At 35.1% G+C, this 72,089-nt stretch overlaps 4 protein-coding genes across 6 annotated transcripts; 1 reads left to right on the top strand and 3 right to left on the bottom strand.

Moving 5' to 3' along the window:
• Positions 1–19,122: 19,122 nt before the first annotated feature.
• On the bottom strand, positions 19,123–31,703 carry LOC128214400 (phosphatidylinositol 3-kinase regulatory subunit alpha-like). Of its 2 annotated transcripts, none has more exons than XM_052920844.1 (8): positions 31,574–31,703; positions 27,520–27,686; positions 24,660–24,834; positions 23,732–23,857; positions 22,820–22,935; positions 21,523–21,699; positions 20,945–21,166; positions 19,123–19,580 (listed from the first exon to the last, which is right to left on the bottom strand). In XM_052920844.1, the coding sequence occupies exons 2-8, from the start codon at positions 27,591–27,593 to the stop codon at positions 19,313–19,315; spliced, it is 1,158 nt and encodes a 385-aa protein (XP_052776804.1). In that variant the 5' UTR covers positions 27,594–27,686; positions 31,574–31,703; the 3' UTR covers positions 19,123–19,312. The 2 variants fall into 2 exon arrangements, with proteins under 2 accessions (XP_052776804.1, XP_052776803.1); XM_052920843.1 differs by having other exon boundaries at positions 31,469–31,589.
• Positions 31,704–32,817: 1,114 nt separating this feature from the next.
• On the bottom strand, positions 32,818–39,255 carry LOC128215473 (uncharacterized). The gene is made up of 3 exons (XM_052922157.1): positions 39,197–39,255; positions 35,805–36,348; positions 32,818–33,630 (listed from the first exon to the last, which is right to left on the bottom strand). The coding sequence occupies exons 1-3, from the start codon at positions 39,253–39,255 to the stop codon at positions 32,818–32,820; spliced, it is 1,416 nt and encodes a 471-aa protein (XP_052778117.1).
• Positions 37,943–70,150, top strand: LOC128214811 (tubulin polyglutamylase TTLL7-like). Of its 2 annotated transcripts, XM_052921474.1 has the most exons (18): positions 37,943–38,061; positions 46,660–47,055; positions 51,638–51,883; positions 52,177–52,234; positions 52,864–52,995; positions 53,533–53,691; positions 54,862–55,078; positions 56,046–56,369; positions 57,387–57,481; positions 58,662–58,809; positions 60,169–60,381; positions 60,808–60,906; positions 61,236–61,547; positions 61,830–61,964; positions 63,476–63,556; positions 64,013–64,173; positions 64,519–64,713; positions 65,928–70,150. In XM_052921474.1, exons 2-18 carry the CDS (start codon positions 46,980–46,982, stop codon positions 66,019–66,021), a joined length of 2,745 nt encoding a protein of 914 aa, XP_052777434.1. In that variant the 5' UTR covers positions 37,943–38,061; positions 46,660–46,979; the 3' UTR covers positions 66,022–70,150. The 2 variants fall into 2 exon arrangements, with proteins under 2 accessions (XP_052777434.1, XP_052777435.1); XM_052921475.1 differs by lacking the exons at positions 37,943–38,061; positions 46,660–47,055 and adding an exon at positions 50,975–51,009.
• On the bottom strand, positions 42,731–43,258 carry LOC128215472 (circumsporozoite protein-like). Its single transcript, XM_052922156.1, has one exon. It carries the CDS (start codon positions 43,256–43,258, stop codon positions 42,731–42,733), a length of 528 nt encoding a protein of 175 aa, XP_052778116.1.
• Positions 70,151–72,089: the final 1,939 nt, after the last annotated feature.

Genomic DNA, 72,089 nt, shown 5'->3' with positions numbered 1-72,089 from the left:
ATTATCAACTCATTCATTTTCTTTTGAAACTAATTAGTTGGTAGGATTATGTGTTTGATACGAGATTTCAGCCACTGTATGTAGATGTTTGTCGTTATGTAAAATACAATTGGATATAAATGTATCCATTTAAATGGGTCCCAATCACTGTGGGGGTATGGACACCTGATATAGCTCAAAAAGTGATAATTCGATAAGCGTTTGATTTTGACACATGGAGAGTTTTCTATCACTTTTTGTATTTTATGGTTATATATTTATCAAAATCGAACAGTTTCGAATATTTTTATCATGTGCAATATACGACTATGATGGAAAAGTGCCTCATCTTTTGTATAATATCCCAATTCTCGCCGAAAGTTGCATGATCGCTCACAAATGTTCATTTATGTGGTACGATTTCAAACATAAATCAACAAATTTAAAATCAAAATAAAAACTGAATCGAGCGATTTCTTCGTAATAATATTATCTAGTAATGTGTAAGATATCAATACGATATGTTTTGTTGTTACGGAGATATTCATACCTTTTGACGTCCTGGCGGTGTACTGGGAATATAATATTCTAAACATTATTTTAAGTCTGATTTCTTATTGTATTTTCAAGACCTACTTTATTCATTTAGATCTAGACTGGTAAGTAGTATGTAACATTTATATTATGATCTTATAGTTCTTCAAGCTCATTTAAAAAATCGTATAGTGTTTGTTTGGCCTTAAAGGGACACTCTCGTGTTTTGGCACCATTTATTTTCCCAGTACTGCATCTGAAAACACTTATATTATAACTATTTAATCTTTGATACCGAAATTGCAGAACGAAATACACCAAAAGTATAAAAAATATTCTGGTTTAAGTAAATTGCCTTACCACGCCGGTACAGTGAAGGAGAAAAACTGACGAGAAAACCTCAAGACCACAAGGACTCTTACACAACCATAAGGTTAACTTAACCTTTAACCTTTTTGTTAAATCGCGTAACTAAAGATATTCAAAATCGTGGACTTCAAATACAATAGTTTAGCAAATATCAAAATTTATTGAAGAGTTCCAGATCTTTGTTTTAACACTCCTAATGATCATTAACACTTTGTTTCGTCATAGGAAAATGCATTTGACAAAAACATGAGCGAGTACCTTTATGTTCAAGGATTTATAGGAACGCCTTAAAACAGGAACTTCAGTTTTTGTTCGGCGATAGCTGTTTAACATCAGTTTTGACCTAGATGTTAAGACAAATGATTTAGACTGTAGTCCAGTCAATGATTGTGTTTAATGAATAGTGTTGAAGAAATAAAGGAAATGACCCGTTTTGATTGGTTTCATACATGTGGTTAAGGGCCACACAAACACTGCAGCAAAGTTCCTGGTGGTCATCTCAGTGGACCTCCAGCTCTTTGCCATGTTGGGCACATCTGTCCATGGAGAACCCTGTCCACTTCTGAATATCTCCACTCCCATACACAACATGCTTTTTAAAATAATCCCCATGGATCCCCACACACTTGTCACACAGATAGTGTTAACACTGTGGACAGAAGTGCTGGGCTCCAGTATTCAGGTCATTTTCCTCACATCTAAAGCAACTGTGGTCGTCAATCAGGTTAGATCCCTTGTAATATAATGAACCTCCAGAGGCGATGTTTTCTTATTATTGTAAAAATAATGTTTATTCAAACTCTTATATGTCCAATGAATCAGTGTTACATCAGACAAAATAATCACAACTATTTAAAATTGATGACAATGCACAAAGCCTTCACTAACACGATAAGCTTTAAGAAAATGTAAGTCAAATACATGTATGTTTGTGGACCAAAACACTGGGCGCCATTCCTATGACATGTTTAAACTGCTTACCTCTATGTATTTCAAAATTCCAGGAAGTAAAATTCTTCACTGATATCGATTAACTTACCAGACCGGGATTAACATTACAACCACCGTGTGACACTTGAGCTAGCATATTTCAATAACATTTTATTTCAAAATGTCAATTAAGGTAATTACATGTATGCGATTATGGACCATTCAGTAAAATTTATTGCTCAAGATATCTGAACAACCTTAATTTTTGAATAGAATTCAGTTCAATTGAATCGGGATGACAATACTAATCATTGTTGTTGTTGTTGTTTTATGATGATGATGATGATGATGATGATGTTATTGTTGTTGTTGTTGTTGTTATTGTTCTTGTTGTTGTTGTTGTTGTTGTCGTTGTTGCTGATATATCGTCTTAAATGTACTTACATGTAAAAGCTTAAAGATGCACTCTTATTCCCAAATAAGATTTACCACAAATCATAATATTGTTTTGAAATACCAAAATGGATGAATAAATGTCGAAAACAATGGTTCTTATGAAGGCTAACGAGTTTCATTTGAAAGAAATGAGCATTAAACACGGTATTTCTACCTTATGTGACTATAGTAGAGCACAGTAAATCTTTTAGCATTCACCAATCATTTAATATTTTTTGCGCTTTCTGCTATTAAATACACAGTAACAATCTTGTTATCAGTAATTAATATTTTCCATAAATGCATTATTTAGTAAGTAGTTAAAGGTTTATCAGTCAAAAATGATGTTTGTTATATATGTGTATGTATTGATTTTAAATACGAGTGTCACTTTAACCAAGGTGTGATGCTGAATGTCGAACTCAAAACTAGAATTCTGCAAGATATCAATATTTGATATGTTGCATAATAATTAAAAAAACAAATATATTGGTATTTAGATTGTTTAAGCATGTTACTTAATAAGGAGGAGCTGGGGCCGCAGGGGCCGCGCCCGCGGCCCCAATATTATGGCTAGTAACGCGAATATTTGTTACCGATTTTCTTAATACTCGTATTTTAAATAAAGCTATGCGCATATATATCAATACCAGTCTGACACGATATTCAATATACAGGTCACTATGTCATAATTAAACCTGTGACCATCTAGCATATTGGCGTGTGAATGGCGTGAAAACAGTCGGCAGATTATTAAAGACGGTTAAGTGGAAGAAGAGGTAATAAGACAATAATTATTTGTATCGTTTTTGATGGTTCAAAAACTGTAGTTGATTGTGAACTAATGTCAGATTATTTTCATTGAAAATATCCTATTTGTTCATTTTCCCCCTATTTGATGCCTGCTTACCCTATATCATAATGTTATCATTTGAAAAGGTTTCATGAGTACAAAAAGGATATATAAATGTATACCAAAGAAAATATTATAAATTACAATTGGTCATTTAACGCCAGATTTCAGTTGAAAAAAGAGATCAAAATACAAACTACAATAATTTTATCTACAAAGACACAACGTTTATATATTAACATAAATGTAATCAGTAATACCTCAGTCGCATTAATTCAACGGCTGGGATACTACCTTGCGCATGCCTTTGCATTTGTCAAAAAGCAACGGCCATTGGCCCCCAAAATCGAGATACGTGCGGCGTATGCAGATGATCTGATGCGGCCTCAATGTCACTCTACGGCTTAACCCTTTCTTTTACAGGCCGGAGGGGTCGACGTATGATTATTGAGAGGAGTTATAACTCTTTTTTTCTAGGGTCGCCGTAGCAATTGACATGCCATAGCCATGCCGTAGAGTGCTTCCTAGGCGACCATACCTTGGGTGTACGGTAGCCTTGCGCTTATTAGCGGTGACTTGAAGATTATATTTGAACACTGCTGTACATTCTTTACCTTAAAGGCAGTTCTGATGTATTCAACAGTTACATATAAATACGAGGGCCTTTCAAATAAAAGCTGTCATAGAGACACTGGATCGACTTTTACGCCGCTTCTAAGTTTAAGGATTGCAAACGTGAAACATGCATGGAACACTGTAAAATTAGAGTACGTGCAAAATCTTAACCAGAATTTCTTAGTCGAATGATAAAGGGCCATAATATGCTTTTATGCAAAATAGGATACCTTTCTTGTTTTTTAAGTAAATTGGATGGTTGGTTCCGTTGTGTATATTCACAATGCAATACGCCAAAGAGATACAGAGATTTTAACATGTGTGTGCTAACATGCAAAATCCGAAGCCAGAATGTCTAAGTCGAAAAATAACTTGCAATGTATACAAGGTAGAGTGTTCTGACTTGAAACACATATCTATGATTTCAATGTATAAAATATTTGCTGGGGACTTAAAAGTGGTTCCAGAATTTCAATGTCTGACAATAAAGGGCAATTATTTGCAAAATACAGTTATCTTACAAGGCTATTCCAGATTGTTGGAGGGTTGATTGCCGTTGTTTAAAGTATCAATACAATACATCAAGTAGTTGCTGAGATATTAGCCCATAATGCTTACATGCAAAATTTCTATGTTGAATAATAACGGGCACTTATTTGCATTATATGCATGATAGAAATACCTTACTTGAATAATTATGTAGGTTAGATACTTAGGATACATATCTTAAGGTCCAATGCAATACATGCCGTATTTACTGAGAAATTGACTTAAATGTCGTTACTAAAAAAACCTTAACCAAAAGTTTTAAGTTGAATAATGAGGCTAGTTATTTGCAGTATTTTGATATAAGTGTTATCTAACTTTAATAATAAAGCTGATTGAATAGTCTGGAATACATATCTTAATTGCTATGCAATGCATGATGCATTCGCTGAGATAATGACTTAAATGTGGATACATGCAAAACATTAACCAATGACAGACTGACGGTTGGACGGAGGGACTATGGAGGCTATTCGTTGCCAAAAGTCCAAACGTGTATGAGTGTATTTTAGGTTTGTAACATTGATGATTTACCAATTTACATTTTACAACCGCCAACTCATCGGTTGTATGTTTACATTTTACACTGCACATTTTCATTTTTCATTGTTCCAATTGGAGTTTTATTCTCGTTGCATCTATTGAACAGACGACTCAGTCGTGTTTATAAAGTTGTGTATGTTAAACACATGTCATTCTGTGAAAGTCAAATGCCGGGTTTTACATTGCGGTGGGTAGAAGACAGATTTCAGTTCGTAGTTCTACAAAGTACATTGTATGGTGGTGACTTTTCATTCGCAGTTCAACATGTTTACGAGATGAATTTAATTTCATTTATAGATAGCTCCGCCTTAACCATGTCTTAACTCCGCCTTAACCATGTCTTAACTCCGCCTTAACCATGTCTTAACTCCTTACGTCTTTCGGAAATTTCCGCTATCACTCGGCTCTATTTAAACCAGTTATGGATACTTTGGACCATGGACATTGCGAACGTTATTATGGACATTACAAATCTATATTACGACATTATGGACTATGATTTGGAAACAGGGTGGATTATAAATTATTCCATGTCGAATAAAATAATATATTATATTACAACAAGCTTTTGTCTATATGATAGTAATTAATACGCACATATGACATGAAATGAGATGTATGCAAAATGATACTTGACTTAAACACAACAAAATGTAAGTCATTAGCATTAAATTATACTTCAAGAATGAAAAGTCCCATTGTGTTATTATTCTTTTAAAGCTGCACTCTCACAGATTGACCGTGTTGACAACTATTTTTATTTTTTGTTTTGGAATTAGCCAATTTGCGTAAATGTCTGGATACCAGTGGTATAAGACTGCTGACAAAAGATCAGATACAATTTTTCAGTTTTACGTTCGCAAATTGATGTTTTATGGCTAAAAGTGATACTACAGTAACGTTTTAAGAAAAATGAAAAATGTCGGCAGTTTTTCAAACAATTTAGATCTGTTTTAGTGTGAGTAATCTTATTATTTGTATAGAAAACATTGCTGCCAAAATCAGCCGAGTCTGGGACAAAAAAGGTTGTCAAAACTGTCAATCTGTGAGAGTGCAGCTTTAAATTACTATAAACACTATTTTAAATTCTACCATTAGAGGACACTTTCTTGCCTTTTTGCAATGTTTAAGATTGCAAGTAATATTAGATAATTTAAAATTTACGAAGAAAAAAATCTAAATTTTCATTAAGTTGAAATTATTCACTAAGATGCCCCAGAGGTTTCTTACCTGTATGGATAAAATACACTTAGATTACAACTTCATATAACTCGTACATTATACTGTAACGAATATTATTTTATAGGTAATTAATAAAGTATTTTAATGATGAAGTCAATTTATTGCTAATAAACAATTATTACTTGCTGCTACCTTTTATACCCCACCCACACTCAACAGTCATGGTTTTTTTCACATTTAGGTGAAGCGGACCTAGCCCTTTTGGAGGGGAAAATCGTTTTTCTAATCTAAGGCTCACGATATCTATTTGTTCATAATATTGAAATTTCCCACTTGATTGTTATGGTTCACAGTGTCAGATCCCGTAATTCATAACTGGGGGACACAAGTGGGTTGGAGGGCTGTTCTTCCATTCACATGGATATTTTGTTTCAATGATGTATTGAAATTACACGTTTACACCATACATGCTTATTAAGATAGTAAATGTATAACATAACTAGGTGGATATCATTATGATGTCCATCAAAAGTTTCGTGGGTTTGCTGGAGCAGGTTTTGAACAGATACTTGCGTTAGAGGCGCGTTACTTAGGGGCAAAACTTTTTGGACATGATCCCTCGAGTGGGCATGACATTAATATGTTTAAAATGTGGGAAGTGGGGTTTAGGGGTACTCCCCCTAGAATATTTTAAATATGTTTAGTCTGAATTGATGCATTATGGCGGAATTATGTTTTTTTCTTCGGAGAAATATTGACAAAAAAAATAACCTTTAAGTTTACTTGCGGGCCAACTGGGGGGGGGGACACAGGCCCTACAGCCCCCCCACACCACCACACTGAACGAACCGCCCATGGTCCACTTGTAAATAAAATAAATGAACAATTTTTGCTTGCTTGGGTATATAAGTAAAAAAACAGCTGACAGTGGCAGTATAAATTAAGCCCAGCTCAGATACACCCAACTGCAATTGACTAACTAATATGGTGATTTATAACCCATTTAGGAACATTGATCGTCAAAATAAAATAAAAGATGAAGTTAAATTTAGTTTTTTATTGTAAAATAAAGAGAGAGTACTCGGACTTACAACCGGGAATTTACAGGAAGTAGACGAAGATGTTATCTTCCTTGCTTGATTCGACGGAAATAAACGAAAGAAAATCTGATTCGTTATCTCAGCCCATTCACCTTCGTTTCTTTCGGTGATATTTACCATATAAGGTATAGGCGAAATCGTCTATCCTTGTAATTCTGAACTTGTCAATTGACTTTTGTAAACCTGGACTTGTTGGACTGCAAATGTTCATTTTACGAATGCGAGTGTCGACTGTAGGATTGCAGTTTTACATATGCACGATTCGGCTTTCTAAATTACATCATCATATTGTTAAAGGCAAGTTATACGATCTATGTTTTAGTGAGTTTATACAGGGTAGATCTGACAAATATACTACAACTGACTACTATAATGACAAATGACAAATCAATACGGAAAAACTGACGAATATAAACAACAAATAGCACGTCTACATTGACAGATGTAAGAGATATTTAGTACGATTAAGAAGCACATTGTGGGAATTACACGTCTGGACTTTTGGCAACGAATAGCCTCCATAAGGGCCAGGATGATAACAATAGTTTCCTTGCTACAGTCTAGAGCATCTTATTTTTATCACATATATTGGACATCAGCTTAAAATAATATCACAGAAATGTGAATAAACTGGTGTTTACCTATAACAGCAAAAATCTACTTTTAATATACAATCTTATTCTATAATACATTTATATGTCCAATAGTAGTCTAATTGGCCAAACAATATATTTCCATATTAGGACGCACGCGCGTACAAGAAGTCCTGTAGTTTTGACGTATTGTAAGATTCCCAGGTCCCACATTAATCCTATGATAAAGACCTAAACGCAAGTAGGTTCCGAACGAAAATCGTTATCAACAGACGCTCTAAAGAAAGAGTGGCAAAAACCCTCTTTAATAACCATGATCAATTATCTTTTTTTTTACAAAAAAACAACGTCAAAATGTTTTTCAAATCTGATATCAACGCTTTTATAATAGATTATGTTTATAAATTAAAGTTTAGAATCAATATGTTATTTAACATTGTTCTATGGTTTTCCTAGCTGTGTACTCGTCCATAAATATATCCACATTGTACATAATAGTTACGGATTGATTCTTATTTTTGTGCGTTCATGCACAAAGAACGCTCGGCCGCGATTTTGCATATGCATGAATCGCGCTAGCGAAAATAATCGCGGCCGAGCGTTCATACTGCATGAACGCACAAAAAATAAGAATCAATACTTATATCAACATTTTTCCTTTTTATTTATTTATATTTTCGCTTTAATATTGTTTAAGAACAAGTCTTTGATCACAACAAAGAGGAACAAAAGGTGTAGATAGAATATAAATGGTAAGAGCACTTGTCGCCCTTGGTGGTTTTTTTAATCCTCCGCAAAATAAATAGTCCATAAGTAATTTGCAGAAACAAATAAATAGTCAAAGATTTTTCTTTTAATCATTTGGTAGTTTCTGTAAAATATGTGGAGGTAATAATGATTTGTGTTGTTGTGTTCATTTTAATCAAGAGAACTTTCGATACATTTTAACTCCTGTTTTACATATGCATGACCCATGTGAGTGGGCATAGAAATGTGGTCATGGTGATTTAATGGATAACTTCCAGTTTAAGGTAACTATAACGTCGTAATTTCATTTTTTGTTGTCTTTTAACTTTTGCAAAGGTATTGAAGTGTTGTGATGTGCTAGTCTTCTCGAATTGTCCAAATTAAGACGTTTGTTCGAACTCGCGAAAGTACATGACACATTGACAGTCACGTATCATTCCATGTATTTAAATGTAGACAAAGATATCGCCTAATTATATCGTAGAAAGATATTCATTGTCTAAATCCGATAATGGATCATACATTTGTCCTAGAAAGAAATCGCCGAACTCAGAATCAACAGCCATATTTGTTTTGACAGTTGTTGCAGACGAACCGTAGTAAAATCCGCGTCAATTTTAATTTGTTTTTATTATTTTTTCAATGCGTGTTCTTTTGTTATCAGGTGCAAAATCAAGCATTTTCCAAATGATATTTCAAGAAAATAATGTCTTTCATTTAAGTTATTCGTAAAACATCAAACGAAGCATGTAATCAAGCATTCAACAGAACATGTGCCCTGCTATATTGAGCAATTAAGTAGATCCTAGTAAGATCACTACGCACGGTGATTCACCAGCGCCCAATCAGAGCGTTGCTTGCTTGCCAAACTCCGCCTAAAAAGGGCACGAAAGGTCGACCGGTTCATGCAAAATGACCTCAATTTTTATTGTTCAGAAAAAGTACGGATGTAAATATTGTGAAATAACATATAAATGTTTAATATATTTCTTACTTGTGATATAAGAATAATTTCATTAATCTGGAAATTCGACTCGCTTATCTAAAGTTTCTTGTATGTCCAAAAATACTTCAGCACTTGACTGATAAGACGTACAAAATATGTTTGTTTTAGGTTTCGTGTCTCCCAAAAGAAGAGTAAGTATGTTGGAAATAATTTTAATTTTTATTCATTTTTAGTCAAATTGTTTCTGGAGATGTTTCGGCTTCCAAAAGCTATATAATAAACACCTATATAATCAGTTTTTTCATCTGTGGTATCGTTAAAGCCATAATAAAATCAAACAAATGATTAAAAAATGTTTAATGCAATAAAAAAGTCAAGGGTCGGGGAAAAAAAAGAGTAGGTCGGGAAACCTGAAAAACAGTTTTTTACGCCTGATTGTTTAAATCAGATGAAAGCCTGTTAAGATACATATGGCTTAAGCAAACAAGTCTTTTTTTCTAAATTCATTTACTGTGTAACATTCAAAACTTAGGAAATAATAATTATTGATATTTGAATACAAAAAACAACTTCGTGTTTACTGGGGATCAAGTGCATGCTTATGCGTATTTCAAACGCTATTTCAAGTGCTTCATGAGAAACATCGCTAGTGATATAAAGTATAGCTGTACTTGTACTATGATCAGTTGATCTCAAGAATTTTAACGTAAATATTACATAAGAAGAAGTTTCTACTTTCAAATTTCGATATTTAGAAAAGCGAGTTCAGTTACTATTACAGAACAAATCAAAGTGCTGAAAGCACTGGTGGACTAGAGCTTCATATGTAGGCTAGTCAATTAATTCTAAATATAATTGCAACCTCAAACAAATTTCTCCACAAGGTCTGAGCACTCCTTCGGGTTGTTAAAGTCATTCAGAAGAAAACAACCCAGAAGTACGGGAAACAGAAAAAATAGGGACAAAATGGAGCCTCTGAAATTAAGGACTATAAATTGAAGTTAAATTGAAGTCATGTAGTTGTTCATGTTATTCATTTGTTTGAATGGTTATTATGCTATTGATTATTTTACAAATGAATTGAAAACAAATAATAGTAAACGATATTTATCATTTAATGCTCTTATTCTATGTGCCATGTCAAATTTCCCCACCCACTTAATTAACATAAGCAAGGTTTCTAAACATAGCATGAGATTGAAAGTAACACCTGTTATAAAATAACATCAATTTCTTTCATGCTTTTCGATGAAATATGGGGTTTTACCAGTGAAATAACAACAGTGAAAATATCAATTTGATATTTTCACTGCAAAATAAGGAGTTAAAATATCAACTTTCAAAACTACTTTAAATTCCTTTGTTGTTACATGTACTTGCCTTGATCAAAACAAAACACTGGACCTCAATAAATTATGTCAAAAATGTTTAAAAAATATAAAAGAAATGTTTTATAAATTTAAATAAATATATAATTGGAAATTAACAACTTACCGTTTATTACCGGTTATCCCGTTTATCAAACATTTTACTGATCTTTGATGTTCGAACATTTGCTTTCATACCAAACAAATTACAGAACAGACAACTGTTCGAACATAAATAAAATTTTATATCATCGTTCAAATGTATTTTGAACTGTTAACCATTGTAGTAGGTAAAATGAGCTTCCTGGAGAATTCACACAACAATTTACAGATAGATCCGATATTTTTTACCACACCCACACCTCAAAATGTGTCAACAAACTAGCGTGGCATTTACTCTTTAAATATCTGGAAAACAAACATTTTAAAGCGAAACAGACTGGTCTCTGACAGTAAGATGACTGAATATTAACTTACTATAAAAACACGCGTACATGCAGTCTTAAACTAAGAAAAATGGTTAAAATCCAATGAGTATCCACATTTGTTTTGCTAATACATTTGACCTTCCAAATATTCATTCTTTAAATAGCGGCGTAGTAATTTGGTTATGATTCATGTCCATCTTAAAATAAAAAGTGTTTTCATTATTTTTGGAACATATGTGCACTAATAATACTTCATTGTTTACTGTTCATAAAGCTTTTGAATAAAAAACGAGCGAAGATTAAGCTATAAGAATGAATAGCAGAGAACTCTTTCCCAGCAAACCGAAAGTAGAAAAGTTGACAGCTGTAATTATGCATGAGGGGCGCCGCACGGGTAGCGGCGTAAAGCCCACCCTTTTCAAAAGGGGGGGGGTTAATTCAGAAATACATTACATGTACATATTCATGACTATGTTACTATTGAAATAATGTTCTTTAAAAAATACACATTGAAAACAATACAATTCAACATCATGAATTCAATTACGTTCTTGTACACTGTGCATTGGGCGAAGTTAAAAGCAAAATACTAGCTCATTGCATATTCATGGCATTAATGTCCTTCATGCAGTCGTTCTATGTCGTTCTTTGTAGCTGCAACTGGTTCCTTAACATTCATCACAACCTACCAAGCGTGTCAATCCGTGTGTCGCAATATACTTTGCAACTACTGCGTATTACTTAAAATGGTCTCTCTGGTGCCGCTGGTAAGGCACAATTGAGAGGAACATGTTTTCATCATGTCCTTACCACCCCCATTCTAATGCTTCACAGCTTTTACCCGTCCATTTTTGCAAATATGCTTTATAGTTATGGTACTTTTGCTGCCTTCGTTAGTGAAAAGGTCTGTACTCGGAGAACTGTTTTTGCAGTGTTTACTTTTTGCACAAATCTTTGGTTTCTCAGAGTGTCAAGTTATTCCTTTTGTGGTTCCACTATACAATTATATAACTAAGTATTCACTGCTGCTTTGATATGTTATTATGTGCCTTTCTTAAGATCATCTTCTGCATGTTATTTAAAACGGGTAGCTGCTTTCGTTTTCCCTATGCCATATATCCGCGATACTGTGTCACATTCACTGAAAGCATGAATAAATGGTAGAATGTGACATTCGTCAATTTAAATAACACTTTTTGTGGCTTTTATGTCCCCAGTTTATTTCATTTTGAAGTCCGGAATCAGATTTAGAATAGATATTAAGCTATTGTTTGTTTGCATGATATAAAAGAAGAACTAACAGGCCTGTTTCTTTTCCGATAATAACTGCAGGTACCCCAACGACACACCCAATCGGATCGGAATTTGTTGATTTATTAAGGCAAAGCCTTAAATAAACACAAAATTCAACATTTTAATATGAACATAGACAGTGGGAATTAAATTTTAATAAAATAATAAATAAATCGCCTTTCTAAAGTCAATAAATGCACAGAATAGTTTGGTTTTCTTATGCTTACAATATTCTGACTATAAATGCAAAATAAATTTATTGTCGATGGTGCAATGTTTTTTTCGAATTATTTTCTCCGTTTTCATTTGTATTCACCCGATTGATAAATTAATACACAGACTTGGCCTTCCTTGTTTTGTCTTTTGTAACCCAGAACATCTTTGGATTACGTAATACTTCTGATATCTAGTTGTGACTGGAATTGCGGCTTCTTTATATTCTGGTCTGGATGGCGTGTTAGGTGGTCAAGCCATACTGCAGTCCTTGGGTGTGAGAATTGCTTCAATTACTTCTTGAATACGAAATTACGATTCTACTCGGAATCATGTGTCAAAATGAATGATATAAATATATATTATGTTTCACGTTTGGCATGCATTTACTTAATATGGCATTTGCTTCCACATATAATAAATCGATACACTAACAGTTTTTTTGATTTCATTAATCTTGTGATATAAGCCATTGTGTTATAATTTGATATTTTTTTAATCAATGACACGCCATCTCTGATATATAAATGCTGAAAGTTCGACCTTAATTTTTTTGAATGGTGGACAACATTAAAATCCTACTAGACCCGACCTAAACTAAACAAAACCAAAGTGTTAAACTGATGATACCATACCAAAAGTGGTTAAAAACATACAAAGTCATACTAACATTAATAGAACCATTATGTTCATCCTCAATTTTTGTCAACATGTGCTTGACATAAATTTATTAATTAAGCAATGATTAAAAACATTTTCCAATAACATTGCAATAATATATGATGTCTATATTGTTTAGTTATGAGATTTCAACAATTTTCTGACATACAATCAACAATTTTACGATTAAAAAGGCAATCTTAACAAATTTCTGATTAATTAATTGTTCCATAAACCGGAAAATGGTCTGCTGTGCTAAGGCTGTATGGACTTTTTGTAAAGGTAGCGTTGTTCAAACTTGCATTGCCCACGTTGTGTTATCACATTATACAATTACTTTGTAAGCATTCACAAAATGATAGTTGAAATGAAGAAATATATTATATACCATAAGTAAATTGAAAATTTGGCAAGTGTGCGCGAAAACCCCTCATTCTGAATACTAGGGTGAGGAATCACGTGACTTCAGTGCCACGTGCCAGCTGTATTTTAAATCGGTTTCATAAATAGTATATGGATCGCTCTTATATATAATATGCCTTAAGCTACTTTGCCTTATAACTGAAAGGAATGATTACCGCGGTTCATGGATATGAAAAATCGCGGCCGAGCGTTCAAACTGCATGAACGCACAAAAGATAAGAATCAATCCTTAAATGAATTTAATTTCTAAATAACGGTTTGTTTACATAAAATATATATAATTATTTCTTAGCCTATAAATGACTATGCCATTTGCTGCCTCTATGCGTGTGAAATATGTCGGATTTGCTTGTATTTTTATGATGCCAAAAAGTCAGCGTCCCATCGTCCTATCATTCTGCCATTATTTTCAAGATCAATGTGCAATGCCCATATTCATACATTTGGCTTCATTGAGAAAGAAACCTTATGAATAATTATCTGCATATTTTAAATAGATTACTAATATCATTCCGTTTGCAATGACTTTGATTTGACCTGTTGTTGACCCCGTTTTGTCAGGGGTGCCACGGATTTGTATTGCAGGTAATCTTTCGTGTCATATTTTCCATGTTACTTATAGTAAGTGGTAAATAAATACGTATGTTGATGGAAGTCATTTCACGGGCGGCTTAAATGCTAATTAACTTCACTTAAACTAGTAAAACCTCCCGTTCTTGCATAACCTGGGAGTAGAATCGTGACATTGTCATTGCAAATTTCGATTTCGAAGACTTGATTGACCGTTGTTACATTGCTTCATTTAATCGATCATTTTTATTTGTATAAATATTTATTTAAAAGATCGTGCCTTTTTTAGGCTTGTTGACATTTTTGAGGTTTTGTTTTCGTATAATCCACCAACGTGGTACGGCTGTTGTCAGTTTCAGTTTGAGCGTTGAAGACTGGTCAACGGTTTTAGAAAATAGTACGTGACCTCACCTGTATTAGTCAGCAACACGATCTGAATATTTTGGAATCTTCAATATTAGTCATTAGCTCACACGATATGAATATCTTTTCCATGCTTCATGGAAGAGCATACAAAAGTATTTCCTGGCTAGGAGAACTATTTTCATTCGTGTTAACAGTGTCATCACTCAGACATCAGTCCTGGTACTACTTTGATTATTCAAATTTTATAGCGGACATCCAATTAAACTGCATGGCGTAGTGATACATGACGTATGTGAAGTGTTGTTATGGTTCGTGGTCGATCTGTGGTGCATAGCTTTTAACTAGAGCACAAGTGCCATAGTGCAAAAACGATCACGTACGTGGCAAAATGTTATTGTTTCACAGTATACCAGTTTTTCTCCCTCGTGAGCGTTTTACAATAAACTTGTTGAGGTATCTGTTCCACAAATATGTGAACTTTGGATGCCTGTTGACATCATATTTTTGGTATCCTTTTGAAGAGTTTAATGTACAAAAATAGAGTATACCTAAAAATAATATTTTTAAACAAGTTGGGTTGTTCTCTTTACAAGTACCAAACTTTTAATTTCAAGTTCAGTTAGAGTTGAAATAAAGTTTAAAAAACCCTGTAATAATTGTATGTTTAATTCATTTTTGGTCATATGTTTATATACCTATCAATCGATACCGAAACTATATGGTGTCACCAGCAGTCAGGTATGTTATACACATGTAATCTTCTGGCAAGTTTGTACATATTAACAGATTTTTTTGGATTAATATTGACAAATCAAGAACATGTTTTGGTTTACTTTAATCAAACCAAATAAAAACAGTTTTGTACAATTGTCTGCAGGCATTACACTTTATCATATGGTTTATGGGATCATCAGGGAACTAGCTTACTTGTGAGTCGATGCATGAATTACAATTTAAATAGTACAAAGCAGACTAGAGTAAAGCAGCCATAAACATATATATAAAACGGCCATTTTCCATCGAAAACAACTTCGCATGCATACGAACCGTTTACATTGTCGGAACTATTGACATTAATTATGCTGCAAGTAGATCGCGTAGAAATTTCAATGTCAAAATAAAGCCTCAGGACTTTTCTCTGAGGGAACTTGAGTATGCACTTTACTGGGAATCAATTTGCACTTAGGAATACAACTTAGACATTAAAACACTGCAATTAATTATATTACTACTAATGCACTTGCATACACCCAAGGCTGTTTTCGATGGAAAATGGCCGAGGTATTCCAATTGCCAAGTGTATCACACTTGGAATAAGTTGTTCAATGAGTATCGTAAAGCTACATGTTGTATGGAAGGGATTATACGCCAGATCACTCATTATACTTTATGACATTCTAACATGCAATTGATTTCGTATTATGTATTTCATAATTGCAGTTTCCATGATAACCAGCTGTGTTATTGATGGTACTTTGTGACGTAGTTCGAGCTCTTAATACAAACAGGAACATTAAATTTATACTTCACTTTTAAGGCTTCATGAATACGTAAACATGTATAAGAGAATTATATGTTGCATTTGCTAGATATTAAATAGGCTTTCCTTTATTTGAATTTGTTTTCTAACATTTGATCTTTCGAAACACATTTTATTCTTACAGTATTTCAATATTTTTATTTGCTTTCTTCTACAAAATATATGGTAATTTCAGTCGTATGCGGACATTGTGTATTATGTATTTTAAACTGGAGTTAGCATATTTAGAGTTTCAAAGTATAATTCAGTACTCCTTTCAATTTTTTTCGCTAAAATTGGCCTTTAAGCCAACGGATTTTAAAGCTGCACTCTCACAGATTGGAGGTTTTGACAACTTTTTTTTTATTTTTTGTCTTGGAACGAGCCAATCTTTGCAAAAATCCATGGAAACCAGTTATATAAGACTGCTGACAAAAATTTAGATCGCAGATTTTTATATTTAAGTTCAAAAATTGATGCTTTATGCATTTTTCTTAAACCGTTAGTAACGGTTTAAACCATCAAACATTAATTTTCGAACGGAAATATGAAAATCTACGATCTGATTTTTTGTCAGCAATCTTATATCATTGGTTTGCAGATATTTACGAAAAAAATTCTCTTTCTAAGACAAAAAAATAAAAAGTTGTAAAAATGGTATATCTGTGAGAGTGCAGCTTTAACGGTTGAAATGTGAAATAATTGTTTCCTGAGTTAGCAGCCAATAAGTAACAGCCAAAAGTAAAATACTGAACTAGGTTCGCCGAAATACAAAATATAACCAAAGCATTAAAAATAATATTACCGTAGCAGCCAATAAGAATAATTATTGCACTAAGGCTGTAAGATGGTTTATGGCTAAATAAAATTTAAAATAAAAGTTTTTTATGCGAAAATTATCCACGACCACACCTTACTACAGAAACAGCGATAAGGGTATCAATGGGCGTGATCTTATACATATTTAAACGAACTAGGGGATCATGCCAACTTGCATGTTCATACTGCTAGAAGGAGGTGATTGGACGCCCTATGACCGGATACTGGCACGTAGGAGGCATCTAGAGCTCAAACCTGATACCAGCAAATAAGGGCCAACTTGGGGTCAGGTTTACCAAAAATGACTACCATGGTCAAAGACCGCTGATTTTGCTATTAAAAGCCAGTGTGTGGACTTTGGTAGGGGTAAACATTACTATACGGAGGTGATGTGAAGCCCGAAGACCGGGTACTGGTACGTACGATCCATCTAGGGCTAACACATTGTACCAGCGAATAAGGGCCAGCATGGAGTCATGAATACAATTAATGCACCGTGTCTAGCTTAGTTCGCTTAAAGTATAAGTTGAACATTTCCAAGTCAGAAAACATAGGGTTTGTGTTTACGTGAAAATCTATGCCTCTGAAACTAATTTGAAGATAGCCACGTTTATGATGAAATACAAAGTAAACTATTATTAGTATAAAATAACCTCCAGTACGACTGAGGTGATTTCGACGTCTGTAATGGAAGGGATAAGTTTGTATTTAACAGCGACCTCTGTCTTAAGAAAACGCTCTGCTTAACGTGGTTCCTCTCTTAAATTTATTGAAAATATAGACATTGATATACGGACGACATTGTTTTAATCTGTCAATGTGAAACAGCATTTTATAGCGCCATTTTTATTAGTCAATCAATTTTATTTTAGCAAGTCAAAAAATTGAATTGAAATTGAACTGTCAAAAAGCTTAAGGAGTGAACTGCCGGATTATAAGTATATTCCATGGCCGCTCGCGCAAGATAGGTGCTTCCCAACCCGAGCGTATGGGTATTTTACGGAAAAGAGGTTTACCTTACACGAGCGGCCATGGTAGATACTTTGTCTTCCATCTCAGTTAGATAAAGTTAAATTAGAGTGTATTTTTTCGCTGGAACTCTTTTGTGCTAGTGAAAATAATACGCGTATAAATTTGTAATGATTTGTGGTTGTCAAAGATATATGCGCGCGATGATTCAAAATATGTAAATAGTCAAATCGTTCTTTAAATAGTTCTGAGCAGAGTGCAGCATTATTTCTTGAATGCACAGTGAAAACTTTTTTGGTGTCATTTAAAGCGAGAAATGGATTTTAAATTGCAACCAGACAAGGTTTCCACGACGGACTTCAACAAGGGGGTTAAAAAGACAGGGGGGTTAAACAGTTTGGCTAGCTTAAAGGGAAATTGAAACATAACTAGCTCAAAATCTGGCATTCGGCTGTGTGCTTCATTTATAACAGACAATGCTCCTGGACATATTTGCATGACTTTCAAAATTAAGTCGCTTGGTCTTAAAATTTTCAAGCGATTATCGCAGGCCCCAGTTTCTCGAAACTCCTTATGCTTAACAGGCTTAAGAAGCTTATTTCAATTAGACAAAATACATACTTAAATTGAATTTTGATAAACGAAAAATGGTTATTGTGATTATCATTAAGATAATTCATATCTAAAGTATAAACATTCTTCAAGAATTAAATATTATGCAAATTCTTGAAAAACAAAAATAATGAGATAAGCTTAATCCTGTTATAAGAGCATTTAAAGGCCTAGGTAAATCCTTCTATAAGTGACCCCCCCCCCCCAAAAAAAAAAACAAAAACAAAAAAAAAAAAAAAACACACACACACACACAAAAAAAAACATTGATTGTACACAACCTCTGTGTATTGATCTTAATCCAATCGCCTAATTGTCTTATCAGATCTCCGATCTGAATATCCTGCTCTTCAGTTTTGGAGGTATTATTATTGAAATGGACCCTAAATGGCCCTCAGCCAATAAACAGGAAATTGGCACCTACTGTGACATCAGTGCAATAAGCAGAAGATGCACAGCAGGGGATTGTCATGCCAAACATTCCTTAAACTAGGCCTTTAAGAAATTGGGGGCCGTTTATTTAATCATATATTTTAAGATGGTAAAACACTAAACTTTACAAATGACAGTTAAAATAAAATAAGAAAAGAAAATTAACTGTTTCATTTTTGAGTTTACATTTTGTTCAGTAGTTGAGCTTTTTTTTCTCAATTTCATCAATAATATTATACTTAAAGACAAATATTTCGGAGCACAATCATTCACTTCCGTCTGATGGATTCACTCAGCCGTGTTAAGAAGCTTTTGCCATGCTGTCTGCCTTCATCAATGTTTTTCTCAGACACTTGCTTGCACAGCGCCAAGTGCCCGTATGTTTGGTCATGTGACCCAAAAGGTATCCGAGTGTAACACGTGACTAAGTCCTGAATATCATTAAAAATGCACGTGTGCTCGTCAAAACCGATGCAGCCCTCGATTCGAAGCACAGGAAAATGTCCGACATGTTCCTCTTGGTCCTCGTCTATGTAGCTGGAACATAGAATACAGGTAGATTTAGTGTGCAAAAGCTGGCTAACTAGCGTCAACACTGAACAATCAATTAATAAACTACATTCATTATTTTTATTGAGAAGTTAGATTAAAAAAAAACAAAAAAAAACATTAAAGGTCCCTGCTCTATTTGCATTGCAGCGCCCGTTTTGAATGTAGTAATAATTCTACCAGAATTATTAAAGGCATATTTTGCACACCCCATCTCTTAAACAGTATATCCATAAGAAAAAAGTTGATGCATAGCATCCAGTCGGCGCAATGAAAATAGAAGAAAAACGTGCATGCAGATAACCAAAAATAGTTATTATATCAATGATAATGTTTTATGTTGGGTGTACATATGCTCAAAGGACATTATGGTTAATAATATTGTTACAATAGTTTAAGCCCGTTATTTTAGATATTCTGGGTTTTTTCCCAAGCTATTCCTCCGGTTAAAACTAAATTATAACAAAAATATACATACGTTTCTTCGGAAAAAATAGAGTCAATGGTCTAATACATAGATTTCAAGTGCATGAAATTCACCTTTTATTGGTACCGGCATGTTATGTGAATTCCTAGCTTTATATGTTGTATAAATTTTTGTAACACATTTCACTGATATGAGTATATAGAACGGGGATAAAAAAAAACTATACATCAAGAGGGAATTATCTGGAGTTCATTCTTTCGAATGACATATTCAAAACAAACAATTAAGCTCAAGGGTAATTTTTCAAAACTCGGCATTTTTGCCGTCACCAAGGGCGATTTCTGCGTAGGAGGTGTACAAGCATAAAGGATATTGTAATAGTACCGTGTAACCTTCAGCTATTGATATCAATCGGAACACTTCGGCCTGTATCTATCTCGGAGATGGCCGAGTTGTTATGATTGAGTTGGTATTTAAAATCAAAATTTTCAAAATGATAAGCAGGGCTATTATAATTTAAGGTTTCATTATCAATTAAAGTGTTAAGTTTTAAAAAACATACTAAACTTCATATTTTATCATGCAACGTGGAAACTATTGAAAGCATTGTTCTGTAATTTATGAACTAGTCCCTAAGTTGGAATATTTTTTCTAAAGTGATATCAAATATAGTCGGCGCCCTTCTGGGCGTTGACTAATAACTTTATTCAAAGACAAAAGTTTTGGCACAAGTTTGAAATTAAAAGTTGAATGGCAGCTTATTGCCAGTATCAAAAGCGCTTTGATTTTAAAAGTACTGTCATTTACTCAATCTATTTACAGAAAAATCACATTACATTATCATGGGACACTATTTTACACTTTCAGGTCGAAACGTTTTCGGTATTGTATTACCGATTTCGTAAAATCATAACAATAGGTTCACCTGATGGACAGGACATAGGGCGCGGCGGGGTCGCTCTTCCGCCGCACGAGGAACGTTCCCTCCGGACATCCCCTGAGAGCGTGGTTTGCTGCCTTGCTGCATAGGCCTTCGTACACCGCCGGTGGTTCAGGGGCCGCGTCCGCCGCCGGAGACATCAACCGCTCAATAAACAGCTTCATTGTGCTCACACAATTCTCATACAAAGAAAATTCAATCAGATCCCTGCAATGTAGTGAAAAGAAAAGTTCGATTTCTAATCGCAACACTTGAGTCGTCTAAGGGTCATGTTGATTAACATATATAAAGACGTTTTTGCCATAACTTTGAGATATTTTAAAGTGAAATTTGATTCTGTACATTTTCCAAATTTCTAGGAATGAGAAAATGGAGAACAATGCATTTGAGAATGACAAAAAAAGACATATTGTCATATATGTATTATCTGCACAAAATCGGCTATTATTTACTTTTTAAAGTGAATGATTAGTTTAACAAAACATGTATTATGAATTTAGTTAATCAAAACTTTTGTTAACAGTTAAACATTCAAGGCGTATTACTCAATTAAAAAGACTTACTCTTTAAACTTGTTTATTTCCGCCTCAAGTTTACGTATCCCATCGAAGGTATCCGAGTACATGGTGACGTGCTGCGCTCTCTCAATCTCGAGGGACTTCCGGCTACGCTCCAGGCGCTGTTTGTCTGCCGCCAGAGTCGTCAGCCGCTCCTCGATCCGCCGGATATTGTTGTCGATCCTGCGTATGGAAGGCGTGTTAAGGTTTCGACTTTTACATATCAATTTGTTTATGATTGGAATGGCATTAACTTTAGAAGCGTAATATCAAAGTTCTTGCTAATTGCACTGATGTCACAATAGGGGCCAACTTCCTGTTTACTTGTTTATTGGCCCAGGGCCATTTAGGGTCCATTTCTATAATACAACCTCCAAAACTGCTCAGCAGGATATTCAGATCAGAGATCTGATAAGACAATTAGGCAATTAGATTAAGATCAATACACAGAGGTTGTGTAGAATACACGGTTTTTTGTGTGTTTTTTCATATACAGTCGAACCCTGTTGTCTCGAACTCCCAGGGACCGGCGAAAATACCTCGAGCCTCGAAAGAATCGACCCAGGCGGGAATTATTTCCTTCAGTAAAAATAAATCGGCCCCTTACATCCAGCTCGAGCCAATGAGGAATTCGAGCCAAGCGAGATCGAGCCAACGGGGTTCGACTGTAGAAGGAATAAACTAGGCCTTTAACTGCCAAGTACTTACGACGTCCTTATGTCTGATTTCGTTACTCAATTACAACGTTCTTACTCAAATATAACTAAGTAAAATTAGATATCATATACAAAAGTCATGGTGTTTAAAGTAAGAAATTTCAGAATATACTATTTACCAATCTTTCTTTATTTTATAAATAGTTTTTTCACCTTTATGAATAAGCATCGTGAAAGGGAGATAGCCGTTACTGATGTTGCAAAAACTCGTGACCAAATCCCTCTGCATCTCCTTTTTATACGAACGTACACAATCTTACATTGCACTGTTTCTGTTTCTATGTTATTATCATATATTCGGCCGATTGTTCAGAAGAGTGTTAAAGTTAACAACGTTGTTACCACGTTAGAGTTAACATTCATTTTTTTACTGCTCTGGAAGTTAATGATAGGTACACTTGTTATCTGTATTTTCAATCATATGTTACACAATTGTTGGAGCTGTACTTGTTTTATTGAGCACATCATTAGTAGTTCAATTTTAAAAGTCAACAATGTTCCCTTTAACAAAAATCTGAACAAACGGCCCAAGGTGTAAATGTAACCTTATGCAATAAAATAGTATCAAATTTATTTAATCATCGTACAGATCTATGTTGGTTGTGGAACTATCGGAGAGGCGGCGAGTCTTGGCCACCTGTCCCACCAGGATTCGCTCCAGCACGCCAAACGCCGCCAGCTCCCGTCCCTCGTCCTCTATGTTCTGCAAACAACCAGCTACAGATAAGATTTAGTTTTCAAATCATAATTATCATTAACCAGATTGGCGTAATAGTTATAAGTTTATGGATTTGTCGCTTGGTCGAGAGAAAGTTTACTATGGTCGACAGGTATTTGGTTTTGTATAACAAGTCTCTTCTAAATGACACTTCAGAGACCCGTTTCATTAAAGAACGTAAGGCTTGTGATCATGCGTAACCCGTATTTAAGCGTAAACTGCGTTTCAATAAAATATCGTTAGAAATTTTATCGAAATAATTCTGCTTGTAACTTTACGGGTGTTCACGGAGCACTCTTAAAGGCCTAGTTTAAGGAATGTTTGGCCTAACAATCCCCTTCTGTGCATCTGCTTTTAATTGCACTGATGTCACAGTAAACAGGGGGGTTTTCACGGGGTGGGGGGGGGGACACTTATAGAAGGATTAAACTAAGTCTTTAAAGGTGCACTGTGGCTATAGGTTGATCCATTTTTTTTAAATTTCAATGTCGAGTTTAATTCATTTGACTTTAATGGTCAAAACAAGAACTGCATATGATTAAGGTGCAGATAAAAATATTTGGTCGCGATCCCATTTTTGTTTGCGTTTCTTTTTTCAATAAAATATACACTTAATCTATATTATTTTAAATGTAGCATTGGCATCTGAAACTACTTTCACGTATTACAAATGTTTTTCAGCTATTATATTTGCTTCGAGACAAATGATTTAGGAAACCGTGAGTTTGGTAGTTTGTATAAGCCAATGCCAACGTATTGACCGTTTTACATTACTTGGTACCTTGTTGAGTTTATCTATAATGGTAACAGTGGCGTCCAACTCGTCCTCCCGCTGGGTAAGCAGACTGTGACGTATGCGCAGAGACTTCAGTAGCTCCACCGGCCGCTTCTGTGACTGCCGCCCGCGCTGGAACGCATCGTATTTTGAAAGTTGAAGGGTGAAGAAAGGAACAGCGATAAAGATTTAATACTGAAAAGACTTATTCGGTTTATTTCCAAACAGCTTGAAAGTAAACTTGATTGTATTTGAGAACAAAGTTTTCAAGTTTCAAATGGTTACTACATTACACTAACAAAACATTAATATAACATGCCGATTGTTCAGAACTTTTTTTAGAATTCACAACGTGATTAACGGTCGTTGTTAAGCTTAAAACGTTAAATAGTTGATGATGTTCTCAATTATGTGATCAAATATTTAAATATAAACACGTACATCTGAAGCAGAATTGTATTAAATGGACTAGCCAACTAAATAAGATTCAATGAGTTGCACACAACGATATCAATTCTATGTAAGTTTTTGACAAATTATTTTTTCTTACTATGGTATCGTCTGGTGTCTAGTCCCTTTAAGCTTTCAGAGCAGAGAGATTTAACAACGACAATGACGTTTACCACGCTGTTTACTGAACAATTGGCCCAATGGCTCATACATTTTAAAACTATACTGATGGTTATCCACATGATCCCGGGAGCTGTCATATAAAGCCTTAGAGATACATGTGAAAACTGTAATATTTCGATAACCTCCTGTTCAAATTACTACGATTGTTATTTGACACATCAATATGACATCTTTATACGAAAAAGACAGAAACGCCCCAAATGCTTCTTTAGTCAGTTGACAATTATTACCCGTATTGTTCAACGGAAACAGCTAACGTATGGTATTCATTGTAAGTTTGTCACCATTGCGCTGTTCGTACCAGTTGACTGATGTCCGGTTTGAGCAGGGGCGTCCTGAGTGTGTTGTGGGTGTCGGTCTGCGACTCGTTGTACGCAGACAGGGCGTCTTGGAACGACTCGAAGGAAAGCGGCTCCGTGAAGCCCACTAGCCCGTCCCGGAACAAAATGGGCGCTGTCACTATATCGCCGTCAACACTGTTGGTAAAAAAAATAAAAAGGTGACTTTTTTATAATATATTGGCGAAGCTCCCCATGGCCGCCAGCTCGTCCTGGAACGACAAGGAGTGTCTTCGTAAAGACCAACAGTCCGTCCCGAAAGAAGATGGGCGCAGTTTCTATCTTGTGCGAAACAAACATTTTAAAGTAGAACAGTGTATTCAGTAGTTACAGGGCACCGGCCCATTATACATTTCATTCCACGTGAACAAAACAGCATTAGTTGTGTCGCGGTAATTAATCGACACATGCATAGGATATTTATCACAACATTACTTTCCTTTAGGTTTAACTATTTATTTTCAATAGGAGACTGTATACGTAATAAAAAAAAAATTGCGTAGATCTTCAGATTGATATGTGTTTAAAATAACGTAGTTTATAAAACATGTTGAAAGACTATGAGAAAATGACGCAGACAGAAATAAACATGTATGACAAATTTGAATAAAAACACGTGCAGACTGAGAGTATGAACGACAGTTGTCGGATTTTCCTGACTACCATTGTATAAGACACCTATACCTACCTAGAGGTTTGTGTAGGGGGTGTAAGCTTATTTATACTCGCACACGGACAAGGCCCATTCGGCAAGTGCGCCGATAACATCGCTAGTCGTTAAAGGTGTTCGGAGAAAAGTGCACAGATAGAATATCAATGTAACCCTGGTTAGAGCTACCACGGTTTCTTTAACTTGCACCAGTGTATAGCACTGGTATACGGGAGCCCCATTTTACGTCCCTCTTGGAAGACGATTAGTAACTTTAAATGGCACGGCGGGGAATCGACAATGCGAGCCCTGGATTTGCAATCGAGTATGTTAACACTTGACCAGGGATTTGCCACACTTTAGGAATGATCGATACCTAGTCAGTGATTTTCTTGGTGCGATTTACTGCCTTCTAAAAGCTGTTTCCCCTAGCGAAAAACTGTTCATTTTTCCCAAAATTTTGATTATATTTTCCCAATTTATTGAATACAGATCCTGTAAATGAATAAAAAACAATGAATTTATTAAAAAAATAAACACAATAATGAAAAGACTAGTTCTTTAACAGCAAAATGTAAGCATAAAAAAAGGTAAAACCATGCTTATTTGCTATTATATTGCCATTTTAGCATGATTTTGTATTTTTCCCAAAGTCGAGAAGAATTCCCAATTTGGAATGAACAGGCGGTGAAAATAATTCCAAATAAAATCACTGCTAGTTTTATAGTTGTCTGCTCAAGTTGTCGTGTGGTTCAGCCAAATCAGAACCGACATTTGCTAGAGGCCTTTCAAATGAACCAGTACTGGTTTCTTTCCTAGCAATCAGATTTCAGTCTTGAAAACGGAGCTAAATGTAATAAATGTTGACTGAACTTCATGGTTCCAGGCGAAAAAAGTAGGCATTAAAATGCGCTTTTCGTCGTTCCGTTATTTCTATTACAAGCGTATAGATTAGATTACTCCATTTATTTCAGGTTGTTAGACGCTGAGTTTTATTCGTATTTGATATGGTAGTTAAAGGGACACACTCACAGATTTTATATTACCAACGATTTTATTTTAATTTGTTAAAAATTAAGTTAGCTTATTGACTTTAATGAAAAAGCACCAAACAGCGGATAATTTATTGAACAGAATTTTGAACATCCCAGACAAAAATAGTTTATTTTTATATAATTTATATAAGCGTTATTAACGCTTTTCGGCAAGAGAGAGCATTTTGTTTATCTTTTTAAAACATATTTACAATAGAGCTGTTATTTGATAACGTTTGATAGCGATAAATCATTGTAACAAAAAAAAATTCAGGTCTCCGATGTATGACCCTATAAAGCATGATCGTGTCCCTTTAATAGCTATTACACGTTAATGGATACGAAGGCTACACATTGTCACGAAAGACTGTTGTTCAGTAATTCAGCACGGGTTTATTGGCCATATCAGTGGTGAATTACGGAACTAATACTTCCTATCTGAGGTCATATAATTGTATAGACTTCATTGTCGCTGTTTTCATTAAAACAGCTATCTAGGGTTTACAATTACAACTTCCTTGATGCTTTATATTGTCATTTCCATCACATCGGCTTAAGGTTCTCTTGGCAAAACCTAAATTCACATTTTATATACCCGGAACTAGAAATGCATAAAAATTGGGAAAACAAGCTATCTGGTCTAGTCCTATATCGCCTGAACTGTAATACGTGTATAACAGTTTCAGTAATAGTAAGATGACATTAATCAAAATCTTAATGATTAAGATTGGGCGGAGTAAGTGTAGCGAATCATAAAGAATTTATTTCAGGTCATCTAACTGACTTAGAATACAACCTCATTGGCTGACACATTGTCAACGCAAGTTCTGACGCAGGAATTGTGCATCGGATGAGTGGCAGTGGGCGGACCTTTCAGCACCAGCGAAAGTTGAAATTCTTAATGATTAAGCCTAATACTTAATGATTGCTTATCTGCAATTTCATTGGCTGTAAATGTAGGTCGTATGTGTAGAGTTGGAACTCAATAAATTTCGTGTTTTGTCAATGCATTTTCTAGTTCAGTTGTATGGGTCAGAACATATTAAGTTGAGTTTCAGATTTTTAAGACGCTTAATCGTTCATCTATTCTCAAAGCACAGAAAGTAAAATACCCTCAGCAGTATGGGTGCATGTACTCACTTAACAGCTAGAGTGTGGTACTCAACATCCCCCGCGTGGAAGACAAGGAAGCTTCCGGAAGGCGCGGCCGTCATCTGTCTGGTGACGAGTTCCGGGGCCGTCTCCCCCCAATACCAGACGTGGTCTCCGTGGCTCTCCCGCCAATCACCGTCTGATCCGCTATCTACCTATTTACAGAAAACACACATGTAGCCTATAATATCGCCAGGTACATGTTGACATCAGTTTTAGGGCCGCCACTCCCCCCCCCCAAACCAGATGATTCCGCGTGACTGTCCGGCCAGTCTCCGTCTGATTCGCTCTCCACCTATTTACAGAAAACACACATGTATCTTATAGTGTCACCAGGTAAATGTTGAGATCTGTTTTTAGGCCGCTTAGTTCACGTGAATATCGGTACATTTTCCTCGTATGGGTGATTCGCAAATGATAAATGATAAAATATGTGCCATTTTATATACATGTACTTTAAAGCTGCACTCTCACAGATATACCATTTCTGAAACTTCTTCATGTTTTGTCTTGGAAAGAGCAAATTTTTGCGTAAATATCTGCAAACCAATGATATATGATTGCTGACAAAAAATCAGATTTTAGATTTTCATATTTCCGTTCCAAAAATAATGTTTTATGGCTTAAACCGTTACTAACGGTTTAGGAAAAATGCATAAAACATCAATTTTTGAACTGAAATATATAAATCTGCGATCTAATTTTTTGTCAGCAGTCTTATATAACTGGTTTTCATGGATTTTCGCAAAATTTAGCTCGTTCCAAGACGAAAAATAGAAAAGTTGTCAAAACTTTCAATCTTTGAGAGTGCAGCTTTAAGATTGACTTCTTCATTTCAAACATTACTTAAACATTACTCTTTGTACATTAATGTACAAAGAGTACCAGGAGGCCGTATCATCTTGTGCACTATGTTAGGAAAGTGACCGTATTCTTTATCTCTCGGTTCATTTAGTGTGATTTCATGTCTCTTCGTTTGTCCAATGCGAAAGCAGTATTTCTTAAAGTTTTCCAAAACATTTATTTCGGTAAATCAGCTGTCAGCCGCTATTGATTAAAACCAGGTAAAGCAATTGTTATAAAATATGCCAGTGGGTAGTTGCAAAAGATAGTGTGGACCACTTAAATACTTAAAGGTTATGGGCTGGGTGACATCAAACCATCCATTAATTTTTGTAAGTTCATGTTAACAACCTTTAACCATAACTTAGACATTTAATTCCGCCTAAATACACAAACCATAAGAAGCACAATCCGATGGGTATTAAACTGCGTCATTAAAGTGATTTCTAGCTTTTATCAAAATGCATTTCAGATAGATTAAACTTTACCCTTATACTATATGTCTATAAACCAAAACTAAACTCTAGCTGTTTAACCTATACTGACAGCATTGCTGAATGTGTCACAATAGGTCCAAACTTGATGGCGGTTTAGGTCTTTCCATGGCGAGGCGAAAACGCGAAAAAGCTCGCAGTAGCGCGGCGAAATTGCGAAATAATAATGACGCATTTACGCCCCTCCAAATAGCGCCTTTTTTGCTTTTTCGCACCACTACCTGGTGCATTGTAGCATTTTCACCCCGCCACTTGGCGCATTGTTGCATTTTCACCTCGCCACTTGGCGCATTGTAGCATTTTCACCCCGCCACTTGGCGCAGTGTAGCATTTTCACCCCGCGACTTGGCGCAGTGTAGCATTTTCACCCCGCCACTTGGCGCAGTGTAGCATTTTCACCCCGCCACTTGGCGCAGTGAAGCATTTTCACCCCGCCACTTGGCGCAGTGTAGCATTTTCACCCCGCCACTTGGCGCAGTGTAGCATTTTCACCCCGCCACTTGGCGCAGTGTAGCATTTTCGCTCTATCCACGATAAAATGAAAAATAACGACATGAAATGGCAGAAATAAGCCACCATAACTCTGGAATAACAGAATATTTCCCAGTACGAACAGGTTGATACGTAACATATGTGTTTAAGTTCACTTTTATTAATAGTCAACGCATAACTCATCAACGAAATGATTTGGCTGCCAAAAAATACAAATTGAATGACACAAATGAATATACGACCTGTTCTGGGAGGTTTTGACATTTTTGTTTTTAAGCATATACTACTCAAAGTTTGCTATGAATCACTTATACTTATTTTTTTACTGCTATTTGTACCATAAACAGTTTGATCATATCAATATTAGTCAGATAATCATTTTTTTATTATTAATGATTACTTAGTCAAAAAGTTAGTATCAAGTAAAACTAATATTAAAAGCTGCACTCTCACAGATTGCATTTTTCTTAAACCGTTAGTAACGGTTTAGGCCATAAAACATTATTTTTCGAACGGAAGTATGAAAATCTACGATCTTATTTTTTATCAGCAATCTTATATCCTTGGTTTATAGATATTTACGCAAAAAATGCTCTTTCCAAGACAAAAAATAAAAAAGTTGTAAAAATGGTATATCTATGAGAGTGCAACTTTAAAGTAAATTCCTAGTAAAACTCTGGAATTTTTAACATTTCTTTTGCCATTGACTAACTATAGCCTTGTATCAGGGCCCGTATTCGCTCACGTCTAGAGTTTGAGATTCAAACTCCAAAAACTGTTTTTTTAAACATTGAAAACTATCTATAATATAACTAATTTGACAAACGCGTGTGCCGCCTTTTCCGTGCGTCTTAGCAAATTTTGAGTAGTATACGTGTGTGTCATCATTTACCCCCTGACACACATCTACGAGTTCTCCAACGGTGCTATTTGTTTTCTGTTTTTATCCCTTTGTGTATGTCATAGTTCTGAGAATATTAGTATATATTAGAGTTGTTAAAGCTGCACTCTCACAGATTAACCGTTTCGACAATATTTTTTTTATTTTTTAGTCTTGGAATGGGCCAATTTTTGCGTAAATATCTGCAAACCAGTGATATAAGTCCGCTGACAAAAGATCGGATCGCAGATATTCAGAAACGGTTTAAGAAAAATGCATAAAACATCAATTTTTGAACTTGAATGAAAAAATGCGATCTGATTTTTTTCAGCAGTCTTGTATCACTGCTTGCCATGCATGTTCGCATAAATTAGCTCGTCCCAAGACAAAAAATATAAAACAAGTTGTCGAAATGTTCAATCTGTGAGAGTGCAGCTTTAAGTATAGGTTATTGTTTTTATAAGGAGGTTTATATGAAAAATAATCGTTCAAGTCTGGCACAGCCAGATGAACGATTTAATCGCATATATCCTTTCAAATAAATGATAATTTATATGATGGATGGAATTATTTTGTTACTGACAAAGCCCCGCCTTACTGTAGATGATAATGTAGATTTTTGTACATTACGTATTTTTCACGTACACATCACTGGTTCATTAAGCACCAGTCAGTTGTAACCACGCCGCCCCCCCCCCCTCCCCCAGGTCCGGGGAATAGCGGGGACTTTTACTTTCGGTCCAGCCAACTCCGGCTAAAATCCCCACGCCCTTCTATATTTTTCGCGAAGACAAAACCACCGCATTCACCCGGCACTGCGGGGCCACATGAAAGGTAAAAACACGGCCCATTTCCCCAGCTATCCCCGGTATACCCCCGGACCTGGGGGGGGGGGGGGGGGTACATTACATGAGTATCCTTTTATGAAATTGAACAGTGTAGTTTTTAACGCACTATTAAAGTACTATTTCCAGTCAGCGTGTTGCATTTAAATAAAATATCTTGACATCTATTTACGAAAAAGACAGAAGGGTTTAAAAAGTATAACAAGTAGAAATCGATCAATATATAGATGTATATTTAGATGTGACTACTATACATATCAACATCAACGCTAACATTACATAACATAACAAAACATAACATAACAACCTTTTTCAGCATTGAACATTTACAACATTCATAGCCAACATAAATTATAAGTAAATATATATAAGTAAATTCTTACCGACATCTTTTATCACATAAACTTCCTGATTTTGATATGACAATATACCAACTTGTCGCTGTGAACAAGTGATGTGATGTGATTGTTATCTATCATTTTACTTACCTTTAAACTGTACTAGTCTACAATATCCCTGGCTATCGCGACCCGGAAGATTTGAAAACACTAACAATAACAATATATAACCCTCAAATAATTTATAAAAAATATGAAAAAGTCACAGACAGGGAAGTCGTTGTTACCACGGTGTATTTTTTTCGTTAAGGCAAAGCAAAAAGGTTCTTTTTTTCCCGCCCTGTCTAAAAACTTGTGCCTGAAATGCTCTGATGTTTTTTTTTATTTGACACCTTGATCCGAGCGATCCTGAGCAAGATTTTTTTTTTAAATAGATAGATAGAACCACCGTGATACAAATGATTGTATCAATGGTAGGTCGTTATATCATGTTCAAATAAGAGATATTTCATTCATTAATATTTTAAAATGTGACGGAAAATACTTCATTTCGGCGTTAGTTCACATGTATATATCCAAAAACGTTGTAAAAATCAAATTATTTGGGCTTGAATTCAAACGTGTATCCGCCAGTTGTTTGGTGTGGGTTTTTTTTCAAACATTAACATGACTATTGTAAAGAATAATTCATTTTGAACAGATTCTGAGAGAGAAAAATGAAAGATTTACTGAGTAAGTTTATTTAGATTCTGATTTATAAGTAAAAAGGGATCCACCCGAGATTCCATCTGAACAACGATTTCAACCAGTCTGTAGTATTTGAATGAAACACCGAGATGGACAAATGGGATGGATTGATGTGATGGGGATGGGATGGATGTCTGGATGGATGTCCGGATGGATTGATGTGATGGGGATGGGATGGATGTCTGGATTGAATGATGGAGGTGGGATCTATGTCTGGATGGATGTCTGGATTGATTTCTGGATGGATGTCTGGATGTATGTCTGGATGTATGTCTGGATGGATGTATGTGTGGATGAATGTCTGGATGGATGTCTGGAACGATGTTTGTCTGGATGTATGTCTGGATGGATGTATGTCAGGATTTATTTCTGGCTGGATGTCTGGATGGATGTCTGGAAGGATGTTTGTCTGGATGTATGTCTGGATGGATGTATGTCTGGATGGTTGTCTGGATGTATGTCTGGATGGATGTATGTCTAGGTGGATGTCTGGATGTATGTCTGGATGTATGTCTGGATGGTTGTCTGGATGGTTGTCTGGATATATGTCTGGATGTATGTCTAGATGGATTTCTTGATATATGTCTGGATTGATTTCTGGATGGATGTCTGGATGGTTGTCTGGATGGATGTCTGGATGGATGTCTTTATTTGATGTCTGGATGGATGTCTGGATGGATTGAAGGGATTGGATTCGATGGACGTCTGGATGGATGTCTGGATGGATGTCTGAATGATTTCTGGATGGATGTCTTTATTTGATGTCTGGATGGATGTCTGGATGGGATAGGATTCGATGGATGTCTGAATGGATGTCTGGATGGATGTCTGAAGGATTTCTGGATGGATGTCTTTTTTGATGTCTGGATGGATGTCTGGTTGTATGTCTGGATGGTTGTCTGGATTGATGTCTGGATGTATGTCTGGATGGATGTCTGGAATGATGTTTGTTTGGATGTATGTCTGGATGGATGTATGTCAGGATTGATTCCTGGCTGGATGTCTGGATGGATGTCTGGAAGGATGTTTGTCTGGATGTATGTCTGGATGGATGTATGTCTGGATGGTTGTCTGGATTTATGTCTGGATGGATGTATGTCTCGGTGGATTTCTGGATGGTTGTCTGGATGGATGTCTGGATGTATGTCTGGATGGTTATCTGGATGGTTGTCTGGGTGGATGTCTGGATGTATGTCTTGATATATTTCTAGATGGATTTCTTTATATATGTCTGGATTGATTTCTGGATGGATGTCTGGATGGTTGTCTGGATGGATGTCTGGATTTGATGTCTGGATGGATTTCTTGATGGATGTTTGGATGTTTGTCTGGATGGATGTCCGGATGGATGTCTTTATTTGATGTCTGGATGGATTGATGGGATAGGATTCGATGGATGTCTGGATGTATGTCTTGATGTATGTCTGGATGGATTTCTGAATGGTTGTCTGGATGGATGTCTGAATGGATGTCTTTATTTGATGTCTGGATGGATGTCTGGATGGATTTCTGGATGGATGTCTGGATGGTTGTCTGGATAGATGTCTTTATTTGATGTCTGGATGGATGTCTGGATTGATTGATTGGATAGGATTCGATTGATGGATGTCTGCATGGATGGTGGTATGAATGGTTGTCTGGACGGATGTCTGGATGGATTGATGGGATTGGATTCGATTGATGTTTGGATGGATGTCTGGATGGATGTCTGAAGGATTTCTGGATGGATGTTTTTATTTGATGTCTGGATGGATGTCTGGGTGGATGTCTGCATGGATGTCTGCATAGATGTCTAGACTAGGGATGGAAACCGGATACCAAATCGGTATCCGGATATTCGTATCAAGTATTCGAATACTATCCGGATACTCGTATCAAATTGTTTTCATAATAAGTAAATTTCCTATTATATGTCACCCATCTTCTGTTATTTGACATAATTGTCCACTTAATTTATAATTCGTCATATGGCAATTTCACTTTTTCATTCATTCTTTCTCAGTCTTAATAATGTTATAATCAAAGCTAAACAGCTCATTTTACGTCATAAAACTCATGATGACTCCACATAAACACCTCGCGAATTTGATAGTCACTTCGGCCGAGGTGGTTGCTTGGGTACTGCCACGTGCTTTCGAGTTTGTTATTTATCAGCAGGTTTCATGACGCTTTGATTATTTGATAGTCGATTGTAATTTTATTTCATGACATTGTTTGATTTAATGCAATACATACAATTTTTGTGGTGTTTTGTAATGAAGGATATAATTGCGGGAAAGATAAGAAGACGAAAAGACAATCTGATTTTTATTAAATTACATGCGTGTACTTTTTTTATTTACCAATAAACTAAACATGTTTACATATCGTATGAAAAATAAAATACACTACACAAATAAAACGTCTGCCTCATGGTGGACTTTGAAGGCGTAGTCGGTGGACTGCATACGGGTTGTTTTTCATGTGATTTCTAAGATTTGAAGTTCCACCACAATATACCAGTTCAACCTTACACAGTTGACACACGACACTTTTACCATCCTCGGATTTTGTGAAATACTTTCAAACATTTGAAGTCAATGTTGGAGGCATATTTCCGTAGTCGTGATACACAGTGTGTGTATACCACGTGATAAATTGCGTCATAATTGCTACTTCGGAAGGCAATATTTTGCTTCTAATGAAGACTTTAAACAAAGATTACTTCACTATTTCTCCACCATTTTTAACGAAATTACGGATCCCCATCTTCGTTCGTTTTCCAGAGTTTGGTTGGGGGTTTCGGTTCTTAAAACACTTCGACAAACCTTTTCACATTACGGCCGTCTGCCAGAGCACTGTCAAAACATTATTTTGGAAGCAATTGTGTCGAAGTGTTTGATGAAACTAATTACCTTATCAAACTTCGGTAATAAAACGAAGGTGGGGCTCTTTAAGCGGCATCTAGACTGCCCATTGTTTTATTTACAATAGTGTGGTAAAGGAAGAATTATCATTGATTTAAGTCTTTATTTTAAGCCTTCCGACGTAGCATATATGACGTAATATATCACGTGGTATACACACACTGATACATGATTAACGATTAATAATTCAAAACACAATTACAAGATGCAAAATGATGGAAATTTGATTGAAAAGTGAAAAGATAAACAAATTTGTTTTTGTATTTATTGTTCAGATAGCAATAAATTATTCATGCATATTCATCAAAAATACGTTTGGTCATTAATAGCTTTGATTGCACGACCCATATCTTGTGATTGGACGATCAATTCCTACGGATTAATGATCAATCCGTTTAATATCGACTGGTGCAAATTAGTGTCAATTAAGCACATCTGAGATCATAAAACAACACTTGTCATTGTAAACAAGGTCATAGAACTTCTCAGGGTGCTGCACAAGGAGACAATATCACGCCTTGTGCAAACACCCAGTTAGCAGACGATTTGTGACACATACCCGCTTCGGGACAGACACTGTTGATCACCTGAAATATTTCATCTGAAAAGTTTTATAACAATTGCTATGTCTCTGCTAAGCTATTTCATTGAAATTTTAATTCTTAACGAATATTCGAATACCCATTTTGGTATCCGAATACTTGCGTGATATCCGTATATCCGGATACTCGGATATTCGCTTCCATCCCTAGTCTAGACGGATGTCTCGATGGATGTTTGGATGGATTCTGTATGGATGTCTGGATGGTTGTCTGCATGGATGTCTGTATGGATGTCTTTATTTGATGTCTGGATGGATCGAATGGATTGGATTCGATGGATGTCTGGATGGATGTCTGAAGGATTTCTGGATGGATGTCTTTATTTGATGTCTGAAGGATTTCTGGATGGATGTCTTTATTTGATGTCTGGATGGATGTCTGGATGGGATAGGATTCGATGGATGTCTGAATGGGTGTCTGGATGGATGTCTGAAGGATTTCTGGATGGATGTCTTTTTTTGATGTCTGGATGGATGTCTGGTAGTATGTCTGGGTGGTTGTCTGAATGGTTGTCTGGACAGATGTCTTGATGGATGTTTGGATGGTTGTCTGAATGGTTGTCTGGACGGATGTCTGGACGGATATCTGGATGGATGTCTTTATTTGATGTCTGGGTGGTTGTCTGGGTGGATGTCTGCATGGATGTCTAGACGGATGTCTCGATGGATGTCTGGATGGATTGATGGATGGATTGATGGGTCGGGATTGATGTCAGGATGCATGTCTAGATGGATGTCTGGATGGATTGATGGATTCGGTTGGCTTGATTTCTGGATGGATTGATGGATGGATGTTTGGATGGATGTCTAGATGTATTGATGGATTGAGATGGCTTGATTTCTGGATGGATGCCTGGATGGATTGGGTGGGCTTGAGTTCTGGATGGATGTCTGGATGGATTGATAGATTGCGTGGGCTTGATTTCTGGATGGTTGTCTGGATGTATTGATGGAATGGGGTGGGAATGATTTCTAGATTGATTGATAGGATGGGATGGGATTGAAGTCTTGACGGATGTCTGGATGGATGTCTTGATTGTTGACTGGATGGATGTCTTGATCGGTGTCTGGATGGATGTCTGGATGGATGTTTGGATTGATGTTTGGATATATGGCTTGATGGATGTCTGGATGGATGTTTGGATGGATTTCTGAATGGATGTCTGGATAGCTGCCTGGATGGATGTCTGGATGGATGTATGGAACGATGTTTAGAAGGATGGCTTGATGGATTAATGGATGAATTGATGGATGGATTGATGCGAAAGGGTAGGATTGGTGTCTGTATTGATGTCTGGATGGATGTCGGGAAGGATGTTTGGAAGGATGTTTCTATGGATTACTGGATGAATTGTTTGATAGGATGGGTCGGGATTGATTTCTAGAAAGATGTCTGGATGCATGTCTGGATGGATTGATGAAATGGGGTGGGCTTGATTTATGGATGGATGTCTGGATGGATTGATGGAATGGGGTGGTGTTGATTTCTGGATGGATTGATCGGATGGGGTGGAATTGATGTTTGGATAGATGTCTGTCATTTGATTGGTGGATGTCTGGGTGGATGTCTGGATGGATGTCTGAATGGATGTTTGGATGAATGCCTGGATGGATGTCTGGATGGATTTCTAGATCGATGGCTGGCATGGGATGGGATGGAAGTCTAGAAGGATTGATAGATGTCTGGATGGATGGATTGGTGGGATGGGGTGAGATGAGGTCTGGATGGATTGATAGATGTCAACCAACGAACGAACGATCGAATGAACGAATGAATGGATTATTAAATAAATTAATGGACCACGATTTAGGTTAAATCATAACGTACATTGTACTTTTTTCTTTTGATCGATTTATTTATTTGTACTGTCGAGTAGATAAATAAATGATTTTATTTCGAATTATTTGCTTGATTGATCGGGTGATTGAAATTTTGCTTGATTGGTTATTTTAATAGATCGATTGAATTGATTGATTGACTTGTTTGGTTGATTGTTTGACTGACAGTCAGACTGAGTGAATGAGTAAAGCAAAACGATTTATTTATTAAATCAATTCATTGATGGATATATTTGATTTGATTTAACTTGATTGACTGATCGATTGACTGATTGACTGATTGCTTGCTTGATTGATTTTTTTTATCAGTAAAGTTTTCGTTGATTGATCAAGTTGACACAAAACATTTGTCAAAGCGAGACAACTCGTACAAACTATTCCGGGTAACTAAGCAGCTTTGTTTATCACGTGATCTAAACAACATGGCGGACAACAAGTACCTGCTGGAAATATATGGATAATTGAACATTAATTAAGATATTTCTTCATGTTTTTGCCCTTACTATTTTTTAATTTGGGACTGGATTAGATCTTCAATTTCAGAGGTATTAGTCCAAAAAGAAAAAGAATAACACAAATTCGTGTAGCTTTTAAATTGAACAAAAATTGCTAGTTAAACTCGGAGTCAGACAGCAAACTATATACATGTTTACAAACATACCAGCAGAAAATAAAGTAGTTTGGTGATACAGAAGTCTGTTGGAATAGGACATCTTTCTGTTGCAAAATGTATTACGACATTAAAACTGCCTTGTGCCAGTACTGGCAATAGTCCAAAATAGTACATGTAACTAATGAAAAGACAAAGGTGTTTATTTTTTATTTTTGATATGACAAATCCTCACCATGTTAGTGGTTATAAATTATAACCACTAACATGGTGAGGATTTGTATAATGCACCAGTCAATTGTAACCACGCCCCCACCTCCAGGTCCGGGGGTTTACCGGGGATAGCCGGGGAAATGGGCCGTGTTTTTACCTTTCAGGTGACCCCGCAGTGCCTAGGGTCCCTGGGGTACGGGGGCATTAGGTGGGGATTTTACCATCTGTTCGTCCCGGCAGGGAGGTGATTTTACCTGGGGTTGGCAGGACCGAAAGTCAAAGTCCCCGCTAGTTACAATTGACTGGTGCATTAGAATCCCAAACTTAAGTTTTATTTAGACTTATGGACATGAAAGTGATCAAAGTCAGTTTTTCAATAGCAAATTAACAATGATTTCCACATGTACACTATGTACTGTACATAGGGTGATTACAAGAGAAGTCATTCCAACTCAAAATCACACCACTACAAAGTTGCGCCATACACAGAGAAGTCGCTCAACATATGGATTATATAGTACACATAATTATTGTCAAACTTTATGTGTAAGATTACAACTTATATTGGATACAACATTGTTTTTACATATTTTATTGATAAAGAACGATCGAGGTAACAATTCATTACCCTTAATCAATTATAAAACTAATGCTGTTAACTGTGCTGATCACACCTTACCTACACTATTGCCTATATAACTTAAATATGGGGCGACTTCTCTGTATACAGGGTTGTCAATAAGAACCGGCCGTCGGCCGAAATGGACGGTTCAAATGGAGTTTGGGCCAGTTCAAATTCGGAAGAAGAAAAAAATGATCGCGAGTTTTTTTGGTAATATAATGTATCATTATCTTACGATTCGGCGTATTTGTAGACGCAGTAGACGATTTTTTGTTTATCCAACTTTGTCGACATTTTGACACAATTCTGAACCATGACCTGTGACCTCAGGCGCGTGATCAATAAAATAAAGTTGTATTATTGGTAGTTAATTATAACTTGCAGCATTGTGTCAATTTTCTAAAGGAACATGAGACAGGAATGCCCACAAACCTGCGCAGTCAATGTTTTACGCATCTTTGATACCAATGACCTTATTTCACGATTTTCCAAAATTCTTAAAATAGTAACATAGTGGTTTTTTTTAGTGCATTGTATTTATCAATGTTTATACTTCATGGAAATGAATTTATAGCAAATCCATGAAGCTATCGATAAAGGGTGGATCTCCGTATCTATGAAGCTATATGGATAGATAAGTAAATTTGCGTATCTATGAAGTAAAGGGTTATTACATACTCCCAAAATGCCCCAGAATGCAGGAAATGAAGCGCTGAATTTCAAAATTTTCCGGGGAGGGGCGGGGGGCATGCCCAACGATCCCCCTAGCTGGCGATCCCCCTAGCTGGCCGCCTACTTTTCTGTTTCATTTGTTTCAACAAAAACTTATTGACAACCCTGTGTATATGGCAGGACTTTGTAGTGATGCTACAATGTAGTTTGTGTTGGTACGACTTCTCCTGTTACCTATAGGGTCACAATAAAGTTGGTTTAACTTATAACATGTGCATGTAACCTACAAAATGGTGTCCAGTTTCATTTCTAGTTTTATGGGCTTGAACCATGCTATCACAAGCCTTCTAGTTATACAAGGTTACACCATGATTTTCTCACATCCATATATATGATATAGGCCTTCTAGTCAATTGTGACACACTCAAACTATGATTGTCTAACATAGATCTACTACATCAAACGATGATTGTTTTTCACAGGTCTTTATAGTTTGACTATCATTATTGCTATCATGAGCCTTCTACATGTAGTTCTACAGGCTTACACTGATTGTCTCGAATTTGACTTCTAGTTTCAATGTCTCAAACTATAATTGTATAACATACCCAGGCCTTCTATAGTTTGACAGACTCAAACCATGATTGTCTCTCACAGGCCTTCTAGTTCTATGGGCTCAAACCATGGTCGTCTCTCACAGGCCTTCTAGTTCTATGGGCTCAAACCATGATTGTCTCTCACAGGCCTTCTAGTTCTATGGGCTCAAACCATGATCGTCTCTCACAGGCCTTCTAGTTCTATGGGCTCAAACCATGATTGTCTCTCACAGGCCTTCTAGTTCTATGGGCTCAAACCATGGTCGTCTCTCACAGGCCTTCTAGTTCTATGGGCTCAAACCATGGTCGTCTCTCATAGACCTTCTAGTTCTATGGGCTCAAACCATGGTCGTCTCTCACAGGCCTTCTAGTTCTATGGGCTCAAACCATGATTGTCTCTCACAGGCCTTCTAGTTCTATGGGCTCAAACCATGAATGTCTCTCACGACCTTTTAGTTCTACGGGCTCAAACCATGATTGACTCTCACGGCCTTTTAGTTCTACGGGCTCAAACCATGATTGACTCTCACGGCCTTTTAGTTCTACGGGCTCAAACCATGATCGTCTCTCACGGCCTTTTAGTTCTACGGGCTCAAACCATGATTGTCTCTCACAGGCCTTCTAGTTCTACGGGCTCAAACCATGATTGTCTCTCACAGGCCTTCTAGTTCTATGGGCTCAAACCATGATTGTCTCTCACAGGCCTTCTAGTTCTACGGGCTCAAACCATGATTGACTCTCACGGCCTTTTAGTTCTATGGGCTCAAACCATGATTGTCTCTCACGGCCTTTTAGTTCTACGGGCTCAAACCATGATCGTCTCTCACAGGCCTTCTAGTTCTATGGGCTGAAACCATGATTGTCTCTCACGGCCTTTTAGTTCTACGGGCTCAAACCATGATTGACTCTCACGGCCTTTTAGTTCTACGGGCTCAAACCATGATCGTCTCTCACGGCCTTTTAGTTCTACGGGCTCAAACCATGATCGTCTCTCATAGGCCTTCTAGTTCTACGGGCTCAAACCATGATCGTCTCTCACAGGCCTTCTAGTTCTACGGGCTCAAACCATGATTGTCTCTCACAGGCCTTCTAGTTCTATGGGCTCAAACCATGATTGTCTCTCACAGGCCTTCTAGTTCTATGGGCTCAAACCATGATTGTCTCTCACAGGCCTTCTAGTTCTATGGGCTCAAACCATGATTGTCTCTCACAGGCCTTCTAGTTCTATGGGCTCAAACCATGAATGTCTCTCACAGGCCTTCTAGTTCTATGGGCTCAAACCATGATTGTCTCTCACAGGCCTTCTAGTTCTATGGGCTCAAACCATGATTGTCTCTCACAGGCCTTCTAGTTCTATGGGCTCAAACCATGATTGTCTCTCACAGGCCTTCTAGTTCTATGGGCTCAAACCATGATTGTCTCTCACAGGCCTTCTAGTTCTATGGGCTCAAACCATGATTGTCTCTCACAGGCCTTCTAGTTCTATGGGCTCAAACCATGATTGACTCTCACGGCCTTCTAGTTCTATGGGCTCAAACCATGATTGTCTCTCACAGGCCTTCTAGTTCTATGGGCTCAAACCATGGTCGTCTCTCATAAATTTTCTAGTAATATGGGCTTAAACCATGTATGTCTCTTGTAGGCCGTCTAGTTTTACCGGCTTAAACAATAAATGTCTCTTGTAGGCCTTCTAGTTCTATGGGCTCTAACCATGATTGTCTTTCATAGGCCTTCTAGTTATATGGGTTTAAACCATGTATGTCTCTTGTAGGCCTTCTAGTTCTACTGGCTTAAACAATGAATGTCTCTTGTAGGCCTTCTAGTTCTACGGGCTCTAACCTGATGATTGCCTCTCATAGGCCTAATCAAAGGAAATATCCTATCTTTAGCATTCAATTCTAAGGAGGCATGCTCAGGTCCCGATAAGGACATATGGGTTTTACCAAAAAAGGACAGGGTGCAGAGCTATTTCATAACTCTTTTGCTAAACCCTAACTTCTTGGAAATATTAAAACAGTACTTGCAAGAATGGTGTACATTGTATTGAAATACAAAGAATTGCATTTTGTCTGTTTTGTTGCTTCAAAGACCGTATGTAAAATTGTTAAACATAATCAACACTTTCAGTAAATAGGTAAAAGGTTTAAATTGATTAACATTTTTTCAATTCACTCCTAATCTGGTTTTGTGTGTATTTAAACTCGTGTCTAACCTTGGGTTAAAAGCTGCTATACAATGCAATCAGTGAAAATCAGTGCAAAAAATGTTTGTTTGTAGTGGCTTGTCATTCACATTCATCAGTGGGTGGTTGGGTGGGTGGTTCTATAGTTCTTTCTTTTGGCACAATGCTATAGGAAGGCTGCATAAAAAATGCCCCGTTCAAATACCAGCCACTGTGAGGCTCCACATTTTCATTCATCAGCTGGTCATCAGTAACTTGACATTCTCATTCATGAATGGCTCGACATTCTCATTCAACGGTGGCTTGACATTTTCATTCATCAGTGGTTGACATTCACATTCATCAGTGGCTCGACATTTGCATTCATCAGTGGCTCAACATTCTCATTCATCAGTGGCCTGACATTCTCATTCATCAGTGGCTTGACATTCTCATTCATCAGTGGCTTGACATTCTCATTCATCAGTGGCTTGACATTCTTATTCATCAGTGGCTTGACATTCTCATTCATCAGTGGCTCGACATTCTCATTCATCAGTGGCTCGACATTCTCATTCATCAGTGGCTCGACATTCTCATTCATCAGTGGCTTGACATTCTCATTCATCAGTGGCTTGACATTCTTATTCATCAGTGGCTTGACATTCTCATTCATCAGTGGCTCGACATTCTCATTCATCAGTGGCTTGACATTCTCATTCATCAGTGGCTCGACATTCTCATTCATCAGTGGCTCGACATTAGCATTCATCAGTGGCTCGACATTCTCATTCATCAGTGGCTCGACATTAGCATTCATCAGTGGCTTGACATTCTCATTCATCAGTGGCTCGACATTCGCATTCATCAGTGGCTCGACAATCGAAAAAATTATTAAAAAAGCATTCATCAGTGGCTCAACATTCTCATGAATCAGTGGTTTTACAATGAGAATGTGGCATGACTGATAATACCAATGTCCATATAAATGCATGACTGACACAATCACTAGTCTAGTGTGTAACGTTCTTTAAGTTACATTCAAGCCATGTTATTAATGAGTGTAAGAAAAACTATTGTAGGCTCAAGAACTTAAATATTTAGCGAGTGTCACAAATCAAATTTAAAGATAAACTTAAAATGAAATGAAATGTCTCTAAACTGACCAATATATCCCTTGGTTTCGAAGGAATATGATAACTACTTAGAAACATTAATTAAAAAAGCGATCGTACCACTTGTACATGTATGCTGATAAGATGGCTACATTAAATAAATAAATAACCTATCCACTTTCATCCCATCTCAGATGAAAGCATTCTTTCTATATAGCTACATGTAGTTACTCTTCTTAAGGGTAAGTTGTCCCTTAAAGCCCAGATCCACCTAACCTACTGAAAAGCAGCAAACCAAGAATTATTTATGGATGGCCTTTAAGTTCTATAAATATTGTATTTATCTGTGACTCGACTCTCCTTTGATCTGACTTCATTTATTTATTTATATCGGCTCAGGATAGATTGAAAATCGTAAAAATTGCATGTTAATCATTTGAAATAAGTGGGATTTACTTGCATGAATAGTTTAATTTGAAATTCCGAAAGGTGAATTGAACATTTTTCTTGAAGCATATTTTTCCTTTATGTAATATATTAAATCTGATCTTATTTGTTTATTTATTTATATCAAAAGGATAAATTGGAAATTGTTAGCTTTTAAAATCAGTTGGATTACCATACATAGACATTTTATAATTTGTTACTACAAGTTAATGAAAATACATTTATTGTATCATATTTATCCTTTATTTATATATTACATCAGTTAAAATACCTGAACAATAAAAGTGCATTTGAATGATCTTCGAGTGAAGGTTATTAAAAAGTCATAGGCGTTTTTTCCGTAACACCGCCTATTAAAATGACTTAAGCTCATGTTAAATCTGAAGCTATTTATAAAATTACATCGCCTTACACTTAAAGTACCAAATTTCAAAGTCACACATTCAATAATTATCATTATTGGAATCTTAATTTTGTCTATTGTGTTTTAAGGATTGTTAGTTGAACTCATTTTTTACAATTAAGATAAAGCGCTGACAGGCATTTTAGAGTGATGTTATGTAATACCGAGCTTTTAAGAAGCATATGGCATGAAGTATTTTCGGGCATTTTTTATTCATTTTTTTTAAATAATATCATAATATATTATGGAAATGATATAATTATAATGATAAATATTTAGTAACAAAAATATTTTTTTCTACCATCAGTTGTAATAAATTTGTTCATGTTTGTAATATGTGTAAATTAATACATGTAACTTTTTTTTAAACTATGTGCTGATCAGTGCCATTCGCGGTGGGAGGAAATTGCCTGATCGTAGAAACAAGTGGTCTCCCCTTTAGAGTTTACTGATCGGGATTTTTTTCAATCTAATTATTACATGATCTGGAAGAAAACACCTGTTTTACGTATAAGACAGATTGACTTGTAATGGTAATTACTGCCAACCAGTTGTTGATTGGATCATTGCACAATAAAATAAAGCCACTGCAGCTGACCTCAATGATCATACTATTTGGCAACTTTGCGTATGCATAATATAATCAAAATTCAGTTCATGTCCTATATCGAAGTATTAGTAAAGGTAACATTCTGTGCATAGCGATATTTAGTCAATGGAAAAGCTAGAAACCATGATGGTACTTTAAAGCAACTGTGCACCAGATGATCATTTTGCAAGAAAAAAAAAAAATGGCCAAAACTGTCATAAACTTGGTATTAGTGTGTAGAATGCTTTGAAACTTACTAACTGAAGTACCACATAGTTTACAATTTATTTAAGTTTAGCAGTCATTTAGTATTTTTCCAAATAAAAAGATTCATGGGTATGTCTGCCTAGAAGAATTCATTCCTTATGCGTGATTGGCTGTTCGATGTTATCACGTGATATTACTGAGTAAGGTGTATATCTTAATTATGTCACCTGATTAGAGTAATCCTTCGTAGCTCAGTGGATACGACGCTGGACTGCAATTTTGGCGACACAGGTTTGAACCCGCTCTCCGACACAATTCTTTTTTTACATTTTGGTACCTTTTTTTACAATTATGATATCAAAGCGTAACACATTCTATTCAATAATTGTCCTGAGATTTGTTACAGAAAAAACTTTTTTTGGTGCCAATCTGGTGTACAATCTCTTTAAAGATAGATCTGAAATCCAACCATCAGAATAATATTAAACTTGCCCATAATCTTGAGATATCCGCATGATTATGCAATTATTCTAGAGATGTTTCCTGATATTAACACACTGCTAGTACCTTTTCCGGATATGATTTATGTATTTCTGATCAGGAAAGAGTGAATTTAGCTGATCTCATTGCCTCATTGACTTTGCATCCTGATTGGGAAATAGTGCTTCCAAATCAGGAAACAGTAAAAAAAATCTGAAATATAACACAAATAGCGCAATAATAATGTTTGACCCTTAAGCACAGGGAAATTTCTAAATGATAGGATTTTAGATTAATAATATCCATCATGTGTTAAATTCATCTCAATATAGAATATTATCGATGTGTGAAAAAAATTGAGAAAGAAAATATTTTTTTTTGCATTCTTCCAAAAAGCTTGTGCCGTTTGATTTACTAAAGTCATATATATGATATGTAGTAAATTTATAATCACTGTTTACGTCACTTATAGTTCCTGAACAAATCATGTTTTTCATTTTTAATTAGTGTCTTATGCGTACTGATTTATTAAAAAAAATTATTCACTGCAAATGTGTTTTCGGTGGACAAGAAATATCTTTCACATACATAACCATATCATTTATTCATAGAGTACTGACTTTAATATATATATATCCTTATGCACAAGTCAATTTTACTAAATGAAAAATAAGGTTTATGAAAAATTGGTGTTTTAATTGCAGACAGGGCAATAAATTGGCAAGAAAAGTCCCTATCTGGAAACACTTAAGGAGAATATCCCCATCTTTCTTGATGGTGCAATTTCCTCCACTGAAGATCCTGAAAGCCTCCTTCTTGTTAATGTATTCAAGACTTGTAAACCATGGACGTGAACATTTACCTCATAATAGATATTGGTTTAAGTTTGTGAGACCTTAACTTTAGATAATTCACCGTCAAGGTTATTTGGGGGCAATTTTAAACTTGTATTGGAAAATTAATAATTGATTATACAATGTTATGCAGTCTTTCAGTAACTGTTTTATCTCATTTTTTTCTTCTTCCAGGTACATCAACTCTTCAGGCCAAATGAAATAATAAAAAAATGGATTTAAGTGACTTAGAATTGACTTGGAAAAGACAAATATAATTGTGTCTATTAAGTAAATGTTTGACATAGTAATTGGAAGTGGTCTTCATAAAGTTAAAATACTGGAGCAATTTTCGGAGGTCTTTTCAGAAAGGACACAAGGATTCATAACAAGAAATTCTTTCAAAGACACATTATGGCTACTATGATCATGCATGTGAAATTTTAAAGTTAAATTATTGAAACTACGGACAATCCAGAGAGCTTTGAACCCAAGGAGAAGTGACTCTTCAGGCTATGTCCAGTAACGCCAACTTGAAGCATAGCACGTCCGTTTCATCCCTTGCATCAATGGAGAAAGGAAATACCGATGGTAAATCATTTTTATTAGATACATGTATAATAATATATATATTGTAATACACAATATGCTAAATGTGTAAGGGACAAAGTTATGTAGGGCTAAATATTGTCTGTTATTGTTTTTCCTATTGCCCTACTAGTGATATAGGCCGACATTTTTGGTATTGAAATAGAAAGTTGAAGTGTAGGGTAATATGTCCATGTGGATTAAAGTCTCAGGTCACAGTGGATAAATCAACTACAATATCTGTTCATCATATGTGTATTCAATAAGGACAGTTGAAGGATTACGATGGCGTAGATAACATTTCACACATAAAGTGTGTGAAACCAAATGTCCTAGAATCTATCTCCCTGTCATCTCCAATATCGCCCCATGACTGTGATGTCAGTGTACAAATATAATGTTTGAAATCCTAACTTAAAGGGACTGTAGCGGAAAAAAAAGAAGAAAATTGTCGAAAACTGCCATTAACTTGGTATTGATGTATACAATGCATTGAAACTCATTACTGAAGTACCACATAGTTGGTATATTAAGCTTAAATATTCCACAGTTTAGGGTATTCCACAGTTTAGGTCTTCATAGCACAGTGGATACTATGCTGGACTGCAATTTTGGCGACACCGGTTAGAACCCGGTCTCCAACTCAATTTTTTTTTTACCGCTTGGAATTTTTTTTACATTTATGATATCAAAGAGTAGAACATTTTATTAAATAATTGTCCTGAGATTCGTTACAGAAAAAAAAAATTGGTGCCAATCTGGTGAACAGTCCCTTTAAAAACAGTTAATTTCAAGATGACTTCCAAAAGTGACGTTTGATATAGATAATCCCACAAAAATCTACATCCATGAAAATTTTAATTTCACAACATTAATTTCTATCAAGGGAACGGTGCATTAGCAAAATATATAAATTTGTTACACTAGCCTTAATTGATCTTGTCTGCTGTGTCTTAATTAGTTTTCCATGTCGTTGGCGCGCAATACTTTTTATGTTGCCAATGACCTGAAAAATATTTATGATATTAAGTTGATACAGTTGTACACCAGTTTAAAATAACAGGCTAATCCATGTGATTACCAAGTCCTATAACTCAAATATTAGTTGAATTCAGCCCCTTTCAAAAACATTTCAATGAAACTTGGTCCAGGTTATTGCTAGAGACAATACACATAGATAGAAAGGCCTATAGCTTTAAAGCTTTGATAATTGTGGAGTTATATACCTCTTATTATTTGCTATTTAAAGTGAAAATAACAGATAAATGTTGGTGTTTGCTCTGAAAACTCTTGTTTTAAATTTGATTCAGTTTTGTTAAATGAAAATAATTATGATATTAAAGTTCTAAATTAACTACCTTGCAAAAGGAATTAAATAATCAAAGTAAAAGCACGTATTGCTCAAGTACAATAATTATTTGTGGATCAAAAGATTTATAGCAGAAAATCTGATACCGGTATTTTATTCATGACCAAACTTGGTAAACATTTAACTTACTTTGTATTTCAATTTTAATGCCTTTCGATTAAGTTTACTCTATACTTTGGAGTCCGTTTGAGGTCCATACAATTGATAAGATGTATTTAATTTGTTTTATGTAGCAGAAAAAGTTACTTAATTTAGATCTCTAAATATTGATATTGAAAGAATTGAAATTTTATGCTATTCAGATTTTGAATTGAAACGAAAATCAGTTCACGCCACTATGATTTTCATTGATTAACCTTTATAAAAATTACTGCGTCATGATAAAGCAAAATGCATTTTCTTTGCCATGTGTGTTCAAACTGGCCATAATGGGACAACATTATTGGGTTTTTTAGCTCACCAGAGCACAAAGTGCTCAAGGTGAGCTATTGTGATCGGTCTTTGTGTGTTCTCCGTCCGTCAGTCTACCCGCACACACGAATGGGTATAAATTGGGTACTAATTCCTTCATTCCGTATAGAAGATAAATTATTAAATGTTAGGTAGGGTTAGTAGGGCATTAGTGGGTATATTTTTATAATGGGAGTAATGGGAAAGTACCTAACAAAGGTTGATTTGTGAAAATCCATCCGTTCATCAACAATTGCTTTAAAAAGCATCTCCTCTGAAACTACTTGGCCAAATTCAATGGATCTTTACAGGAAGTTTTCTTGGGTGTCCCTCTACAAAAATACAACAACAACAAAATGGCCGACTTCCTTTTTTGCTTGAAAAAAACATCTCCTCTGAAACTACCAGTCCAAATTCAATGAACTTTACAGGAAGCTTCCTTGGGTGACCCTCTACAAAAATACAACAAGGGGTCATGATTGATCAACAACAGCAACAACAACAACAAAATGGCCAACTTCCTGTTTTGCTGTAAAAAAGATCTCCTCTAAAACTACCAGGCCAAATTCAATGAAACTTTACAGGAAGTTTCTTTGGTAACCTTCTACAAAAATACAACAAGGGGCCGCGAATGATCAACAACAACAACAATCTTGCCAACTTCCTGTTTTGTTTTTAAAAACTCTCCTCTGAAACTACCAGATCAAATTTACTGAAACTTTACAGGAAGCTTCCTTGGGTGACCTGCTACATAAATACAAGGCATTGAGATTGATCAACATCAACAACAACAACAAAATGGCTGACTTACTGTTTTGCTTTAAAAAAATCTCTAAAACTACCTGGCCAAATTCAATGAAGCTTTACAGGTAGCTTCATTGCATGACCCTTTACTTATATAAAACAAGGCATCGTCATCAGTAAAGATATGTTTAAATTGCAACATTTTTATTAATGCTTTATCACAGAGTTGTGGCCCTTTGCATAAGTGAGTGTGTAATGGCCATTATGGCCCTCTTGTTTAATGAGATATCAATTTTATTTCATCATGTGAACAGTGAAAATATTTTTGTTGAGCTTAACAAGATGAAATATAATTGATATCTCACTGAAAAAAACATTTCTACTTTTTCTTTTGTCCTAAAAACTTACTTAAAAGGTTGCCAATCTATGGGTAATGAAATGTCATTACGGTCAGACAATGTTTCATCCAAGCTAAATGCATGCTGATGATTTTTTCATTAGCAAAATTGGTCTAAATTTCAAAACAGTGAATGATATAAAACTGTTTTTCACTGTTTTAAAACATCAGGTTTATTTACAAAATGTATTAATTTCATCGTACAACTCAATTTTGATAAACCACGGGTAATTATATATGGTTATAAATTGTTATCTTTTAAATATATTAACACAAATTATCGACACTGTTCAGTGTTGTAAGCATGGATAATTCCCTTATCAATGTGTGCACCTTCAAGATTGAAGCATTTTTTCCTATTAAATAATATTAATTAAAATTATCTCTCAGCATGACACCAGATTGTCTAATTCTGCATAGTCATGCTGTGTGCAAATTTCCCCCTTTATTAAGCAAATTAAAGCATTTATATTTGTAATACGTTAAGCAAGTCTTATTATTTGCATGAAGTTTGTGACGTAACTGTTCAAATTGCCTTTTTTTGCCTGAAGATTTTGCTTAAACATTAAAATTTTCTTATTTGTTTCTTGCTTAAAAGATAAACATAGATGAAAAGAAGAAATTGTAATTGACTTTTTTGGCAAAGAAAAAATATAATTTCATTTCCCCCAAAACACATAACAAGAGCTTAACATAATTTCCTTCATCGAGTCGAAAAAATATTTTGATACTTAAGTAATTAAAACAAAACAGTGTCAGTAAAACTGTGCTTAAACATTTGAGATCTGCTTGTTCGATTTCCACTGTCACTTTAATTGTCAAATGTATTTTTGCTAATTGATTTTGTAAATTAATATCTTGTGTCGATATTGTTTCACTGAAAGTTGGCAGGTTTATTGTCTTTAACAACTGGACTGAAATGTAACATACAGTTTGGCCTGTTTATGTGGAAGAGGCAAGCCAGGATTTCGGAATTTAATGTTTAAAACACAAATGTGTAAATACCAATTTTTCATTTCAATTTTTATCTTAATTTTTATTATTGTTTCACTTGCAATTCATGACACGTAGTTATTTAGTTTAGTTTTATCTTTTATTTTACATTGGTAGTTAATTGAACTACGGTATATTAACTCTTGCTAAGTCATTCTCATTGGCGCAGTGTTGAGTGAGAGTGTGATCTTGTGTTGTGGGGGAAACTGAAGTTACCGGGATGGAGCCCACTTGTCAGGCTTGGTGACCACACAACAAACTCACATGCGCCTGTTAAAAGCGAGTGTGCTATAACCACTGCGCTAATTGCACAACATGGAAATTTTTCTAACAAGAGTAAAATTAAAGTCGTAGATAATAATAATAATAATAATAATAATAATAACAATAATAATAATAATAATTATAATAAAAATAATAATAATAATGATAATAATAATAAGTCACCTTAGTGCAAGAACTCAATATCTGCTTCTATTTATATATGCAATAATTGAGTTATTGCACTAAGGGTTACAATAATGATTATAATAATGATAATGATGATAATGATATATTATGAGCAGTAGATGAACATGGACCCTTTTTTGTATTCTTGATTTAATATTATTGTTATTCTTTTCATGTTTCAGACATCACATTGTCTTCTCTGTATGCGCGTCGGACCCCTCTCGGTACAGGACTGGGAACAACTGGGTCAACAAATCATAGAACCCAGCCCGTCAATGAGCGGGGTGACACCCACCGACATGACGCCGATAAAGTTGATCAAAACATACTGGATGAAGAACGCAGGTTGCGCAATCAGCCAAAAGCAAAGCGAAAACGTAGGAAGAACATGATTACAGCGAACCTTAACGGGACACGTTATGATGTCAGTAAGTGACCACTTTACAAATTAAAGTACTTCTCTTATGTCTTTGTATGAATTTTATCATACATTCTTAAATGCTTTTATGGTTTTATTATTAAAATTGTGTAAGCAAATAATACTGTAATTACAATAATATTTTCAGATAGACTCTTTGATAGAAAAAAACAAATTTTTACTTGTATGTTTTGGAACGTTTAAACTTTAAAAAAAAAAATCAGAAATACTGGTAAAAACACACCTACTTCAATGTGTTATAGTTTCACAATTATTGGATGTAATGAGTCATTGTGTTTACAGTTCGCCAGATGGCTGAGCATATAGGCTACAGTGTGACAAGGGAGGATGACCCAACAGCGTGAGTTCTTATTTAATTCCTGGTGTCTTTAATATTTACAGTTTTTATGGCATAGAGATGACATTTTAGATTTTTTATCTCTAGGCAAAAACTTACTTGTTGCCACAAGATAAAGTACTGGCAACAAGAAAGTAAGTCTTTACCACAATTTAGTTCTGTCGAAACAATTTACTGATGTCACCTCTATGCAACCATTTACCTTGGTCATCTGTGTGAGAATTGTTTTGACTGATTTCTCATAATCAAAATTAACTGTTAAGAATCAAATAAGAATAACAGCCTACGGTACTTAGGCCAACATTTGGTTTAGTTGTTATTACATGTAATTTTGAGGGGATGGGGAGGCACCAAACCTAGATGAAAAGCGATGTTGAAAAGGAGATATTTGTTGAGACTTTTAAAAGAGCAAATCTGCTGGTTCATTTAATGATTTATTAAAGATGACTTAGAATTCTAAGCAAATGTGGCAAGAATTTTAAAACCTGAGTATGTAGAATTTTATGAAGCCAAAAGATTTGTTATAAAATAATTAAAGATGATTTGTCTGATTTTAAAGTTAATAACATTTAATTCAAGGTTTTATTGTATTTTTTGTACTTCTTAGAACCTTTATAAATATATTGTTTCAGGTTTTTGATCTGGAATGATGCCTTTGTATCAACGGAGCGAATCTCGGACCTTAAGCCTTACCAGCGAATCAACCATTTCCCAGGAATGGGCGAGGTCACGCGGAAAGACAACCTGGCAAGAAACATGATGAAGTGAGAAATTTCACCATAGCTTATGTTTTAGTTTAGGTCAGGGAAAGATAATTGTAGATTCATATCTGGATTTTCATTAAAAGTGGGTCATTTCTAGTCTTGAGGAGGCTATACTTTTTTTTTTGAAAAATCCTTTCCTGCAGTGGCAGGGGGTATTGAGTCCTATTTTGTTTGGTCTGATTTTGTGAACTTCCTTTAATAGAATTCATTTGAAGCATGGCGCCTTTCTCTTCCAGTGCCTTGATTTTAAATATTTTGGGTAATTATAAAATGCACAGGTTAAACAGTTTTTTAACCTTTCCAGGTAGGAATTATACCTATGTTGTATTGTTAATATGACTTAGCAAGTTACGTAGTTTCATCAAGTGACTGAAATTGAAAGAATTTGGTCATCCATGATGTAATTTGTTTCTAAGGTCATTTGTACTCTACTTTTCTTTCTTGTGCTAAGCAACCTTGAAAACATTGATTACTCAAAAAATTATTTTAAGACACAGTTCAAATAAAATTTATTTTAATCAATGCACTGTCTTGCAGAATGGCAAAAGCAGTGCCGGAAGAGTATAACTTTGTACCGCGTACATGGATTTTACCGTCCGACTTCAACATCGTACAGAACTACATGAAGGACCTGCGTGCACACAAGAAATCTAAGACATTCATCGTGAAACCATCCAACGGGGCACAGGGGCATGGGTAAGTTTGATATGATTTTGATAGGTTTCTTTGAGTAGATGAAGTGTAATATGATATCATTATGAGTTGTCCAAGCTTCTTAGTCTCCCATTCTCTTAAAATGCTCCCACAGAATCTGAGATAAATCATAAAGGGCATGGCTGAGTCATTTTCGAAATTATTGGAAAGTATAATTTATATAACTTATTTTGTTCGACTAATACTGATATTTCTAAAATGCTTTAATAACTGTTAAAAAGCAATATTTACCTTGAAGTTTTCAAAAGTTTAAAACCGGCCATATTGTTTTCATTGAGTTAAAATGAATTTTTTTCAAAGGGCAGAAACCCATGACTCTGTATTAAAGCCTGCTAAATATTAAATCACCAAATGGTTATGGCAGAGCATGAAAGCCATGACTTCATTATGGTGTGTTTCATTGTTATCTGTAAAGTGGAATTCAGACTTGATTTTCGAGGAATAGACATCTTGAAGGGTGGAAGTGAAAACATTCTAAGAGACTGGCTTTAAATGAAAAGTAGAAGTCCTTTTAACATTGAACATGTATTGGCAAATTTCTGGAACAGGTTCAATAACAAGCCATATTTTTGTAGTCACTAAAAGTTTTCGCCCTTTAATTAAAGAAATAACCTCAAATCAGTCTAATATGTGATCAGTAACTTTAGAAGCCTAATTGCCCAATCATCACCAAATTTGGTCAGAATGTGTATTGGCATAATATGTCAGACTGGTTTGATCAGCCTTATCGCTCTCGTCAGGGGAGAGTTATCACCTTTTAATTATAGAAATTACCTCAAATTGGTCTTGTCTGATCATTAACTTTAGAAGCCTTTTTTCAATCATCGCCAAACTAAGTCAGAATATGTATGGGCAGAATATCTTGGATCAATTTTGATAACCAGCTGCCTTAGTCACTCGAGACCTTTAATCGACAAAAACTGTATTTACAGTTTTTTCTGCTCTCTAAATCTAGCTTAATGTAAAATCACTTATCATGAAACTAAATTAAGACTGGTGATTATTTTGTAACAGTTGGCACTCTTATATTGATTTAAGGAATGCATTTACTAACATTATAACTGAACTTGCACTATGAGATATGTTGTTATCTAAATAAAACTTGTTGATTGATAATAATTATTGTGAAGATTCTGATGTTCATATTTTCAGTATTTCCATACATCGCAACTTGGATAAATTGCCAACAAATGAGCACTTCATAGTGCAGGAGTATGTTGAAAAGCCGCTCCTGCTTGACGGATACAAGTTTGATCTACGTATCTATGTCCTTGTGACCTCGTGTGATCCACTCCGCATCTTCCTCTTCAACGATGGGCTCGTGAGGATGAGTACCGAGAAATACCTGCCACCCTCCGAAAACAATGTGGTATGTTCACGTGTCATGGTGTCAGAGGTTATAGTACAAGGTGGCAATTATTCTAATATTCTGACCAATTTTGGGGCCAAAGATCGGGCACATTCCCAATGCTAAAACAAGAGTGTTGGATGTAATAAAACTGTTATACCATTTAATTGTCAACCTTGTAATGTAATTAGTTGCATGGGTATATCAAAATATCCTTGTAATTTATCGGATATACCCGTGCTATTTATCGCATGTTTAGAGCTCTGCACCCCTGGTTGCCTCCTTTAAGATATGAAAAATGAAGAAAACATTCTCAGATATGGTACTTCTTTTAATAATATTATTTTATTTTTATAAAGCAACAAACTTAAAAGAAATCATTAAATCATTAATTATTATTTCATACTTGACATTATTAATATGTCAATTTATTTAGATTAAACCTCTATGATAAATTTTGTTATTGACTATGATCATGCCTAAAACAGCTCGTTGTAACAACTCCATGTACAAATTATTATGTTTCGAAATTAGTTTATGTTAAAATAACAATGGCAATCTTCAAGTCTTTTGCTAGTACTGGTAACAAATGAACAAAAACATCAGGCCAGACCAAAATGTTCAAGTTAAAATTCTTCACAGCCTGATACAATGTGCCCTTTTAAAATGGTGTTTCGTTACTCTGTCCTTAATCTACAGCAAAAATTAACCAGTGGCATTTATGTTTTCTATTCTTTTCTGTATAATCACATTGTCTGGCTAGCGCAGTGGTATGTGCACTCGCTTATCATCAAGGCGACCAGGGTTGGATTACCGGCCTGGGCGCATGTGAGTTTGGTTTGTGGTCACAAAGACAACATTTTCGCAACATGGTGCCAACAAAAGTGATTGAAATAATGTTGTAATAATTTTTTCACAATCATTGTAAAACCAATTAGTTTAAACTAAACAATAACCACAATTTAAATCAACTCTTTTATATTTTCAGAATCACCTGTTCATGCATTTAACGAATTACTCTGTCAACAAACACAACGAGTTCTACGAAAAAGGTGCAAGTCTTGACGCAGGGAGCAAACGCTCCATAAAATCATTTAACGAATACCTCCGCAGAAATGACTATGATGTGCCGTTGTTGTGGCGAAACATTAGTGACATGATAGTTAAGACCATGATAGTGGCGGAGCCTTATGTGTTACACTCATATAGAATGTGTCGTCCCGGCGCACCACCTGCCAGTGACAGCGTCTGCTTTGAGGTGCTAGGATTCGATGTGCTCATTGACCGGAAATTACGACCGTGGCTCTTGGAGGTGAGTTTCTCAGAAATGTAAGTATGTATAATTTGTTTGCTTATTTGTTTATGACAGCTCTATTGTAACAGAGCACTATATGTTGTTGTTATTCTTCAGTTGAACCATTAAGTGATTATTGTATATGTTTGACTTTTGAAATTTATAATGGCCTGTTTGAAAAGAGGGGCATATACGTTTGCAAATGTTGCTATGTAGGATGATCTGTCAGTTTATCAGTTGGTCAATTGGTAGACAATGTTTAGTCCACGCAAAATCTTGTGAAAAGTTCATCCAAGAACCAGGAAACTTTATTGGTAGGTTGCCATTGTCTCGTAGATAATCCCTATTAATATTGAGGTCAGTAGGTCAAAGACAGGTAACTGTCTTGTGAAAACTATTTTAACTCTTATGTTTTAACACAATAACTCCAAAAATCGTTTGACGTAGGACTACGAAAATTCAGTGGAATGCTGCCATTGACCAATAGATGACAAATATAATTTTTAAGGTCAGGTTAAAGGTCAAAGTCAGCAGTCTTATATGAAAACTTTGTCTGCACAATAACTTGAGAACAGCTTAACCTAAGACAATGAAACTTCAGTGGTACTAATTTTGGGTTGACCAGCTGATAGCATCTATTGTTTTGTGACCAATAGGTTAAAGGTTAAGGTCATGGTCAACAGTCTTACATTAACTTTGTCCACACAAACACATACGAACAATTTGACCGAGGACCATGAAACTTTAGTGGTAGGTTGCCCTAGAAACTATTTGTGGGGTTGTCAGTGCATAGAAGGTGAAAGTCATATTCAACAGTCTAAGAAACTTTGTCAGCAGTTTGAATTTAGAAATGTTTGTTTTCACTTTTCTGAAAACTTTTTTTGCAACTATTAATAATCAATATATTTCCCCTTAAAACTTCCAGGTGTTTCTGATAAAGTGACGCTCAGGGGGTATATTGTTTGGTAAACAGCTCTTGTTTGTATTTTTTGATTTATAGCATTAAAAATTAAACTTTGTTGACTGTTTTTTCAGATAAATCGATCTCCAAGTTTTGGAACAGACGAAAAGATAGACTTTGATATTAAATCAGCACTTATAGAAGACACGATTAGGTTATTGAATATCAAGTAAGTTTTGATTTTAGTTAAATATCACTCTCAACGTACAAATATAACGGGTATACAATGCTGCCATAACCCCCTGCAAGGGAAATATACACCAGTATTCAAATACATTTCCTGTTATGCTGGCGGAAGATGAAAATCCCCTGCATTTAAAAAAAAAAATAATATTTTTTTGAGTTTGTAATTTGGAAAAATGTAGACTAGATTTCTTTGTACAACATATTGTCCAACTACATAAAATTATATTTAAATTAGTACTTACAGGTTAAAAAGAAATGATAGTTTCAATAAAATATTTTTAAAAGAAGACATCGCACAAAGAAATGCCCATGCAAAGCGGTTAATAAGCAAAATATAGCATTTATTATATTTTACCTATTTTTTGGAGACATGTTAAAAATCATTTATGTCAAAATTCCCTGGTTTTTTTTGCACAAAAGCCCTTGGTTTTCTAATGTTTGGTAGGCTTTTTTGGACAATGTGATTGGGCTGTTTGCGAAATAAATGTCTCTATATTAAATACGTGAAAGTGACATTCCCTAATTTGTAAAATAAAAAAATACAGTCAGTAGTTCAAATATTTGTACTTATCAGTTAGATAGATAGGTAGTACACTTGCTTCTTATGCCTAATAAAATAAAGGTTTGTTTACGGCTATACAGCCTGAATAGAAAATATGAGCCTGTACAGGTTTGGATTTTTTTGGTAATTTTTGTTTTGTTTTGCTTGGCGAATGGTACCTTCACAATATACTCAATCTTCTCCTTTCAGATCAGATTAACATTCATATTTTGTTTATATGGACTGCAATTCCAACATTGCATGAGGTTAAGAGAGCTATAAAAGAATTAGTGTTTTTGTGGGCTTGGGCAGCGCTTGATTAAGGGATTTTTGTCATAACTTGCAATGTCATAAATCTGTAGGTACATCATAGATTGCAGCTAGTTGACTTCTTTCTTTTTCTTGACTTTCCCTCCACTTTTTTAGATGGAAAAAGTTATTTTCCAAAATAAATGTGACAAAATAACAACAATATGGCACAAGATAATTTCACTTGATGACTAAGATATTTATTGAAATGGGCAAGGATCCGTAGTATATGAACTTTAAACTCTTTGGTGGAAAGTCTGCTTATTAGATATCGGTTGTAAAATACATAAAATTAAACTTCTTGTACTTTCAGAATGAATGACAAAAAGAAGAACATGAATGCCCAGAAGCTGGAGGCACAAAAGCGGCTGTTCCGGCCGACTAAACGGGTGTCGGAAACAGCCGACATGTCAGAATACGACAAGAAACGCCTCGGCCTAGAACGCAGGAAGGAAGAGCTGGTACATATTTATCTTGCTGTGTTTCTCTGTGTTTGAGATTTAAATGTTCATGTTCTAGCCTTAAATTCTATAGCATTAAGTGAATCATTTATGATGGTGTATCAGTAACTCAAACACCTTATAATTATGCAAATGTTTTGGCATTAATATTTTTTGTGTTTTATTTAATTTTTCTTACCGGTAAGTTTATCTCAAGAAAAACATGGTACTCATTATAAGTATCTTCCATGGCCGAGAGTGTAAGATAGGTTAATTCAGACTCGAGCGTAGGGTGTTTTGCGAAAACGAGGTTTAACGAGTTTCCGAAAAACACCCTGTGCGAGGGTCGGGATGAACCTATCTTACATGAGCGGCTATGGTAGATGCTTTTTCTCCCATCTCAGTTAAACATAATTAAGTAAAATTGTATTATTTGCTGGAACTCTTTTGTGCTTAGTGAAAATAATTGCGGTATGGATATGTGATAATTCGTGGTTGTCATGGATATGGGCGCAGTGATTCAGATTATGCAAATAGTCAAATCGGTCTTTAAATAGTTCTAAGAAATGTGAAGCATTATTTCTTGAAATGTGCATGAAAACTGTTTTATGTTATCATTTGAAGGGAGAAATAATAAATTAGCGTTGTAAATATTGCTACAAGACAAGGTTTCCATGATGCTACAGACGACAGTCCTCAACAAGGGAGGTAATTACAATGTGGCGACCATTAAAAGGAGTTCCATACGGGAATTTTTATCTTCCCCCTCAGGCAAGATAAGAATTTCTAGCATGGTTAAATTATTGGATCTACTTATCTGAGGTGGGAAAAATAACTTTCTAAGCTCATAGGAATTTGATTTTTATTTTACAATTATACTTTTTTTTAAAGCTTGCTTCTGTGAATTCATTGTCATTTCTGTTTCCAATTTAAAGCATGTAAGCATGGTTAAGAACTGATTTCCTCAAGACAGTTTTAATTAATTTCAAATTAGTATAATATATATTATTTCCATGTCAGCTGCATTAAAAAAAAAAATCCAGATTAAAAACAGCATTGTTCATATAGCTCCTAAACCAGGAATTGTGTATGGCCTTGCTGACAGTACATGATCACGTCTATTTACAAAGATAAGTCTTAGGGTCACCAGCTAACTTTCCTCAGCTACTTTTGCTGCTAAATGATGTGTCCTTATTACACAATATATGATGTTGATGTCATTTCTTGTATTTGTTTGTTTTAACCACTGATGTGGGCGTTAAGTCGAAAATTCAGAAAGAAAGTGTAATGTGTTTGTGTGATTCTATTTATTATCTTCTTATCCACAACTTCTTTTCATCATTCGGATAATTCATACTTTTGAAATATTTTATTTTTCAGAAAGAGCTGTTGCAGCGTGTGAAAAAGGCTGGGACCCGGGAGGACTACGAGAATCGGAATCGGGGCCGGTTTATCCGTATTTTCCCAACAGACGACAAGGCAAGACAGGATAGTTACGTGAAACTCCTGGAGGCAGCGTATACAACGTTCATGTCTGGCAGGGCACCGTCTATGCACAAGGAGATCCAGCTCATGTATAATAATAAACTGAAGGTTTGTGGCTTCTATGTTGCACAAAAACACATAGGGTAATGTACCTGTAATTAATCTTTTTCAGCTAAAGCTTCATTCAGATAAACTATGAATTAATCTATGGCGTGTTTACATAAAAAGATAAATGAAAACAACACCCTAGCCTAATTTTAATATGACATTAGCAGATAGCAGAAATTTGTTAAATGTACATTAAAGATATAATCAGATTTTAGCATCATGACAAATATATTTTGCATAAAGAGTGCTGTAAATGACATGTATATGTATTTACCAAGCCTTATAATGACCACAAAGGTCATGCCATTCTGTTTGCAGTTGCAGCAAACTACCGTATGACGTCATATTTCCTGCTTATAGTCATATTTACTTTAAGACTATTCTGTTTGTCACAGTTCATATATTAATCCCTACTTAACTCTCCAGGAGTCGGACATTCTGGACATGTTAGCAGAGTGTGACAACGATGAACTACAGGGTCGGATGGCCAATGTTGGCGGAAAACCACAGACTCGTGGACCTAAGGTAATGACAGAATAAATTTGTTCACTTTTGCTCAGGCGTGCCTGGGTTGGCTTCTCAGTCTGGGTGTATGTGAGTTTGGATTGTGGTCGCCAAGCCAAACAAGATGGTTTCCTCCCTGCATTCCTGTTTCACCCACAACACTAGAACATTATAAGGGTTGATAGTGGTCTAGTGGTTTGAGACTAGACTAGCATGGGAGAGGACCTAGATTCAAATTTCTTCAAATTTAAGAGCTATAAAGTTGTGTCAGGAAAAAGCCATACGTTTTAATCTTCTCTTTTGAAGAACATTTAATTTTGTCCTTAATAGGGAACATTTTGATTCTTTAGCCCCTAATGAGCATGCCATCGTCAGAAGCAATCCATACACCGGGAGAGGAGGATGAAGATGGGGAAATGAGCGAGTCCCTGTCCCCACCGGGCTCTCCGTACCGCCATCATCTCGCTTTGCGAGGGTCCCGCCCGGGCTCGGTCAACAGTAGAGTCAGCAACCGCATGGGCAGTGTGATGTCTCGTCCAAATTCTGGAGCCAACATGCAAGGCCCTGGAGGTCGACCAATCAGTAACACTGGTGGAGTAATTGGGGACCGGGCTCGGCAGGCAGGCAACCAGAAACTGACCAATATACAGAGATCTAATGTGGTAGGCGTTTTCATTTACCTAGTTTTGAGAAATTGATGCGTTAAGTGATTCTAGTTAATTCCTGATTTTACTGGTAAATCCAGCTTATTTTAAGTAAATATAATTTTTGAAAAAAAACCCCCACACATTAACAAACAATCTTATCAAGTGAATAAATTGGTATCATCAATCTTGTACAATATAAGATGGTGTTTAGAAGCAGATAAAGGACTATTATTTCTGTGATATATCAATGGTGTATAATTTTTACAAATGTTGATGACATGATATTAAAAAATTCAGGATGATTCGTTCCTCACAAACGTGATCCGTGAGCGGGAGGACGAGCTAACACGTCGTACGCTTTACGCCCTCAATGACATGCGCATCAAGTTTCCCGGAAAGTCTGACCAGGAGGCAGATACCATTCTTGATAAGGTGAGTGCATTTGCTGGTTTTACAGATAAATCTCCATTTCTTAACATTTTTAGATTTGTTTAAGAAAAAAAAATGAGGTATTGTCATAGTTTTAATGTCATCACTGGTGTGCAATAACTTGCGACTTAACACACTTAAAAAACTTCAACAAGATTATATGTGAAAATTAGTACATGCCATACAATTGGCAGTATGCAAATATGTTGCAAGACCTATAACTCTTTATTGTACCATCATGCCGTTTCCTTTGTTTTCATCGACATTTACTCCCATATTAGAACGGTTACATGTAGGCGGAGCTGAACTGTGCCGTAACTATGGTGCAGATATATTGCAATGATATTCGCTTAAACACATGCTTATTAGAAGTGATTGAACTTTGTCCTAGACATCATGGTACAAATCCATTTATTCGTCCACCACACTGGTGATTTAAATAATATACTCACACTGAAGTGCTCCATATATAATTTTAATAACTGGGACTGTTAGGGCAGTAATTCTTTAACATTTATCTGGTTGAGCCCCTTGATAAAGCGAGAAAAACAGGTTAGCGTTGGCAACCACATGTTATGCTCTTGATTTCAGAGGGATTTTGATGGTACTTTGTAATGACTCAAGACAGATTCTTGCTTTTTAACTAGAAAAGAGTTAGTTTGCTTATCATTTATTAGCTCGATTGTTTAAAAGAAAAGTTTATTGGTATTGTCATAGCCTTTGAGTTGTCGGCATCATGGTGCAAACACTTGAACCATAGCCAGTATCAGGCTAAAAAAAACATTCAGAGTTTAGTGTACATGTTGCCAGAGACAATACGCATATGTATAGCAAGGGCAATAACTCTGCCTTTCATTTTTGTTGAGTCATGCCCCCTTTTCATAACTGTAAAATAACAGACGAGTGTTAAAGTTCACTTGGATTGAGGCGTTCTTGTTTAATCTTTTGCAATCGTGTCGAAAAATATTCATTTTTGGACTGCTGTTTTTATCTTCAGGAGTTCGAGGCAGTATGATATATTTTTGTATTTTCATCTAAAATTTTGTGTTGCAGTTTAACATTTTGTTGTCTTGATAATAAAACAGTAGTTAGCTCTGATATAAAAATGCATGGTCTCTTTGAATTTAACACGCTATAGAAATTTTGCTTAAATCCTAATTGAGATAGCAAGTAGTCTTTGTTGAAGCCATTCCAAAAAAATAAATACCGGGGTACATGAATTTATTTAAATCTTATAACTGCCTTGAAATCAAAATATAGGCGGCAGACCAAATGCAAATCATGATTCTTTTAAAACCAACATTTTGTTTATAGTTTTAAAAACTTCCCAGAGCCAGAGGTAGTGATACACACATTTTATAGCATCAGTGTGAATACAAAAAATTAGCAAAATAGCTGGAACCTAAGCTCAACACTTTCCTAAGCTATACAAAATGCTTACTGTTTTGACACTGCTTAACTTGTTCCTATTAAAATTAAGCTCAAATTACGTGGCTGTACATGTATATTTACAGCTGTATGAAAACTGGAAGTTCCACAAGCCGAGAATCGCTTCATACTGGCTTGTCAAACTGGATTCCATCAAGAGACGAAAGGTTGGATAGTGTTTTACATTGTCCATAATTGCCTTATTTAAAGACAAGAAGTTTACTTTTCTTAGCATATCTGCAGTCAATTGTATCAACAAATTGCTAAGTTTCCAATGTTTATATTTTGGCTAGTGTGCACAATCAAATTATTTGATTGGTACTGGTTAATAGTAACTATTGGATAAATATTGGCCAATCAATGAACATTTTGGCTTCATTTAACCAGATCAAAGAATTATATAAATTACTACTGATGAACAAGTAAGATAGTAGTTTTATAAAACCACTGACCACATACCTTTAAACATAGATGCCTGGCATTAATTTGTGTTAAGGCTTTAACACTTCTGTAACAGTATTAAGACTGTTTGAGAAATGGGGTCAACTTGTTTTAGATTCTGGAATAATAACATTATTAATATAGTATTTTAAAATTATTAATTTTGCATTTTAATGACACAGGTGATAGACATTGTACGTTCAAACGTGCGTGCTGTTTTACAACGTACGTGGCGCGTACCAGACGTGGACAACCTGCCGATCTACCGCGTGTTCAGTCGAGTGTTCAACCGGCTTCTGTGGAGCCACGGACAGGGTCTGTGGAACTGCTTTGCTGCCTCAGGGTGTGTATTGCATCTAGCTAGCTAATGTGTTTATGTAGTCAGGTCAGCATAATTTGCATTATTGTTGTTTTTATTACTGTTGGCATTCTGAGAAACTTAAATATTGACTGCCACTAAGAAGCCGTGGGAGATATTCACATGAATCATGGTTTAAAGTAATTGTGCTGCAAGTCCCATAACTCTGGCTTTTTCTGGTGCAATGAGTAATGGCTTATCAGCAGAGATCTTATTTACATTTTCTCACTGACAATATTTGGTAGTGAGGTTTTTCCACAGTCTTTTATCACATTTTTGCACAATGAAATCATACAATGTTTGTAGTGAAGTGTTTCACTATTTCAACAGGAACTGCTCCAGTTGGGAGACAATTTTCAGCAAGAGTTCTGACGCCATTGACGAGACGGAATTAAATTGTTGTCGGCGAATTGTGCAGCTGTGTAAAGACTGCCTGCTCATCGTTTATCAGTTTGCGGCGGAGGCAAAGACGGCGTCTCAAGGTGGGCCGGGAGATAGGGAGAAGGAGCAGATTACCACACAGAGGTCAGTCCCTTATTATGGTCACCATTGAAAGTGGTCTTAGTTTAAACTTATTTATTTACAACGATTGTGAAATAAGTTATTACAACATTATATAAATCACTCTCGTTGGCACTATTTTGTGCGAGAGTGTGGTCTTATGTTGTGGGGGAGACCGGAGTACCCGGAGGAAACCCACTTGTCCAGCTTGGTGACCACAAACCAAACTCACATGCGCCCAGGCCGGGAATCGGACCCAGGTTGCCTAGGTGAGAAGCGAGTGCGACCACTGCGCTAACCGGAACAACCTGTGGTCTTACATGGCATATCCTCACTGGAAGGGGAACAAATTTCCCTAGGAATTTCACTCCATAACCCAGCTCCTAGGCTGGAGGTGAAAAGTCCAGGGAAATTAAAAAAATAAATATATTTGTGTGTGATAGGGAGTAATGTAGACTAGATTGCTTTAATGTTCTATACATTTTCCTTCAAAATGTATACTCCATCCAATCCATAAGGATTTTTTTCCATCCAGTGTTTTCAAAAAGAAATCCTTGTTTTTAAAAAATTAAATAGAGTGCTTTTTAAAGTAGAAATGCCAAAAAAGCCCACGCCAGAGCAATAAATGATGATTGATGAAAATTGTGCTAGTAGAAACAATTCCAGAAATATCGCACGTATTAAAGTGATGGACGGTTAAATAACATATAAGTTATGTAGCAGATGAAATGCATTAAGATAAAATGAAATACAGGGGTTTATGTTATGCTCCAATTTGCATTTAGAAGGGAAATGTATTATCGTTCAATTCTACTTGTAACTTAGACCAGATCAGCATCTTTGCTCTGTCTGATCAACCTCCTATAGTAAATGTTTGAACTGTTTAAAGAGTGCCTGAATATTTTTTGGAAAGTATGTTTTCTACAAACTGATAAATTGTTTTATGATTTCTGAAATTATTGTTAGAGTTTTTTAAAAAACAATTTGAAGATCAATTGTTTTAAGATTGTGTGTAAGATAAATTAACATAATCCGGTAGATATGCCATGAACAATGGTGATTTTTTATGCTTCCTGAGTAATAAAGCTTCGACTCTAGGAATGCATAGGGAAAAATGTTTAAAAAAAGAAAAAAATGGACTCCTAAAACATTGAGCCTCTTCTGGGAGTAACCCTGTGAATCTCACCCAGATGTCTTTGTTTTCAAAAAAAAAATACATGAATATATATCTTTTTCAGGAGTGAGACAAAACCAGCACTTGTTCCACCAAACACCCAAACAATGAGTCAGCGATATAGCAAGCTTTACGCACGTACGGAGACTCTCTCGTGATACCCCTTACTGTACACAACGCAAATGTGCAATCATGTATAAACAACCCGTCAACCCGGGCGCGACATCAGGAATAATACAGCCCAACAACAATGGATCATCAAGGGGATTTGTAGCTGTCCTCGGCAGTTAAATATAACATTGTGTCAATAGAAACAAACTTCATTATTCTTCAAATGTTAGAACAGCAATTATTGAAAATAAAGTATCGAGGTCTTGAGGGTAAAATGAAGCCTGTTTTAAAGGCTTTTATTGCCTTCATTGAGGTGGGAGAGGTGGGTGATCTTACAGCATATATTAGCTTGTCTGTTTTTCTGAGAAAGAAAGTCAATGTATAAATTGCGATATTTTAGTGTTGCGTCACTAAGGTAACCATGGCCAAGACTCAAAAAACTGTTCTAAGATATTTAAACAAATCTAAATGGTTTACATTTTGCCAGAGACAACACAATCATGATATGCAAGGCCCATAACTCTGGCTTGAATAATTGTTGAGATATCATCCTTTTAAGACTGAAAACCCCCCAAAAAACAACAGAACATTATTGGTATTCTCTCCGCGGGTCCCTTGTTATGCTTGAATTACCCACAATTTAGAAAAACATTGCCCACTATTGTGTGAGAGTTGTATTCTTCCTGATGTCATGCTGATTTCAAATAATTATTATTTGTTCATAATTATACATTTTTACTTTGGCCAAAAAAATAATGTTTTGTTTCTCAGGCCCTGCCACATTCAGGGCTTTACATATGGCTTCATTTTTTGTTCTACAATTTTTTCAGTCGGAAACAAAGGTTTTTAAATGATATTTGAAAATATATTCATAGGACATTTCAAATTTTCTGCAGTCATTAATAAAATTATTATTTAGACAAGCACATCTGTTAAGTTTCTATTTGGATACCTCATGGAAAACCTTGAAGTTTACACATTAAAAATAATGACAGATGTTTAATGAATATATCTGGAGAAAAATATTTAAAAATAATGTGTAAAATCAGATAGATTCCTGCGCATTCCTTTTTATAAACAAACAGAGAAACATAAGGATTATTGTTATTGGCCTTTCTTTTTATATAGCAAGATTATTATGCTACCAATGAATATTGTTAACGTTCTAAAAAAAGGTTGGTGTGATACGTTTTTAAATGCAGTAAATACTTTGTTAAGTTCATGTTTTATTTGAATATTACCAAACTATTGACACATAATTTGTTATTTATTTTTACGTTACACATGATGGTTACAATGGAAAATGTGATGTTGAGAATGCCTCGTTTTGTATATGCATAAGTTTGTATCCAAACTTAAAAGGTTGTTTAGAAATATTTATTGTTCTCTCTTTAAAGTATAGTTATAGGTTTAGATTACATAATCACTTTCATTGATATACCAGTGCATTAGTTTTTTCTCCATACTTCTCCTCAAATACATATATGCTACACTAAAGGCCTCACCAACTCAAGTTTTGTTCATCAAACTGTTTCTGTCTTCCAGAAATTGTCGGAGACATGTAATAACATGTTTTTACGATGTCTGATGAAACTTGGCTTCACAAGAATTTATTTTATTTTTTTCATTTTTGCAATGGTCATATAATTTTTTTTTCAAAATTTCTTTATGTATTTTCTGAAAAGTAGGTATGGTAAATCCTACAAACTATTAATTTGGTGCGGCCTTACAATAAAAGCTTCAGTAGTTCTTAGAGTGGATAAATAATAATTTAGGCCCTTTGTGGATATAAATTTTTGAAATGTTGATTCTGAATAAACTCTATGGTATTACTACATGTATAATCTCACACTATATACTCTGAACGTCCACCTCTAGCTATGCTGATAAGCCTGTTTATATCTGCATTACATGCTAAAAATGCTTCATGACTTTATTTATAAAATTTTCTGGTTTATACTGTTTTACAGTAGCAAATTTGCTTTTATTCATATTATCATATTTGTCTGTGATAAAAGCTTAGCTTTGTTATAGTTACTTTTTAGCAAGATATTTTTAAATTCCACTATATTTTAATTATGAAGGGTAATAACTTATTTCAATGGGAGTTACTTTTGAACAATATTTGGATATGGAACAAACATTGAGAATATAAATGACAACCACAGTGGTAATATAATTAATTATAATTATAGGCTTATGAAATCAGGGCAATGTACACATTTGGCCATTAAAGTGAGAACAAAACTAATGGACTAAGGTTCTGATCCACAGTCTTTCACCACATATATAAATGTGTATGATGCCCCTTCTATTTTTGTTTACTTTTGTTGTATTTTACACTTTGTCATCGTAGTGCAAAACCTTTACCATAACCCTAAACCAGTTTATGATATTTACATGTAAGATATTTACAGGTAACCTGGTAAACATGTTCCCAGACATAATTATTACATACCTTTATAGCAAGGTCCATAACTCTAGTAATGCCTTTTGTTTGACTTTGAAGTACAGATGAGTGTTGGCCTGCACTCCCGGGCACTTTGGTTTTCTGCACATACAACAATTTTTTTTGTATCATACGGGTGCTGATTTTCATATGTATACATGTATTATTTTTTTAATGAAGTAACTACGAAAGCTGCCAGGGTAACCATTTAATACAATTATTTTGGATTTAATCTGAATGACAATTTGAATTATATCATTAAAATGAAGGTAAGTATAAATAAAAAAAAATCATCAAAGGTTACTCTCTGCTCTTGGCTTTTTCAATTTTTTGGTCCATTTTAATGTCATACAAAATGTAGTTAATGTAGCTCTTAAATATTTTGATTTGCGATGACTACCTCTTATTGTAGAGGATTGTATGAGAAGGTTATTAGAAGATATTCATCAGCCTATATTAGAACAATGAGGCCCACTTATCAATAAGCATATGACAAAATATTGTATTTGAAGAACTTCCATTTATTATTTAGTGAATGTATCAATTAAACATTTTTTCTGCCTAATTCAAATACACTGCATCTTAAAACTGATTAATCAAACTATCATTTTCAAAAAATAATTTTACTTCTTAAAAAATATTGTTTTAAAAATTCATACAAAACGCTAGTAATGGTGTCTGAGATAGTGCCATTTTTGGTATATTTTTGAAATTCGTAGTTAAAATTTTAGAATTTTTTTTAGATTCTTTCACACAACTTGGTGTTAGACATTATTTGTTTTCATTAGAATCGTCAGTAATAAATCAAAACAAAGACTTAGTTTTAACTTAAACCAATGAGCACAAACTGAATGAAGGTGTTTGAATGCATGGAAAAGCTACATGTATATTTGCCAGTTTTTCAACCAAAGACCTGTTAAAACAAGTTTTGGAGTAGTAGAATCATGTCATTTCTTGTCATTCAATGTTAATAAGGCCTCACCAAGTAAGTGCTTCTATTGTCAGATCTACTGCACCTGTTTTTCAGAAAAGGCAAAATAGTAAAAAAAAAAAACGATATTGATTGTATTGTTTTGGGTGTTGTTCCATGCTTAAATGTTTCATAAAGCAAAGTTAGGCTTTTTTCAAAAATCTAAAATTGCATTGAAAACAGTAGCGTTTAAAATTAAAAACGATGATCAATTTAAACATCAAAGTCTTATTGAAAGTCCGTATACACCTTTGGGGGCTGACTGGCCGGTTCTTATGTCATATGAGCCTCAGTGGTGTGTACTATTTCTTAACAAGTTATTATTCAGTAATTGACAAATCACCAATATTATTAGTATCCTACTACTATAAAACAGTTGTCTGAGTACTAATTAATCAAAATATTTAGTAAAATTATTGTAGAAAAAAATTGTTAATTTTTATTGATTCAATTTTTTTTACCATGGTTGGGTCTCTAAGAACAACAATTGCATGTATATTTGTAGCATTTTATCATTGTTAAAAAAATCTGTGAATGTTTTACATGGAATATTTTATGCAATTGTTTTTTATTTTTTGTGACTGTGATACTATTTTACCCATCCATTGTGAATCTGATTTTGTAATTATTTATGTTAGAATATTTATATTTTCAATTGACATTTCATGTTAGTTTAATTGTATTCAAAATAACTATTTTGTTGTCTTACTTTTATATTCTATTAGTTGCTTCAACATTACTGTTTAATAAATGCTTAAACTAATTCAGTGTTTGACATTGATGGTTGCTTAAACTAATTCAGTGTTTGACATTGATGGTTGCTTAAACTAATTCAGTGTTTGACATTGATGGTTGCTTAAACTAAGTCAGTGTTTGACACTTGTTGATTGCTTAAACTAAGTCAGTGTTTGACACTCGATGGTTGCTTAAACTAAGTCAGTGTTTGACACTTGATGGTTGCCTAAACTAATTCAGTGTTTGACACTTGATGGTTGCTTTAACTGAGTCAGCAATTGAAACTCGTTTTCTCAAACTAGGTAGTAGGTTTAGTAGGTTCTGCCCACGCCCATTTACCACTAGCTGAATTTTGGTTCAACCCAAACATATCCACAATGTGGTGTTGAAGAGGCAATTATTGAAGAAGTATGATTGGGGAATTTACCCTCACTTTTCAGGATTTCACTTGTGAAATTGAAGAAAATAATTCAGTCTAAAATGCTGATTCTGTTACTATGACTTAATGACTTAAAATTTCGATTAATATAAACAATTAGAAAAAAAGAAATGAAACTGACCATCGATAGATGAAAGTGTGAAGTTGTCCACTGTGAGTTCCAGAGTGGCATAGCTTTTCTCATGGGCATTTTGTTGCCAGGTTATCACCACTGATAAATGTTTCAAAAGCAAAATTACACAGAGCATTATTAAAGAAAAAGTTCAGATATAAATTTACTTGAATAGCTACCACTTGTTTTGAGTAACAGCAAAGGTTAGAGTTTTTTATATAATGCCAATGTGAATTGTGCATAGCGGCATAATTGTAACTCATGGGTTCCTGGTGGTGATCTTTCTACACATTATTCCGATCATAACCCAGTAACTATTTAAATAGTGGAACATAGATATAGGGCACTGTTACGTGCACAGAGTATGATTTGTAACTATTAGGTACTTTTTTGTGAAGTTATCTCCCTTTTATCATTTTTAAATAGCAATTTATCTGGAGCATTAGTAAAAAAACTGTTGAAGAAAATTAGTTAAGACACATTTGTAGCACAAAAAATTAAACTCTTGGACCCATTGATGCATTATTTTGTGTGGTAAATGTAAGTTGTACTTTCCAAAATAGTTTGTTTACAGGTAATTGTATTTGAATGAGACTAGACTCATCGCATGAGCAACAACTCCCGTGCATGATAATGTGGAAAAATATAAGATGATTCAAAGGGAAACGATAATTCCAATTGGTGATCATGTCAAAAAACAATACCTCTTACCTTGTGTATTTGTTTTCTTCAAGCACAAACCTGAGGTAGATGTGAAGATGTCCAAAGACCTGAAGGGAAGTCTTGTGCATTTGTTGCAAAGTTATCTCCCATTGTCATTTTACCCAAAAATTCAAAGGAATTAGTTCAAACCTGGAATTGTCCTTGATAGCAATGTAAAATTGTGCAAAAAATGATTAGACATTTGCATAGTTATCTCCCCTTGTTTTGTAATTTGTCATAAACCCAACGTTATCTTCAATTATGGTTTGTATGAAAAATAAACCGTAAACAAAGAATATATAATATTTAAGGAAATGATAAACTTGTAAGGAAGACATCAGTTTTCAAAGTTAAGAAGCAGTACTTTGAAATTTAAAAAAAAATTCTAGCTGAACTTTAAGTTTCATTACGATAGATTATAAATCTCTTCATTATTTCAAATTTATTGTATATTCCAATCACAAATGAAAAGTTTCATAGAATGAAGTCATCTAACAACAGGAAAAGTCTTTGAAGATCCTCTTTGTGATACATAGCTTACACGTATAAATACACTCTGTTATACATAATAATAAAGACAAAGTAATGTGATTATAAAATAGGTAATTTATAATGCCACAGTTAATAGATTAGTTTATTTGGCGTTTCCAGACCAACTCACAAAATACCAACAGTTTTTAGCGACTACACATGCACTCTTAAATGTGT

This window comes from Mya arenaria, chromosome 13 (assembly GCF_026914265.1).
Source record: "Mya arenaria isolate MELC-2E11 chromosome 13, ASM2691426v1".
Classification (NCBI taxonomy): Eukaryota; Metazoa; Mollusca; class Bivalvia; order Myida; family Myidae; genus Mya; species Mya arenaria.
Note: the sequence above shows the minus strand (reverse complement) of the source record. Positions and strands in the feature narration are given on the sequence as shown.

Excerpts from the sequence above, each read along its gene's own strand:
- LOC128214400 (XM_052920843.1), bottom strand. Across the intron at positions 21,700-22,819 it reads TCCACAACCAACATAGATCT|GATCGACAACAATATCCGGC; the intron begins GTACGATGATTA and ends TTCCATACGCAG. Across the intron at positions 19,581-20,944 it reads CCCTATGTCCTGTCCATCAG|CTACATAGACGAGGACCAAG; the intron begins GTGAACCTATTG and ends TCTATGTTCCAG.
- LOC128215473 (XM_052922157.1), bottom strand. The coding sequence starts at position 39,255 with ATGTCGACAAAGTTGGATAAACAAAAAATCGTCTACTGCGTCTACAAA. Across the intron at positions 36,349-39,196 it reads GTCTACAAATACGCCGAATC|ACATCCATCGAGACATCCGT; the intron begins GTAAGATAATGA and ends CAATCCATCCAG. Across the intron at positions 33,631-35,804 it reads GGATGGAAGCGAATATCCGA|ACATCCATCCAGACAACCAT; the intron begins GTATCCGGATAT and ends ACATCCATTCAG.
- LOC128215472 (XM_052922156.1), bottom strand. The coding sequence starts at position 43,258 with ATGAATGCGAATGTCGAGCCACTGATGAATGAGAATGTCAAGCCACTG.
- LOC128214811 (XM_052921474.1), top strand. The coding sequence starts at position 46,980 with ATGTCCAGTAACGCCAACTTGAAGCATAGCACGTCCGTTTCATCCCTT. Across the intron at positions 63,557-64,012 it reads ATTCCATCAAGAGACGAAAG|GTGATAGACATTGTACGTTC; the intron begins GTTGGATAGTGT and ends TTAATGACACAG. Across the intron at positions 64,174-64,518 it reads AACTGCTTTGCTGCCTCAGG|GAACTGCTCCAGTTGGGAGA; the intron begins GTGTGTATTGCA and ends CTATTTCAACAG.